Source organism: Momordica charantia (genome assembly GCF_013281855.1).
Source record: "Momordica charantia cultivar OHB3-1 chromosome 4 unlocalized genomic scaffold, Mcharantia_2.0 BLBB01000004.1, whole genome shotgun sequence".
NCBI lineage: Eukaryota > Viridiplantae > Streptophyta > Magnoliopsida > Cucurbitales > Cucurbitaceae > Momordica > Momordica charantia.
In genome coordinates, this window is record NW_028275162.1 from 13318150 (window position 1) to 13390238 (window position 72089).

At 38.0% G+C, this 72089-nt stretch overlaps 4 protein-coding genes and 1 non-coding gene across 7 annotated transcripts; 2 read left to right on the forward strand and 3 right to left on the reverse strand.

The window, feature by feature from the left end:
• Window positions 1–16974: 16974 nt before the first annotated feature.
• On the forward strand, window positions 16975–30894 carry LOC111025499 (zinc finger/BTB domain protein, putative (DUF1644)). 3 transcript variants are annotated; one of them, XM_088122586.1, is made up of 5 exons: window positions 16975–17290; window positions 17672–17734; window positions 19929–19958; window positions 29430–29763; window positions 29866–30894. In XM_088122586.1, the coding sequence occupies exons 3-5, from the start codon at window positions 19939–19941 to the stop codon at window positions 30556–30558; spliced, it is 1047 nt and encodes a 348-aa protein (XP_087978712.1). In that variant the 5' UTR covers window positions 16975–17290; window positions 17672–17734; window positions 19929–19938; the 3' UTR covers window positions 30559–30894. The 3 variants fall into 3 exon arrangements, with proteins under 3 accessions (XP_087978712.1, XP_087978711.1, XP_022159058.1); XM_022303366.2 differs by lacking the exon at window positions 19929–19958 and having other exon boundaries at window positions 16978–17290; window positions 29430–30894; XM_088122585.1 differs by lacking the exons at window positions 17672–17734; window positions 19929–19958 and having other exon boundaries at window positions 16977–17290; window positions 29430–30894.
• On the reverse strand, window positions 23402–26368 carry LOC148211861 (uncharacterized). Its single transcript, XM_088122587.1, has 5 exons — window positions 26294–26368; window positions 25214–26153; window positions 24302–25111; window positions 24100–24218; window positions 23402–24013 (listed from the first exon to the last, which is right to left on the reverse strand). Exons 2-5 carry the CDS (start codon window positions 26151–26153, stop codon window positions 23540–23542), a joined length of 2343 nt encoding a protein of 780 aa, XP_087978713.1. The 5' UTR covers window positions 26294–26368; the 3' UTR covers window positions 23402–23539.
• Window positions 30895–37519: 6625 nt separating the features above from the next.
• LOC148211862 (uncharacterized) lies at window positions 37520–38164 on the forward strand. Its single transcript, XM_088122936.1, has one exon. It carries the CDS (start codon window positions 37520–37522, stop codon window positions 38162–38164), a length of 645 nt encoding a protein of 214 aa, XP_087979062.1.
• A 3141-nt stretch (window positions 38165–41305) lies between these two features.
• On the reverse strand, window positions 41306–41863 carry LOC111025501 (uncharacterized). Its single transcript, XM_022303369.2, has one exon. It carries the CDS (start codon window positions 41861–41863, stop codon window positions 41306–41308), a length of 558 nt encoding a protein of 185 aa, XP_022159061.2.
• A 10177-nt stretch (window positions 41864–52040) lies between these two features.
• LOC148211863 (small nucleolar RNA R71) lies at window positions 52041–52147 on the reverse strand. Its single transcript, XR_015790651.1, has one exon. It is a non-coding gene; the product is annotated as a small nucleolar RNA R71 (small nucleolar RNA).
• Window positions 52148–72089: the final 19942 nt, after the last annotated feature.

Here is a 72089-nt window from a genome sequence, read left to right on the forward strand (position 1 = left end):
CTCAATCTACCAAAGTTCTTAACACAACCTAAATCAATTAAAATAAACAAAAAAATCAAACACAGTAAACAATATTCTTTTTCCTTGAAAAAGAAAATTAGTTTGTAGAGAACAAAAAAAACAAAAGAACAAAAAAAAAGAAAAGAAAAACATAAATTTATTTTTACTTACGTTTAACAATGAAATTGGTATTTGACTGCAAAGGTGCGAGGGAAAACCGAAAGAGGAGAAAAAGAAAGGCGACAACAGAGAGCTAGAAGATGCAGAGAATGAGATGAAGATTTTATTTATTTGTTTTAAATAAAGGATACCTTATCCAATCTTCAACAAATTTTCAAAATTTCAAATCTCAATTTTGACTTTTCAAAATTGGGAAGAATTTGAGATTCTCTTCTTCTTTTTCAATAAAAATATTCTTGTTTTTTTTTTCTTTTAAAGAAACTCCACGTTAGTTATTTTTTGTTATCAATCAATTTTTTTCTCCTTTCTATATTACTTTTTTTTTAATAAATTTTTCATTTTCTAATTCTCTCTCTTTTTCTAACCCTTTTTTTTTAATTTAGCAACTTTAACTAAAACAAAGTGTCCCTACTCCCTTCATAATTCTTCATGGAAAAAAAAATAAGAACTCGTTTCTTTTGCTTACTTTCAAAAGGAAGACTAATTTAAGAAAAATCCTATCAATAAGGAAGTTAAAAAAAAAAGGTGGTCTATTTAGTCATGCAATTTAAACTACTAACATACCTTATAAGATTCCAGGGTGTTACACTATCGCTAACATCAATAGAAGCAGTTGGCTCAAATTCATTGGTTTAGTCATATCAAATTTATGATGCATGAATTATCATGAATCCAAGCATTCCTATGAATCACAAGCATTTCCTCTTTTGTATTAATCATGAATAAATTTTGCTCAAAATATCTTTCATGCATGATATTGTGGCGAATTAAAATACAAAAGAAATCATTGTTCTACATACATCATTAAAAAAAAATTTAAATAAAAAGTGTCAACGTGATTTGTCAACAAAATGTTTGTTAGCATAGTTTTTCTTAAAAGTAATTCTCATGCTTACGAGCAGTCATTTAACTTGCATATAGCATCTACTCCTAGAAGTTTAAAAGGACGTTGCATGCTCTATCGTCGCGTCAAGTCATAAAATTCATAATGACGATATTTTTTCATTAGCAAAAAGGGGGCTTAATATTCCAAACTGAGTGAACATTCATCAATAATTCTTTATTCACAAATCATGCATTTACATCACTTGTGCGTCACTATTTTCATGAAAATCATTAAATACATCTTCCAAAAAATTTATTTTCATATCATAATTAAATTGTGCATACATGTGGCATTCATCTAGCTTTAACAAGCATATGCATAGTTACATCTTGTGTTCAAAGTCTAATCCATTATTTAAGTCAAAGCAAAATTAAATACATTGTTAATGCTTTATTACTTTTCAATATAAAAAAATATTTTGCTCATTACTCATTTGAAAACATTGGGGCAATGAACAGTTGCAAATGCATGCATCTAATTCACACATGTCACACATAATATGTTGCACTTGCATGAACACTAGGGTGTTAGTCAATGCTACTTTGTCAAGTCTATATTTGATGCATTTTGAAATTTTTTATTAGGAAGATTTCTAAACCTTGTAGTTAGGCAGCAACCTTTATGACATTCCACATTGCCTCAATTGCTTTTCGTCTCTTTGGTTAAATCCAACCCAATCCAAGATTGAGGTTGAAGGCCCAGGTTCTTTAAATCAAACCCTATCCATGACTGACGTTGAAGCCTTACCAAGCAAGGTCAATTGATTTTTTGTCCGATCCAAGATTTAGGTTGAAACCCTGTTAAGCAAGGTCAATTGCATTTTGGTTAAATCTAACTCAATCCAAGATCGAGGTTGAAGCCTGTGCCAAGCCCAGGTTCATTAAGTAAAATCATATCCAAGATTGAGGTTGAAACCTTGCCAAGCAAGGTCAATTGATTTTTGGTTCGATTCAAGATTGAGGTCGAAGCCTGCGTTTATCCAAGTACTCCGTTGTTTTTTGATCCATGCCCTAGAGCTAAGGTCGAAGTCAATTTCTCAAACTTTGTTTTCGAACCCAGTCCTAAAACTGAGATCGAAGCTCTACTTCTCCATGTCTGCATGCTTTCTTTTTCTTTCTACCCACCATCTGTCCTCTTCCACTAATTTCTTTTTGTCCCTCGACCTTTTCATTTACCTCTTCCTACATTTTCTCAAATATTAGATAAATTGATCCCAGTCCGAGAGCTGAGGTCAAAGTCTGCATCAAGGTCCAATGATTTCTGACCCCTGCCCTAGAGTTAAGGTCGAAGTCTTTTCTTGCATTTTGGTTAAATCGAGCTCAGTCCTATAATTGAGGTCGAAACCTACATCCAGCCAGGTCAATGTTTTTCAAGCTCTGCCTTAGAGTTGAGGTCGAAGTCTATTTTTTAAACTTTGTTTTCGAATCCAGTTTTAGAGCTGAGATCGAAGTTCTATTTCTTCATGTCTGCAAGCTCCCTTTTTGTGTCTAACCACCTTCTGTCCTTTTCCACTATTTGCTTTTTCTCCCTCAACAATTTCATCTACTTCTTTCTATATTTTCTCTTGGTTAAATCGAACCCAGTCCTAAAACTAAGGTCGAAGCCTGCACTCATCTAAGTCCAATGTTTTTCAAGCCTTGTCCTAGAGTTAAGGTTGAAGTCTATCTTCAATTTGGTTAAATTGAACCCAATCCTAGAATTGAGTTCGAAGCCTGCATTCATCCAGGTCCAATGTTTTTCGAGCCCTACCCTAGAGCTGAGGTCGAAGTCTATCTTCAATTTGGTTAAATCAAACCCAGTCTTAGAATTAAGGTCAAAGCCTATGTCCATCCAGGTCCAACATTTTTCGAGCTCTACCCTAGAGTTGAGGTCAAAATCCATTCTCAAATGTTGGTTAAATCAAACCTAGTCTTGAAACTTAGGTCGAAGCCTGCGTTTATCCAGGTCCATTGTTGTTCAAGCCCTATCCTAGAGCTGAGGTTAAAGTCTATTCTCAAACTTTTGATAAAAATTGAACCCAGTCTAGAAACTGAGGTTGAAGCTTGAGACCATTGAAGTCCAGTGTTTTCAAAGCCTGCCCTAGAGCTGGGTCGTATCAAATCAAGTCATCACCTTCATCAAATAAACATAAAATTTTATAGTCCAAATACTTTATCTAGTCATTTCTCCACCTTTTAATACTACATGGATGTACAAAGGGGGGCAAACTATAGATAACATATTTTGTCTGAATCATTTTAATTTTATTTGATATTTGTTATGCTGCATTTGTTATTTGTTATAAAAATACACAAAAAAATAAATATAACAAAAAGTAAAAAAGTAATTATAAAATTGGATTTCGGTATTAAAAAAATAAAAATATCTTTTCTTTAAAATTCTCCTGTATTCCTTATTTTTCTACCACCTACCATATTTCTTCTTTCTCTCTCTCCCACTCTCCCAATTCCACGTACCTTCTTCTCTCAACAGTATCTCCATTTTCCTTCCTCCCCTCCGCACGTTTTCCCTCTGTTACATTTTTTGTTCTTTCTTCTAGATGGGCTTCACATCAACAGTAAGGAAGGAGAGATCTCCATAAGAAGAAACATAGACAAAGAGGGGAGATCGTGTCAATTTCTCATGGAATATCAAAATCTATAAGGGATTCTCTCCAAATATCCTGGGAAGGTCTTAGTCTTGTCAGTTTAGAATATCAAAAAGTTTAGCTGCCCGCCTTCCATACAAAGAATCTCCATTTTTTTACAGGGTGCTTCATCTCCAAAATCTCTCTCTCTTTATCCCGACAAAAAAAAGTTCCATTTTTTACTTACTATGATACAGAAGGGATTCTATCCAAAAATTTGTTGGCTTTTTGGCCCTTAATCTCGGTTAATTAATTTAATTAATTAGTGTTTTGATGATAACAAACACACTTAGTATTAATTGTTTTTGGTTTGTAAGAATTATTGTTATAAAACATAAATTTATTATGAGCTATATTATACGATTTACTGATAATACATATTTTGTTTATTGATAATTTTAGTGTTTTAAAGTGTCCACAGTATAGAGCTCGATACGAAGATTCCAACGAATTTTGAATTAACCAAATCGGATTTCAAACGAAGAAGTTATAACCGAATGAAGTTGGTAGGATAAATTTATTGAGATGATTAACCGGCCATTGATAAAGCAACATATGGCGTAATTTGTGTGAATAAAAAAAATGAAGGAAGAAAGAACGGAAAAAAAAAAGAAAATATAAAAGAAAAGAGAAAAGAAGGATAGTTACCGTTGAAGGTAACCTGAAAAAAAAAGGGGAAAAAAAGTCAAATCTCATTAAATGCATTGACAAGTTTTGGTTCATTAAAAAAAATGTTCAAAGTTACCGTTAGAGGCTTTGAGTTTTATTTTTTATTATATATTATTTTATTCAACTTAAATCTCATTCCTTCATTTCTTATCTATCCTTAATCCAATTGTCCAAATTGATTTTGGTTTCAAATCAATTTCAAAACTTTTTCTCTTCTATTTAAACCTCTCATCCTCTCAAATTTTAACAACAATTTTTCTTCCCCAATTTTCTCTCCAATCTCTTCATGTTTTTCTCTCTAAAATTTCAATGTTGTTCTATTATTTAGTGAGAGAAATTTTTAATTTGAGAGATCTTTGAGCTTCCAATTTTATTTTCTCTTAGCCATTTTAAGGCTTTTATTTGTAAGAATTTTTCTTACAAATTTGTGAGCAAAAATTTGTATACCCACTCTTTAAGAGAGTTTGTAAGTTTGTAATTAGATTTCCATATCCTCTGTAAGGGTTGCTCTTGTGCCCGAAAAAGAGCGTTGTAACGGTTTGATCCTGAACCGTGAAAAGGATCGGGTTTCTTCTTGCTCCCGAAAAAAAGAAGGTTTTATACCGGTTTGACTACTACCGTGGAAAGCGTCAAAATTTCTTAATCGAATACCCAAGAGGCGCTTAGGGAGTGGAGTAGGCTCGTTGTTGCCGAACCACTATAAAATTTTCGGTGTCATTTTCTCTAACCCTACTCTATTTAATTTTTGCAATTATTTTTTTTTATTACAAATTGCATTGAATTAATTGTTCGAATTTGTTAATCATATCTATGCTCAATATTTAAATTTGAATTATTTGGGTGGTGAAATTAATTAGGGTGTTTTTATTTCTAATTTGTTGTTTAATTTTGTGTTAAATCATTTGTTCATAAAAAGTTTACATAATTGTTTAAATTAGGCCCACCGTAGTAAAAAGTTTAAAAAGTTTCATTAAACCCTATTCACTCCCCCTTTAGGGTTGTCATATCGATCCAACAATTGGTATCAGAGAACAGTTTGGCTCTTGTACAAAAATTATTTTTCAAATTCTATCTTGATACTAAGCATATTCTTAATTTTTGAAAAATTATTTGAAAAGCTTAATTGCTAGGGCTATGACAACTTTAGATTTTTTTTAAAGTTATTGTATTGATAAACCTTCATTGTTTGATGGTAGAAAGTATGATATTTGGAGACATCGTATGAAAACATTCTTGTTGTCTATTGATTATGATATTTTGTATGTTTGTGAAAATGATATATCTAAATTAAAATTAAGTGATGAAATGCTTTCTTTTAATGTCAAGGCCATAAATATCATATGTTGTGCTTTAGATAGAAAAATATGTGATAAAATTTTACATTTTACATATGCATATGATATTTGGAATTTTCTTGATAATATGTATAGTGTTGAAAATTCTTCTTGTACTACTAATGATTTATTTGATGTGAATGAGAATTATAATTCTCAAAATCAAGAAAACTCCCATGAAGTGGAAAAAGAAAAATGTGATAGATCCTCCATGTGTTTAATGGCTCATTCAAAAAATGGGAGCGATTTTGAAAGCAATGACAATGAGGTAATTCATAAGCCCCCAATGTATGATGAATTATTTGAGGCATTTGAAAGCATGCAATGTAATTTAGAAAAAGTTAGCTCTAAGTATGTGAAACTATCAAAGAAGTATAAGACATTATCTATAGAAAATAAATATTTGATAGATGAAAATATTTGTTTGAAAAGTAGAGCTAATGATATGTTGTTGCATGAGAAAGTAGATAATTCTTGTGATGAAAAACATGCTTTGAATGAGAAAATTAAATTTCTTGAAAAAGAAAATGAGGATCTTAGTATGCGAATTAAAAATTGATTTGAATGATTTGAGAAATAAGAATGAGAAAATTGAATCTTTTTCTTTGGAGTTAAAAGATAAAATTACTAGTTTGAAAAGTGAAATTGTTATTTTAGAAACTAGCAATATATCCTTAGAAAAAGAGAAAATTTCTTTTATTGACAAAATTAAATTTCTTGAATGTGATAGGTATGATAAAAGTGATCTTTTGCATGTGCTTAAGGAAAAAGAAATGTTTGCAATTAAAGAGCTTAAAATTGCAAAAGATTCTATTAAGAAGTTGACAATAGATGCTCAAAGGTTTGACAAAATAATTGAAGTAAGAAAACCTAATGGTGATAAGAGAGGTTTAGGCTATATTGATGAATGCACTACTTCTTCATGTTCAAAAACTACATTTATTAAAGCATCACCTATTGTGCCTAAGCTTAATATGTCTAATGTTGTTTCTAAAAATGCTAAATCTAGTTTTGTGCTTATATGTCATCATTGTGGTATTGAAGGTCATATTAGACCTAAGTGCTTTAAGTTGAAATATACTCAAACTACTTCTTCAAGAAGAAATTTTTCTCAAAGAGCGAAGTTTCATACTGCTCCAAAAGAAAATTTCCAAAGAAAAGTAGAGTGCATAAATTTATTGCAAAAGATAATTCATTGCATAATGTTAATTGTTCATCATGTGGCAAATATGGACATAAAGCTTATTCTTGTTGCTTGTCTAAATCTAGTGCTTTAAATGTCAATGGAAATGTTAAATTTATGCATAAACATGGAAATGATAGAAATATGCATGTAAAATCAAACTTTGTGCCTAATCATGCTTGTGGTAAAACTAGTTGTATGTCTAATGCTAAATTTGTGCCTAAGCATGCTCATGGAAAATCAAATTATATGCATAATGTCAAATTTGTACTTACATGTCGTTTTTGTGGAGTTAAAGGTCATATTATACCAAATTGTTTCAAATTGAAAAATTCTCCAAAGAAAAATTTATTTAAGAAAAATATTGTGCAAAATAATTTTGTTAAGAAGAAATTATTGTCTAATGATTGTGGCAAAATTGATCATAAATTTCATACATGTTATTTGCCAAAATCAAATACTAAAAATATTGGTACTAATTTGAAATGGGTTCCAAAACCTTGCTCACTAACAATGAAGGACCCAAGAAATGGTACCAAAATCTTTTGGTTGAGCTTTGTTTTTGTAGGTGTGATTTCAAGAAGCAAATGGTTACTTTGGACTTCAAATTGAAATTAATTTTTAAAGGAGTAACATTATGACTTGCTTGAAATACAACCAAGGAAAATGACGTATTCGGTATCTTTATCCTTGTTGTTATTGAGATTATTATGCTTTTCATATACTTTATCGAAATCTCTTTGATGGGTTAGAGAACTATGAATTGATTTATTGAACTTTATTGTTGATTGGATTAAATGTCTTTGAGTATATTGGAATTTTTTTTGCATTAATCTTTATTGCTTGATTATTTATGGATTAGTGGATTAATTCTCTTGAAAAACATTGTGGTAAATTATTTTGAGACTTATCCATAATCTTTGTTGCTAATTATTTGAAATATTGGATTGTTATATGTCATTGAGAAATTATTGAATATCCATTTTGCACGATATTTAATATATTGAGTTTTGTTTGAGAAATAGTGTTCTTAATAGTTGAAACATATTGTTTAATTCTCTTGAAAAAGAAATGTGCTTTATTTTGCTTCTTTGATAAATTTAAAGTCTTGAATTTTTGATCAAGTAGATGTCTGTTATTTTGATAATTATAGACATTGATAGTTTGATATATTTTATTTGAACAAGTTTGTTTTGTTGAATTTTATTTCTTTAACTGAAGGGATGTGAATCCTGGAGCGGAAACGGATTTTCGTTTCTGATTTTAGGGATACAAAATCGAAATTGAAATAGGGAAAGTACAGGGGGAACCAAATACCTTTGAAGAACGTTTCTTCAACTTTTCCCAACGAACACCACCAAAATATCTTTCTTGCTATCCTCTTGGGTTTCGAGAACCGTGCTTGTGGGAGCACCTTGTTTGGAATAGAGGGAGAGATTGAGAGAGTTTTTTTGAGAGAAATTGGATGGGAGTTCTATTTCTTGTTCTGTGTCTAACTTCTTCTTCTGCTTCTCCAACACTTGGAGAGGAAGAAGAAGGGTGACGTGGGGTAACTCCCCACGTCACAACTCCTCCCACTCCCCTGCAATTTTGCAGGGGAGTTAATATTAATAATAATATTATTAATATTATTAATATTAATATTAATATATATATATAATATATATAATAATAATTAAAATATATATATAATAATTAATATATATAATTAATTAATCAAATTAATTAATATAATTAATTATTAATCCAATTAATAATTAATAAATATATATATACATAAATAATTAACACTTAATTATTTATAAAATTAGAATCATATTCTAAAACATTTCTCTCGTATAACCTATAGTTCTAATGTACATCTTATGCACATTATTTTTAACCTATAGTTTTAATATGAATCTTAATCATATTAATTTTATTTGAATCTCATTCAAATAATTTCTCTCATAATATATAGTTTTAATTTATAATTAACTATATATTATAATGTATCAATATACATATAATCCCTTAAGTAATTTGAACAATTCAAATTCTTCCAAAAATTTGATCATCGTTTTATCCGTTATGAGCTAGCAAGGGGACTTAATGGACCTACGGATCCGAAGCTCCAACGATGCAAGATTAATCGGTCAAACTCATTGACCGAGTTAATCTAGATTCGTTAACTACGGGTCATTCCACTAAAGACCCGCAGTTGCACTCTTCTCACTGCAGAATGTTTTCGTGTCCATGGATATATGACCATTAATGACGAGTCAATCTTTCACGAGTGTTCGTAACTGAAGTTGAGTCAAATTACCGTTTTACCCCTGAGTTACATCTTACTCCTTAAACTCCACTGCTCCTCTAATGAACAACCCGGTTATGGTCCAACCAATAACCTGAAGTCCCTCTCGGCCAATGAGAGGGTGGGGCCCCTTGTTCAAGTCCCGGAGTCAGCATTTAAGGGAACACTCATCTACTCCCCTAAAGTCGGGAATGAGTGAATTCCATCTTGTGAAGTTATGTTCTCAGCTCCCCACTCGGTCTCGTCCCCAAAATGGTAGGAATGTTGAGTCGGCGACTCGGGCCACTCTCACCCATACAGATCAAAGAACGAGCCCTCACGGGTAGGAGTCCATAACTCACTCAGGATTGAGAATGAGTTGCCTGGTCATCCTAAGAAATGGCAATCTATTAGTTAACGGTGTTACACCTAAAGATTGCCTATTTCGGTGTCCGGTCTTATACAAACTCATTGTATAGGATACCTCACTCGCATGTCTCCACACGAACGGCCTGGATCGAGTCGTCTGTAACCTTTACAGTGTGGGCCGTATCCATAGTGTTGCCAGGATAAGGTACCCAGCCTTATCCATATACTATAGACCCTTTAGGTCATTCACGGGACATTATCCATTCATATATCAGGGGTATATCAAATATATACCTCATATATCAACTATATACCCAGTATATATATTGTCCCGATTACATCATAAGTAACTTTGGATGTTTAGTTTATTGGATTTTGGAAAATGCAAAGCTATGATTCAACAACAAATTTATTGAATAAAACTTTATTAAATAGATATATGTTTTTACAAAATACAAACTACGAGTTTAGGGCAACACACCCAACAAACATGAGAATCTTTTTTGGATGAGATTGACAAAAGTTTGATTGAATGCTTTTTGGTCATAATTTATGTGCTCTATATGAAAATTAATTTTAAAATTTTTCTCATTGTTGAAAATTATTTGTTTTGATATTTCGTTTGAAAAGAAATGTTAAATTATTTTTCATAAGGGAAGTATCTATGAAAGTGATTCATATTTGAAAATTTCATTAGCTTGATGCTCAAAAGAGTTTAATTGATTTTTGTAATTTTTTTGTCTATATTTGATTGATATTTTTTTGTGGTGACATAAGTCAAATTAGATATATGATCAAGTACATTTGGCATCAATATTTGTTTGATTAATATTTTTATGATGTCATTTGCTTATATTTAATCTGTAATTCTTTTTTGGTAGCATAAATGGTGATATGTGATTTTGACAAATTGATACCAATTTTGGTTTTTCTTTATCAATTGGTATTTATTCTCTAACATTTAATATTTTGGTATCATGATGATGTTTTATATATTGCAGGGATTTGATAAGTTCATTCCTTGAGATTAATTTGCTTAGACTATCATTTGATTTGAAAATTTGTTTGTGTGCATAACCATGAGAATTAAAATTACTCTCTTGAAATTTTTCTTGTCTTATGTCATATTTTCTTGAATGGAAATTTTGTGTAATATTTTGATAATTTGTTGGAGAAAGATTAATCTACCATGATTTTTTATATATATCTATCTTGTGCAAATTGTTGGGATAATTTTTGTTTGTATCTCTTTATCTCCTTGATATTTATTGATATGTCTTTTTAAAAGGAGAATGCATATCTTTAGGGGGAGTTATAATACTTGTGAATTTGATGAAATTGTTTCTACATATTGCTTTTTCTTATTTTTGTGTTTTTAAAAGAGTATACATGGTGATTTTGACATTGAGTATGCTGGGAGAATTGCTCAAAATGTTTAAAGCCAATTAATCTAAAATTGCAAAAACTCTCATAAGCACCTCTACTAAGCTTGACAAAGATTGTGTTGACGTTAAAGCTTATTGAGGTATGTTGAAACTTTACCCCTCTTATGCATAATGTTTATCTATTCAGGGGGAGCAATTCTCTTCGAAGTAAAATTTATTTTAGAATTGCTTATATTGATGCTTCTTGATTTTCTTGTTAAATTTTTTTTAAAGGCATCTTGATAGGGGGACTTTTATAAAATCTTGTTAAATTTCTTTTTGTCCGTTATTATGAGGGAGTGTTAAATTGCTTCAAAAAGGGAGCTTCCATGTTTCTTTGTTTATTTTTCTTACTTATTCCTTTTTGATTGATTCCAAAATGGGGAGAGGTATTAAGAAAAATGAATAACCTTGTGAGAAATTGTGTTACAATTAAATTTATGTTTATCTTGATTGTGCTTCATTTTATCTCACACGCCACTTTGATTACATTTTTCTCGAGTGATTTGTCATCATAAAAAAGGGGGAGATTGTTGACTTTTTGGCCCTTAATCTCGATTAATTAATTTAATTAATTAGTGTTTTGATGATAACAAACACACTTAGTATTAATTGTTTTTTGTGTATAAGAATTATTGTTATAAAACATAAATTTATTATGAGCTTCAATAATATTATATGATTTACTGATAATACATATTTTTTTATTGATAATTTTAGTGTTTTAAAGTATCCACAGCCTAGAGCTCGATACGATGATTCCAATGAATTTTGAATTAACCAAATTTGAGTTCAAACGAAGAAGTTATAACCGAATGAAGTTGGAAGGATAAATTTATCGAGATGATGACGTGGCAGCTGAGTCATCACAACCGGCCATTGATAAAGCGACATGTGGCGTAATTTGTGTTAATAAAAAAAAAAGAAGTAAGAAAAAACTGAAAAAAAAAAGAAAATAGAAGAGAAAAGAAGAATAGTTACTGTTGAAGGTAACTTGAAAAAAAAAAAGTCAAATCTCATTAAATGCATTGACAAGTTTTGGTTCATTGAAAAAAAAAATGTTCAAAGTTATTGTTAAAGGCTTTGAGTTTTATTTTTTATTATATATTATTTTATTCAACAAAAGGTATTAGTTGTTAGTCTCTAATACACGAAATCCTCTTGTAATCAACATTTACTAAGGTCACGCTTACTTAACCGTAATCGCAATCATAATGAAAATCAATCGTAATGAAATCAATCGGAATCGTAATGTTATTTCATTGATGTTCTTTGCTAGAAATTTTCTGGAATCGTAATCAGAATTCCTTTGATGTTGTTTACTAAAACTGTCTGGAATCGGAATCAAATATTTGACAATTACTAATATACACATTTCTCCATTGTAGCCAATTACAAATATATTATTGTGTTAATCTTTTTTAAATTACAATAATAATAAATTTTAATTTAATTTATTAATATATTATTGATAGTAAATATTTCTTATTATAAAAATTTATCTAATATTAATACATAATGAATAATTAAAATAAAATTACATCAAATAAAATATTTTTTATTAGAACAACCAAACTTTAATAAAACATATTATTAATTTTTATTATTCTAATATTTAAAAGTAATAATATCTATTTAAAAAATTTATTGATATTAATTAATGTTAATATTATATAATAAAATCACATCAACTAATAAAAATTAGAGTATAAATGGAGAAGAAATTATAAAAGTATAAAAAAACTAATTAAAAATTATATGGATCTAATCCATAGATGAGAGAGAAAAGATAAAAATGGTACATTAATTATAATATATATGTGGGGTCTATGGAATAAGGAATGAGAATGAGATTAATGGGGTTGTAAGAGTGTAATGGGATTACATCTTTCCATGTAATGAGATTACAAAGTTTGAGGTGGGTCCCACCATTTGATTACATTCTTACAATTTGGAAACACCATCAAAGTGAATCAAAATTTTCATTACGATTAATTGATAATGATTGCGGGTAAGTAAACGAGACCTAAAAGGTTTGAAACTTTATTTCCTTTCTTTTTCTTTATTTAATTATTATTATTTTAAATTATAATAGGAGGGAATGCATTTTGAAATGTTATTTTGTGGATTTATTTTGTGGAATATAGTTTGATGTAATTTGACTTGCACCATAATTTCAATTTCACAAATTAGTTAATGTGTTTGAGATACGGCGTCTTTTCTATTTTGTAATATGTATCGATTGAACTATTGTTTACTGTTAGTTTCATTTAAATGTTTTATTATTAGATAACATAGAAAATTTAATTTATTTTCTTGTTAATTATTATTTTATCGGAATTAAAATCATGATGTTATGCAATTTATTGTTATATATATTTTTATATTCCTTACCTCCATGAAATTCCATTTATCTAAACATAAAATATCAAAATAACAAATAGAAAATAGAAAATTAATCGGCTACAATTTTCTCCATATAATTTCAAAATAAAATTGGAGAAAATAAATATTTAATTTTCGAGGTTGAGTAGTGTTCTTTTTATGGATTTTTGTTAAAATCCCATAAACACATGAAATTCCTCCCAAAACGTATTTTTTACAAAATCCTGAAAACCAATTTTTTCACAAACAACATAAACCAAATTTTAGAATTAGTAGTGTTCACTTTGTGAATTTTTCTAAACTCACAAACACATGAAGATTTTCGGGAGTAAAGTAGTGTTCTCTTTATAGTTTTTTTTTTTTATAAATTCCATAAATACATGAAATTCCCCTTTTAAAATTGAATTTTAATAATTTAAAACTTTTTTTCATAAAATAATTAAAATGAATTTCAAAAACTACTCACAATTTTTCTAAAAAACAAAAGGGAGATTGAGTAGTGTTCATGGAATTTATTAAATTCCTTAAATGCATGAAATTTCTTCTAAAAACAAATTTCAATATTTTGAATGACATTTATGTCACCCATAATTATTAACCCATGTTTTATTTCTAAAATGTGGATTAATAAATATGAGACATTTAAAAATAAAATAAATAAACTTTTGTGGACCTTTAATAATTTAATAAATTGGATAATAAAAATAAAATATTGGTAACCGTTTTCACGAGTGTCGTAGGGTGCTAATATCTTTCCTATACACAAATGACTTTCGAACTCAATCGGATTGCGTAGACCAATTTATTTTTCTTCTAATTGGGTGAACAATCACACTCTTAACATGATTGGTAGCAACTCTAAATTCTTTTATTTTAAGAGACCCTTAAAAGAGGACGTCGGCCGCTTCACGTCGTAATCACGTTGCGACACCATGCACGCCTTGTTAGCCCTCGCCTGCAGATGCGCACCATGAGGCTGCTTCGCCCCCTTTGGCTTCCCGCCCACTCTTAGTCACTCAAAGAAAATTTTCCTTATTTGATTAAAAAATTTATCTTATTTTATTTGTTTTAGATTTAATCTTTTTTTTTGTTAAGAGAATTATTTTCTTTAGTATTTTAGGCAAGCATTATATTTTCGAAATTAGGTAAGGATCTTTGTACTTTTATTTTCCTTAGATTTTAGAATTATTTTTATGTTTCAAAATCCTTTTAAATGCCATTGACCTTAGCCTATATATAGACCCCCTTGTAGTTCTTCGACGATTGGAGTTTATAAAACTTAGAGATGTTTCTCTCCACCCTTTTGTCTTTGCTCAAAACCCCATGGTATATTCGTATATGTAGACCCCCTTGTAGTTCTTTGATGATAGTTGGTTTTTTTTATTGGAGTTTATAAAACTTAGAGATGTTTCTCTCCACCCCTTTGCCTTTGCGCAAAACCCCTTGATATATTCCTTTGTGTGGTAGAACTTAGGATGCATCACTGAGAAGTATTAAAGATTGGTTGGTCATCAAACTTGTGGAGTGTTGCCTTGAGTATAGTGAGTAACTTGTCTACTCGTGGTATTTGACTGTAAAGGTAATCCGTCTAACTCTTCCCTTTTGAGTTTAACCAAGTATACGATTGGATTCAAGTGGTTAGAGGTTTGTCTAGTCCATATGTGGGTTGTTGCGTATCAAAATATTAGCTTGCGAAAATATCACACATTTTCATGCCTAGCACATATGCAACTATATTTTTATATTCATAAACCTTGTCCATTATAGACTTTTCTATCAACCATCTGAAACTGCAACTATTTTCCCACAACATATTTTTCCTTCCAATTGTATCAACCCATATATTTTTTTTCCAAATGATCCCAATAACTTTCCCATACATTTGATTGACAAAAAGGTCAAAAAGCAAACAGGCCATGTGATTCAGGATGTGACCCCTGATAGTTTTATTGTCCTTGTAGAATTTTGCCTTTGCTTCATCATTTGTCTTCTAGAATATGTCTATCAGAGGCGTGACCACTAGAGTGACAGAAATAGTAGAATCAGGTTAATCTTCAGAAATGACATTAAACAATGAGTAATCAACCTCCAATTGTTCGAAGAAGACGAGAAACTTATCATACTAGTGTTTGTAATTGGTTCCATTAAGAGGATTGAGTGTAGAGAGATTAGACAATACTTTTGACAATTGGATAGCTTTTGATTTTAGATTGTTGGAAAAAAATGAAATAGTGTAGTAGAAGAACCACTGTCCCGAAAGCGAAATTTTGACTTGATTTGGTGTAACCGAGATTAAACTATTCACCTCGAGGATAACACAACTCCAAGACACATCCACTCGTGACTATGAGTTGGAACATACACTATAGAGGAAAACAAAAGAAAAAGGGAAGAAGTGTGTATTATGTAAAACAAAAAAAAATTTGTATTTATAGACAAATCACATTCTATTTGTAGAGGAGTAAAATATCACTTAAAAATAGTGAATTAGTAGTCATTCCGTACAAGTTACTCCTTAAAATAATAAAGAAAATATTGTTTCCTGAAGCCATTCCCGACATTAGTTTACTTCGGTTAAATACAATTTCTTTTGTGAAAGAATTACTAAAAATTATAACTTTATACGTAAATTGTTTCATTAGTTTGTTCAAAATGAGATATGAGTACATTATCTATATAAAAATATAAGAAAGATAATGAAACTTGAAATATGTAGTAAAATTTTTAATAGAATCAAATTAATTAAAAATAATTTACTAGAAATTTCAAAATATATATTTTTTATTTTTTTTTCAGATTAAATATATATATATGTGTGCCATTTTGCAAGTTAGAGATTTGAACTTGAAATTAGATAGCCTAACATTTAAAGATGGACATGAACCTAAACAAACCAATGAGTACTTAAGAAAAAACCTAAACTTTCACGATTATATCTAATAGGTCCATGAATTGTTCAAGATTTTCAAAAAAATCACAAATCTATTATACACTAAATTGAATTTTGTGTCTAATACTACTCTATCCTTTCAATTTTGTATTTAATAGATTAATAAATTTTTTTAAAACGTCATAGGTCGAAAATTTGTTAGATATAACATTGAAAGATTTATTATACCAAAAATCTCAAACTTAGGTCCATTATATACTTTTTAAAAATTAAGAATCATTTAGGTAGAAATTAAAAGTTTAGAGACTTATTGAGGTATAATTCATATGCTACTAAAATTATAATTTTATAGTATTGTTTTATAAAATGACCCAAGAATTGAGCCAGGTGTTTTGCTTTGTTTTGGTTCGACGGATTGAAGTTGAGGGTATTGCTTGATAACTGAAAAAGGAAAAGGGGCGAAGAATTGAGATATTTTTCATGTGTGATTGATTTGATTATAATTTATATCCGCTTTTAAAAGGGTTTTATTATGATTGCGTGTCACCGACCTCCCCGAGAAGCAACCTCACCAGGTCCGTCGGATCTGATCCGAATCGATCCGATCCGCCGTCCGATGAGATCTTGATGTTGCGCCGGCATCTGCTTCTCGCGACGGCGTTGCCACGTGATACCTTCCACTCGCCTCTCGAGCGCGTGAGCGCACGCCCTTTCCTTCTCCCGAATGGGTCACGCAATCTTCTTCCATACGATGTACGACATAAAAGAGAGAGAGAGAAAGAAAGAAAGTGGCGTGGAAATGACTCGAATTATGCGCTTTCCTCTCTCTCTCTCTCTTGTTTGGTAACGAAATGAGATAGCTTCTCCTCCTTCTCCTTCTCCGTCCCCGCCCATAACTCCCTCGATTTCTTCGCTCTTCTCTGCTCGAAAACCCTAGCCCTCCTCATTTCCCTTTACATTTTCCCTCTTCAAACTCTTCTTTTCTTCAGTTCATGCTCTACGTGCTTCCCCACAAATTTTCACAAATATAGATACAGTTTCTCAACCTCTACGTTTCTGGATTTTTTTCTCGGTATTTATCCTTTCTTTTTCGCTTTTGTTCTTTCTGTAAGAATCGATTCTGAATGCTACACGTTTCGTGTATGTTCTGAATGTTCGTTTGTTATCAATTTTGAAGGTCTCCCTTGCTTTGAATTTTCCTTTTATTTTTATTTTTTCTGAAATCTTTTTTTACTTTATATTTTTTTGAATCTATTGTTTGTTTTTTATTTTAATTTTTTTTTGATTTTACATGATTTAAAGTCAAGGCCATGTGCGAGTTGGGTTTTTTAATCAATTCTACCCTTTTGGTTGTTGCGTGGTTACTCGCCTAAGCACGTTCTTGTTCTTGTCTATCTGCCATTTGTATGAATCCATAAATAATTTTGGGGTGTTGTTTGGAATTCTATTGCAGGTGCAGTATGATCTCTCTCTTCTGATTTCTCTTGGATCTAGATTAACTTAAACTCTAAAGCTGGTGAGTATTGGCCTTCTAATATAAATATTTTTTTTGGAGTTTGCTGGAATTGTGCCTGGAAATTTGTTCATGATCTCGTAGATTTTTGCTTCTTACTGTTGATTCATCTATCTGCATGATGTTTCTTGTATGTTTGACATTTAGAAAACGTTAACTTGTTTCTGGGTGTTGTAAAGATGCCAAACCTTAGTCAAGGATAATGGTTCTCTTAATTTTTTGTCAATCTTTCCTATAATTTCTTTGTGGAATAGAAGTTAGTCCGTTGTTTAATGTTGGGTACTTTGTCAGACTGGGAAGAGAATATTGTTCTGACTTCTTTTCCCATTTGTCATTGATAATAGTTGATTTTGTGCAAATACTTGGCTAATTAGCTAAATAACTTGGGCCTTGTTTGTGTTCCACAGAAAAATCATTGTTTATGTTTTCAGAACCCTTTGTTTAGAAACGTGTAAAGGTTATATTATTATGTACACTGAAATTACTGGTCACAAATGCGTGATTTTGGAAGAAAGAATAACTCCATTTTTTCTTAAAAGAATAGATCATACATGAAAATGAAGTTAAGGAAAATAAGGGGAAAAAAAAAACTTTTATAGAACAGCTGTCCAATCACCTTTTTACTGAATTTTTGTTTTAAAGAACAAATAATTATTTTAGAAGTAGTTCTCAAACCTACAAACTTTAATTTTTCTCATGTCCAATTACTAATTTCATCCTTTAACTTGAACTTTGATAATATTCTATTTAGTCCGAAACTTTGAAATGTTATTCTATGTATTCCCTGACGTTAGCATTGTTAACTAAATGATGAGACATGTTTATTGGACAAATATTGACTGAATTTGACATGATGTGACAAACAAACCATTGAACAAAATAAACAATGGGACAAAATAAAGTGGCATAGTGTGTGGAAAGGAGTTTGGTATGTCTCTGAAAAAAGATAGTAGCCTTGTGCATGTCAAGCTTTGTTTTGTTAAGTTGTTCATGTTCTACCATTTATCTGCCACGTTCCAAATTAGTCAATGTTTCCAATAGGCATGCTATGTCACCGTTTGACTAAGGATGTTAACCAGAGGGATCACATAGAAGAAAGATTCAAACTTCAATGACCTAATTGTAACTTTTTAAAACTTAGGGACTAAATACACACCATCATCATAATTCAGGTACTAAATTTGTAGCTTAACAGACTTGTTTTTGATACGAACTCACTTTAATATATTTCTCACTTTTAATATATCTCTTCATTGGAGTGTAGTTGCATAATGATACATATGTTATGATTCTGGTGTTAGATTTTTTTTTTTTGTTATTTATGTTTTTAAACTGTCGAGGCATTTATGAATGGCTCTGTTATATGATTTAGGACAGATCTAAGCTAATTTTTGCAACTGCTTTTATAGCAAGATAATACAGAATGCATATTTTAAGTGGTTAATTGTATTACTTCATTTGTAGTTTTGGGAGCATGATTGTCATTTTCATAAGATAACTTCATCTTGTAGCTTTACCTGGGGCTATATGAGATTAAGACAGATGATGTGCATTTGCGTGAAAACTATTTTGAACAGATCCTGGACATGTTTAGATATTGACTTAAATTTTAAAGTGTCTATTTTTTATTATTCTTTTAGAATTTTAGATATAGTTGGGTCACATGGGGACACATTTATAGTAGAGAGAATGACGTAAAGATATTTAAATCTTGATCATGCTTGGCTTGGGAGCTAAACAAATAAAGATACAAAATTAGTTCAAAGGAAGTATAAAAAGAGAAGGAAAACAAATATTATTTTCTCAATAAAATCAAATGGATGATGTGAGAAGTTGTGGGAACTGTTTTCTCTCTTTTGTGGGATTTGTCATGTAGTTTGTAGAATATGTTACTCTCTTTTGTCGTTGGAGAAGTTATGTCCACTTAATAATATGACGTTTAAATTTTCTTACATTGAATATTACAATGATAAGATAAGATCTTTGACTTTTGAATTTTTGTCATGTAATGCCTTGATCATTTAAGGCAGATTGGCCTTAAATGCTTTGGCTCTACATTCATCTTCCTTGGAATTGTCCTCCTTTCATCAATGAAATTATCCTCTTTACCTCGTCCAGCTACTCCAAACCCTCCTACTGTCTTACTACCAATCCTACTAGATATTAATGCGCTCTAATTTGATCAATGTTTTTCAAGGCGAGCATCTATGCCACAAGGCAATGCAAGGTACACACCTCTCACCTTGTAGTAAGCAATGCAATGGCGAGCGCCTTCAACATGGTGCTTGGCATTGTGCACCCCTCACCATTGTTGACATATGGAAGGAGGAGCACTTTAGTAAAAAAATGGAGCATGATAAGTATATAATAGGGGCATGATAAATTTTAAGCAAAAAATTCTGAAAATCAGTGGGAAATCAATAAGAAAACATTTGAACAGCCCACTCGATCTTCCGACTCCTTAGCCATCATTTCAAGATGTTCGAGCTTGCAACATCCACAGAAAGTTCAAAAACAAGCTTAAACCAGAAATTTGATTAAGGTTCTTGCCTATTTTCTTTTGAATTTCTTCTCCTTATACGAATAATGAGTTGAGTGGATGTGAATTTGAAAAAAAAGGAAGGAAATTCAATATGCTTTGTAAAGTGAGGTGTTTGATGAGAAAGACTCCTCAGTTTGATGAGAAAGACTCCTCAGTTTTCTTCAATGAAGATAAGGAGGGAAGCCAAAAATAATGAAGTAAAACACCATAAAGAGGATGTTGGGGGACTAGTTAGTGTGATAAAAAAGGGTAAAAGCTCTGTAAAATACTAAATGGAGCTTAATTGAAAGGAATTTGGAAACGCTGGAGTTGGTAATTCCTAGAAAATAATTAAAGGAGGTAGTTGGTAGTCCTTCAAGGCTGGAAACTTTCAGATTTCTCAGGAGGAAAGGAACAATCGAAAGTCTAGGGTAGCTGAAGATTCATTAGGTGGGAGTTGATTGAAAGAAATTTAGTATGTTTCCAGCTTTTGTGTTGCTAACTGTTTGAGTCAGTTTTTATTCCAACCTTCATTTTTTTTTAATATAATTTTCCATCATTTGTTTTCTTTTCCTGTTATCTGTGTAATTTTTTTTGGTTTCTACTGATTTTCACATTTTCGCTTTTACCTTCTTTATCTCAAAAGACTAAATGTTTCTTTGGAACTTGTAGAATACGAATGTTGTAATGTATGTTTATGACATTTAGATGTATTTTATTTTTATATTGATCTTTCAATGCTTTGGTATTTTATGGCTATGTATACTTTATAAATTTATTCCATATACATATATTATTTATTTATTTATTAAGGTATGCCTTGCTCCACTCAAGCAACACCTGTTTCCGGTTGCCACCTTTTGGCTTGAGGCGATTAAGAGATTTGTTAGCTTGAAGTGCACATTGTATTCCGAAAACACTGAATTTGATTGGTCCAAGCCACCAATATCTCTATTTTCTTGCCGTTTCAACTTCTTTTCTTCATTTACATTTCTATTCCCTTGCTGTTTCATCTTTGTTTCTTACACCATTGGTGAATCATGTTTCGATTTATCCCCCAACAGACTTACAACAATTGGTAAAGAATTATTCTTCAAACCCATACATTTTGCATCCATGGTTTGCTTCAAATATTCAGTTGCTTATTTTGAAAACCCTCCATGAATACTCCTCACTCATCTGCCAAAAATCCTGAGGAGTGACATACGTCTATTTTAGGGTCTTCTGTTTTAAAAAAAAATTGAACGTGGCAACGTGCGGCTATAATAGATTTCGAAAGATTTTATTCCTTTTTTTTTGGAAAAAATCTTAACAATAAGTAGCCTAATTGTTTAATGTTTACTGATTCTTTTCCCTCCCACCTCTCACGCCCTTTCATCTTCTAATTTCTATTACTTTCCGTACAAGAAAACAACTCAAACGTCTCCCTTCTTATATTTCTTTCCCTATCTGCGTCTCTATCTCTCCATCTCTTTCCAACTTCTTATATATCTCTTTCATGTTTTTGTGGATAATTGATTCTTTATGCTAAGACTTATGATGTTTTCTAATCTTATTTGGCTTTTATATGTTTTATATGTGTATATATATATTTTTATTTGTTTCTATATATAGTGCGCCTCGCGCTTAAGCTCCAGAGGTCTATTGAGCTTTTGTGCGCCTCGAGCTTTTTAAATCACTGGCTATATTATAGTGGGTACTGGAGAGATATTTTATAAGAGATTTAGAAAAGTGTCCCCCTGGCTCCAGCTTCCAGTAGACAGGATCTGCTGCATTTGTGAAGCTGAAGCTGGATAGATGAAGAGTTAGGTTTGCCCATTCTTGTATTTCTTCTTCTTTTAAGATTTCTTCTATGCTTCAGGTTCCATCTATTTTGTCATTCCAAAGATCTTTAACCACAGCCATTTTCTCCAAAGTTAAGTCATATAGCAAGGGGTACTTTCTGTTCAAAGGTTCATCAGACAGCCAAGGATCTTTCCAGAGGGATATCCTTCTTCCATCATCAATCTTGAAAATCAATCGGTCAAAAAACAGATCCTGATGCTTTAGGATTGCTTTGCAAGGGCCTCTTGCATTGGGAAATGATGTTGTTCCCGGTCTAAATTTCTTCTAAGATCTCCCATATTTTGCATCAATTTCCTTCATACTTGTGAGGCTGAGTCCCCCTTCTGCTATTGGCCGAGTGATGATGCCCCATTTCACTAAGTGCATGCCTCCATTCTCATTAGATCCTTTCCATAGCAACCATCTAAAGATGCTATCGAGGGAAGCTGCTACTTTAAAAGGCATGAAAAATAATGACAAGTAATGTGGGGAGGTTATTAAGAGTGGCTTGTATAAGGGTGTGTCTACCTCCTTTGGAAACGTAAGAGTTTTTCCATGATTGAAGACGTTCTTGACTTTCTCTAACATCAGTTCCCAAAAGGAGATAGTTATATGATTTCCATTGAGCGGCAGACTGAGATAGGAATTTGGCCAGCAGCCTTCTTGCATGTGAATTTAGTTGTTATTTAATCCAGCTCCTGTTCGTCAAGTTTCACCCATCTTGAATTTTTGATGATTGATATTCAACCAGATGCTTCCTCAAAGAGGTGGACAATATTATATAGATTGGTGTTTGTAGATGGTTAATGTTTATAGTGTTATTTCCCAAATAAAAACCTTTGGTAATTTTTTTGTTGGCAGTGTGGGAGAGTAACATGCTAAGAACATCAGCCACCATGATAAAAAGGAAGGGTGACAAAGGGTCACCTTGGTGAAAGCCTCTAGGCCGACCATTAATGATAACGGAGAAATTTGCTGAAGAGATGCAGCCTCTAACCCAACGTCTTCAGAGAATGCCAAATCCTTTTGAGATGAGGATTTCATGAAAGAACTCCCAATCAACTTTGTCATAAGCCTTTTTAATGTCAAGCTTTATGACCACTCCCTTTCCTTTCTTCCTTTTCCATTCGTCTATCAGCTCATTTGCAATAAGTGATGCATCAAGGATCTGTCTATCGGCGACAAATGTAGTGTTTTAAAAAGCTTGAGGCGCACTAAAGCCCAGTAGACCTCTGGAGCTTAAACGCGAGGCGCAAAAAAAAGCGCGGGCGTTTTTTCGCGAGGCGCATTATATATAAAAATAAATAAATATATATACACACACATATAAAACATATAAAAGCCAAATAAGATTAGAAAACATCATAGGTCTACTCTTAGCATAAAGAATCATGGTCCACAAAAACATGAAAATGGTCCTAAACTAATATAAGACTATAAGTATGATAGTTCAAAATAAAAATCTAAAGATCAAACTCATCATCACTAAATAGTCCTTCAATTTCATCATTTTCATCCTCTCCATCATTAGACTTGTAGCCATCTGCATCTTCCTCCTCGGTGTAATCTTCATCATCAATCAATTGTATGGGTGTGGGCCGTGTGGATTGAGAAGAACTTGAAGCTCCAGCCATAGTCCTACTTCTTGACCTTGACATGCTTGCTCTAGAATGATAGGCAGGTTCTTCTGCTCCAGCAGCTCTCGAAACATCACCCCATGTTAAGGAATCATCACCAAATACAAGATCATTATCCTCTTTAGAATCACTATCCATTCTCCTTATCAGCCACTCATTACTATCATCGATATCCTTCAAAGAGATAGGGTCGATTGTGTTCCGCATGTTATGTTGTCGTTTCAATGTTCTATTATACTTTATGAAGACCAAATCATTCAGATGACGTTGTGCAGGTCTATTTCTTTTTTTGCTATGAAGCTGCAAAGTATAAAAGAAAAAAGTCCTATAACAATAATTCTAACCAAGAAGTTAAAAACATATTTATCAAGTGTCAAAGAACTAACCTGTTCAAAAACACTCCAATTCCGTTCACATCCCGATGCACTACAAGTAAGACCTAGAACTCTCATAGCAAATTTCCTCAAGTTTGGAGTTGATACTCCAAAATCATCCCACCATTCTACTGTTAAATTGAACTAAACTATGTTAATAATTTTCAACCAAGTAATCAATCAAACATAATAAATCAATACTATTAAAGATTACCCGGAGATCTTTTATTTCTTTGTCTAATTGCCATGGGTTGTCCGAATATTCCTTCGGCTTTCTTGTACTTGGTCATCTCTTGAATTATCTTGTCTTGTATTTCTGGGGGAGGGACCATTCTTGTGACACATGCATACATCCCATTAACAATTTCATCATCTTCAGTAATGTTAGGATTTGAATAGAAGAATTCTGGATTTAGATAATATCCTGCTGCATGCAAAGGACGGTGCAACTGAAGATCCCATCTCTGATCAATGATTTGAAAAACGTCCTTGTATTTGTCTTCCTTACCATTAAAAGATTTAGCAATGGCCTCCTTAGCTCTATCCATGGCCTCATAAATGTATCCCATAGGAGGCTTCTTCTCACCATCCACCAATCTAAGCACTCGAACTAAAGGGCTCGATACTTTAAGAGCAAATACAATTGTATTCCAAAATGATGCCATCAATATTGTCTGAACAACTCGCTTGCCTTGTTGTTCCTTGCTCCATTTGCTATTTTTCCATTCATCAGAAATAAACATCTTCCTCAAGTTATTCTTCTCACGATGTATGCTTGATAATGTTATGCAAGCTGTGACAAAGCGAGTCTTAGCTGGCCTAACTAACTCCTTATGATTCGTAAATTGCTTCATCATATTTAACAGTCCTGGGCGAACATAAATAAAATTACTGATCTCCATGGCTCGTTTCAGTGTGTTGCAGATATTTTCGATCTTAAATATGTCCTCCAACATCAAGTCCAAGCAATGAGCAGCACATGGCGACCAAAATAAATTTGGTCGTTTTGCTTCTAATAATCTCCCTAGTAACAAAATAAAATAAAAAGATAACATATTAGCCTACTCGAAATGTTTAACTAACATAAAGACTAATTTGTAGAGAATCAAGGAATTTGATTTCTTACCCGCCAACACATTTGCTGAAGCACTATCAGTAACGACGTGTGCCACATTGGCTTCTCCAATGCGCTCGACAAAATCATCAAGTAACTTAAACATTTTCTTCCTGTTCTTTACATAAGATGAAGCATCAATGGACTCAATAAACATTGTGCCTTTAGGACTATTAACTAAAAAGTTAATTAATGTCCTCTCTCTCCTATCGGTCCATCCATCGGCCATGATAGTACATCCAACCTTGGCCCACTCTTCCTTGTGACTCTTCATCAATTCATGTGTTGCTTCTAACTCCTTTTTCAACAAAGGCACCCTAAGCTCATAATAAGATGGTATTTTTAGTCCAGGACCGAATTGTCCTATTGCTTCAACCATAGGAGCAAAGCTTTCAGAATTGATAGCATTCAAAGGAATTCCAGAATCATAAAACCATCGCGCAATTCTTTGAATTGTGCGCTCCCTCATTTCCTTTTTGTAAGCTTCATTGAGTGTCGTTTGTTTGCCTTTCTCATTCTTTCGATTCAAAACTACTGACTCTGGATTAGGAGTAAAAAATGCATCAATTGGACCTTTCTGCCTTGGCTTCTTAGGGTCTAAACTTGGCCTTTGACTAGAAGGTCTCTTACTCGAACTAGTTATGATCAAATCATCCTCATCTTCATCATCCATTCCGAAATCTTGATCATCAATATCAGGTATAAGATTTCTTTGTTCTTTGATCTCCTTCTTCTTGGACATGTGCTCCCTAATTTCTTCCTTCACATGATCCGAACATTTCTTGCATGCGGTTGTATTTCTATAACCATCAACAAGGTGTTGTTTCACCCTATAAACTCCTCCTTTTGTGACTTTTGAACAAAAAATACATATAAAAGTAGTCAAATCTTGAGGATTTGCCAAAGTAGCATACTTCCATGCCAGATCTTTTCTTGGGCCTTCATTAGACATCTATGTAAAATTGTAATCAATAGAAAAAAAAAACAGAATATTTGAGGGACGGAGCTTACTGTTTTGGATTGGAGAAATTGAAGAAAATAGTGTTGGATTGGAGAAATAGAAAGTGAAGAAGGGATAGAGAAATAGCTTACTGTCTGTAACTTTGTTGGAGTGGAGAAATAGAAATTGAATACTATAACTTTGTTGTCGGAGCTTGCTGTTTTGGATTAGAATAGAAATAGAGGGAAAGATATGCACTTTCTGTTGGATTGGAGAATTAAAAAATTAGAAATAAAGATAGCGAAAAGAATAGAAACACAGAGAGAGCTTACAAATGGAGGGGGAGAGTTGCTCACAGTCACAAAGTCATCGGTGCCGCTCACGCACGACACGACCACCGGCGGCCAGCCACAGGAGATATAGAGAGAGACAGAGAGTGTCGAAATCGAAATAGAGAGAGAGATGCAGTGACTGTTGAGTTTTTTACGTGCATGAGAAGGAAATGAAGAAGACGATACGGTTGAGATTCTTTCCATTTAAAAAGAAAAAAAAAATCAAATTAAGATTGGAAATCGGAAAAGGCGTGCGGCGGTTATCATTTACTCATTCCATTTAATTAAACAGACCCTAAACACAAGGGTTTATGTGTTTAGGGTCTGTACGTTTTATTTTTTATTTTTTAAAAACAAAGCCCATGAAGCCCGCGCTTCATGGGCTTCGAATTTTCTAACGAGGCGTGCACTTTACGCACACCTCATTCAGATCGCCTCGCCTTGAAAAGGCGAGGCGCAATAGGTGGGCATAACGCCCAGGCGCGCCTAGGCACTTGCCTAGGCGTGCCTTTTAAAACACTGGACAAATGCTGATTGAAATTTAGTGATCGTGTAGGGTAACAAAGATTTGAGCCTTTTTGAGAGAATTCTAGTCATGATTTTGTACAAACAAGAGATGGGGCTGATTGCTCGAAAATCCCCAACTTTTTGAGCATCCACTCTTTTTTTGGTATAAGACAAATGTATGTTTTGTTTAAACTAGCATTAATGATGCCATTCTTGAAATGGAACATATTCAGTAGTGAAGCCATTTGGTCCCGGTGTCTTCTGTGTTCCTAAATCATTAACCGCTTTCCATATTTCCTTCTCCATGAAAGGTTTTTCAATCTCTGCACTTTGTTGTGAATAATCGGGCTCCAATCGATGGGATGAAGGAGCAATCTGTTGCCGGGTTTTTTGTGTATAAATTATCAAAGAAGGATAAAAATTTGCTGAAGCCGGGTTTCTTGGTGCAAAAATTCTGCCTTTGGTTGGAGAAAAAAAATAATCTTCAATGCTACATCTCTTCGTTTTGAGGTTTTTTTTATAGGGTTATTGTTCTAGGTATTGGATGGTGTTAATTTTTTATTCCCCTTCCAATAGCTACTCTCTAAGTGCCCTTGCCTCTAATTGGAAGGCTTTCTTGTAATTAGCTACCCTGGCTTTTTGGTTATTTCATACTATTAATGAAATACTTGTTTCTTACCCAAAAAAAAGGAAAAAAGTACGGAGATTGTTGTGGAACAACAAACCAGGTACTTCATCTTTATCTTCTGCAAAAGGGCCATGGAGAACAATCTTAAGAAACCAGGTTCCTGGTTTCTGACCGGTTGGCCTACAAAGTTGGAAACGGTCAAAATATTCTTGTTTTGAAAGACCCATGGCTGAATGGTGATTTGTTGAATTGAAAGTTCCCTCTTTTATTTGATTTGTCCCTCAAAAAAGAGGCAGCTGTAAAGGATTTTTGGCTAGAAGACACAGGAAGCTGGAATTGAGGCTGAAGAGAAACTTGAGGCTGAAGTTGAAGAATGGGCTGCCTAAATACACCTCCTATCTGCCGTACATCTAACAAATGTTACAGATTCCTTCCATTGGAAACTTGAACGAAGCGGGCCTCCTCTCACAAATTCACTTGTCAAATACTTCACCCAAAAGAAATAAGACCACTCCCCTGTGTTATCTGAATCTATATGGAAGGACCCATATCCCGGAAAGGTGAAATTCTTCCTCTGGGAGTTAGGTCACGAAGCTATCAACACAAATGACAAGCTCCAATGTAGATTGTCCTACTTGTCCATTTCTCCAAAATGGTGCTCGATGTGCAAGAAAAGTCTGGAATCACAGCAGCACCTTTTTTTTTTCCCTGCAACCATGCTTCTCACTTTTGGGGGTCCATTCTCTCGGTTTTTGGATGGTCTGTCGCTTTGCCAGCTGATCCTCCTCTCCTTTTGGAAGTAGCTCTTGTGGGACACCCATTCAAAAGGGGGAAGAAACAAACTATGGATGAATTTTTATGGTTCACATGGAAAGAAAGAAATCGAAACGTTTTCAAATAGAAACAATCTTCTGACCGTTTTTTTAAGCCATAGTTTATTTGGTTATTTCTTGGTGTAAATACTCTCTCTTATTCCACCGCTATAGCTTTTTCTACCCTTTTGTCCAGCTGGAATAGTTTTATGTAATCCGTTGTATTGGGCCCACTTTTTGTAGTCTCGTGAATCAATGAAATTGTTTGTTTTATGCGAAAAAAAGGAAATATCTTACAACAATATTGCAGTTTTTCCATATATTAAATTGTCCCTTTCTCTAAGCAATTTACCATCATAAGCTTCCTCAAAGTACCATAAAATCATTGTTCTAAAAGAAAATTCTACCTTAGAACTTGTAAAATCATATCTTCATAAGTTTGTCAGATGGACCTACCATAGAACTGGAATAAATTCTAACCTGCTAATTTTTTCACTAGAGATAAAATTTTATCTTATTTTACAAATTAGTCTGGAAAAGTATTGATAAAAGAGAACAACTCTATATGTTGACTGTTTTTCTTATAATTTAGTTATGAAATCGTAGTCAGTCACTTGGCAAGTGTTGTTTTCTTTACCCATAGGAGATGGTGCTAGACTATGTATATGCTGCCGTAGTTGTTAGCTTAGTTATGTTTTATCTGTGAGTTAATTTGTTCTTTTCTGTCTTTGTTTTTGTTGTCCTTTTTTTCTTGAAAAACTAATTGACCACGTCCAAGATGTAGTTTGTGCTGTTCGTCAACTGATCCTTATGAAGTTTTTTTTTTTATTATTTGATCATCAATTTTAGTGTATGAGTTTATTTGAATGAGGACTTGGCCTGTTATCGTAGAAGCATCAATAATTTGCAGTGTGTTCATTATTTATTTCTTATAATCCACTTGATTTTGCTGATAAATTGAGGCGCTTATGTTCATATTACCTACAAATGTTTGGCTATATGCCCTCAGGTCAAAACTTGAAATGGCAAAAGGAAGCAAGGGACGTCGCAGGATGGCTTCCCGTCAATTCAGGTCAAGCCCATACCCGCTGCCTTGTAAGCGGGATTTCCCAGAGGATTTGTGCCCAAAGAATTGTGTCAGCGCTCTGGATAAGAAGTACTGGGAAGATGCAACATGCTCTGTATGCATGGAGTACCCACATAATGCTGTTCTTTTACTTTGTTCATCCCATGATAAGGGTTGTCGTCCCTATATGTGTGGTACGAGCCTACGATATTCCAACTGCCTCGACCAGTACAAGAATGCTTACACCAAAGTAATTTCATCCAACCATGAACAACCAGTAAGCGCCTCAATCGATAACTCAGCTGTTCAACAGGATTCAAGTTTTCTGGATGAAAAGCATGAAGTGACTGAGCTTGCTTGCCCCCTCTGCCGTGGACAGGTGAAAGGATGGACTGTGGTTGAGCCTGCTCGTGAATATCTGAATGCAAAAAAGAGGAGCTGCATGCAGGACAGCTGCACGTTTGTTGGAAATTACAAGGAAATAAGGAAGCATGTGAGATCGGAGCACCCATCTGCAAGGCCACGAGAGGTGGATCCCATACTTGAACAAAAATGGAGAAGACTTGAGCGTGAGCGTGAAAGGAATGATGTGATGAGCACAATCAGGTCGACAATGCCTGGAGCTGTGGTCTTTGGGGATTATGTCATAGAAGGAAATAATTTTGGATTTGATTCTGATGAAGAGGAAGGGGGATTCACTGCAAATGCTGCGGAGAGGGATGGGGGCTTCGAGGTGGGTTTTGATAGTAATTTGGTGAATGTGTTTCTTCTGTTACATGCTTTTGGTCCATCAAGTAGCGACCTCAACAGACGGCTTAGACAGCCGGATAGGATGATGTTCTCTCCTAGGTCAAATGAAGGTGCTACAGCTACAGGTATTCCCGACACCACTCCACTCAATAGTTTTGGTTCCATCAATCAAGACAGTGATCATGGAAGTGATGATGATGACAATGACAATGACAATGGTGGCGGTATGTCATTGGTTAGCCGCCTCCGACGCCATGGGAGGGTGCTGTTGGGACGTTCGGGTAGGAGACGTAGGCATAGAGAAAGCAATAGCCATAGATGATGAAATTGGGGACAGAAAGGAGGGGTAGGAAACATTTCTCTGGTACATAGCTTAAAAAAAAGAACAGGAAGTTGAAATTTTAATAAGGAATACGAGCCATGGAATTTGCCACTAAAATTTATCACATTGTCCCGTCTCATTGGGAAGATGAGAAGATGGCAGGTTAGCCTGTCTGTAATTTATTGTCAATTGTATAATTTCCTGATTACCTTATCCTCCTGTTGATGAATTATCATTTGCTTGAGATTACTTGTAATCATCTGAAATTAATGTATCTTCTAGACATTGGTTCATTACAAAGTCATTAGACTAATGACACACCAATTTGTTTACATATTCCCTGCTCTATCCTCCTGTTGATGAATTATCATTTGCTTGAGATTACTTGTAATCATCTGAAATTAATGTATCTTCTAGACATTGGTTCATTACAAAGTCATTAGACTAATGACACACCAATTTGTTTACATATTCCCTGCTCTGGATTTTCTGCTGTTTAAGGCTCTTCCTTACCATGTATTGGAATGACAATGAATCAGATTGAATATGTAAATGGTATTCTTTTGATGTTGTTCACTTGAAATTAGAAATCAATTCATATTGTTTCCTTGCATGGAAATGGAATCAGACAAATGTTGACTACCCAAATACTTTTATATATTTTGTAAATAATTTATGAATTAACTAAAAAGGATTCCCTGAAAATTTTTATATTAAAAAAATAATTACTTGAAATCAGACTTACTCTCGTTGGGAGCTTGTAGACACTGGTCTACAAGTCATAGAGTGACGGCTAATAAGCTAAGTTAGTATACTAAGACTAAATTTTAGTTCTACTTCATATTTTTTATTTAATAATAATTAATTTTATCTTTATATTTAAGTCTAACAAAAATCTTTTACATTTTGTTTGATAGTATTATTATGTTATTTATTTATTTAAAATGAAAATTTCCTTACCAATTCAATTTAAAATGAAATAATGTCTAGAGTAAAAAGTAAAGAAATAAAAAAGAAACAAAAAATTTAAAATTTAAAAAACTAAATGAGTCTTAGAAGAGGTAGGAGTAGTGGACGAGAGAAATGGAAGAATGTTCCTACTATGACCAATTTTTTTTTTTTTTTTAAATTATTATTTTATGATTATTTTTTGCCTAAGGTAAGGATAGAATCATAGGAGACTACGAAAAGCGTGGACAACACATGAGAGGTCGGTTGATGGAACTTCGTTTTTTGGTATTTATATTTGAATTGCTGCTGTATCCTCAACTGCAAGCTTTTTCTATTTTTCAGTCTCCTTACCTTCAGTTGCTATAGCATCCCTTTTTTGATATCTTTTTCAGGTTGCTTATCTACCTTGGGAACTTTCTTAATGGATGCTCCACGGCATTCACACCACTACTGTTAGGAATCGATTTCTCTAGACTTTTTTTTCCTTGATTTTCTGCTTTAACTTCCTTGGAGCTATGATACCTACTTCTGTTACGTGGGATCGGGTGGGATAGTGTCTTACCACTTCTCTTAGGACTTTGAACGGCTCTTTCCCATCTCTTTTTGGATGTTTAGCGTCGCTTGGTAGTGTTTCTTGAGGCCTACTCCTCAACTCTGCTGATTTCCCCCTATTTAGACTTCTAAATTCCTCAATGAAGCTGTTTGACTCTAACTTAAGACTACTTGGCTCTAAATCGTGACATCATTTTTAGTCATGTATTCTTTCTGTTGGGATTATGGAGCCAAACCAAACAGAAAAAATTTTTCCTATAAGGAAAGGTCATTTTAAATTTTTCCTTGTCCTATTTAGTTTAGCTTTTTTATTTTCCCTTTCCCTTTTAGTTTTTGTCATATCATCTATTATAAATAGAGATAGATGGATCATTTGATTGGTGTGCACAAATAGAGAGTCGTGAGAAATTCTCCAAGAAGAGAGAGTTTGAAAGCTAAATACTTGTGTATCGATTCGGGAGTTTGAAAGACTTGTAGGGTCATATGTGAGCATTTTCTGTGTGAGGGAAAAGGGAGAGAAATCATTGTAAAGAGCTTGTAAACTCTTGGGAGATTCTTCCTCACATTCTAGTAGAACCTGCAAGGGTAGCAGAGAACTGGAAGTTTTAGATTATTTTATCTAATCTTTTAAGTTGTAAGTTTCAATTTGAAATTTGAATTCCGTATTAAACCTAATATGGGATAAGCTAACAAATATTGTCTGCATTTGTGATTGAGATAATTATTAGTTGGCTGCATTTTTCACAACAATTGGTATCAGAGCCCAAGGTTGAATAACGATGACTAGAGAAGACAAATTGGTTACTTCTTTATGGAACTGATTTTTCGTACTGGAAGGATCTGATAGTAGATTATCTACATTCCAATGAATTGGAATTGCCATTAGACAAGAAGCCGGCTGACATGGAAGAAGCCAAATGGAAAAAGTTGGACAGGAAGGCGTTTGGTACGATTCGCCTAACATTAACAAAAAATGTGCAGAGCGGCGTAGCTAAGGAGACTACCACAATGGGCTGATGAATGCATTGTCCAACATATATGAAAAGTCCTCGGTAAATAATAAGATGTATCTTGCAACTAAATTTTTTTATTTGAAGATGGATGAATGTATATTTGTGGCTGCCCATATAAATGAGTTTGATGTGTTGGTTAACAAACTGGTTGCTGTTGATTTAACATTTACGGATGAATTAAATGCTATCTTATTGTTGAGATCCTTATCTGACAGTTGAGAGCTTATGAAGGCAGCTATTTCAAATTCTTGTGGAAAAGAGAAATTGAAATTCATAGATGTCAGAGATGTAGCTCTTGGGGAGGAGATTCGCAGAAAGGATTCTGGTATTACATCTACTTCTGGTACATCATTGAATGTGGACAAAGGAAGAAATAATAGCAAAGACCACGGAAAACGTGGAAAGTCAAGAAACAATAGAAGCAAGTTGAAAAACAACAGACTAGAATGATGGAATTATGGTAAGACAGGACATCAGAGGAGGAACTGCAAAGCCTCAAAGAAAGCTAAGGGGAAAGAAGCTGGTGCAAATGTTGTTGCTGAAGAAATACATGATGCTCTAGTTCTTGCAGTTGAAGGTGCTCATAACACATGAGTGGTGGATTCAGGTGCGTCTTTTCACACTACAAGGCAACTTGGTATTCTTCAGAACTACGTTGTAGGAAATCATGGAAAAGTGTATCTTGCTGATGGAGAGCCTTTGGACATCATTGGGATTAGTGACATTAATTTAAAAATGGCAAATGATTCAGTTTGGAAGATCCGCAAGGTATGTCACGTTCAGGATACGATGAAGAACTTGATTTTCGTGGGGCAGCTGGATAATGAAGGATGTGAAATATCATTCGGTCAAGGAAACTGGAAAGTTACAAAGTGTTCCATGGTGATCGCTGAGGAAGAAAGTAAAGAACTTTGCATGTCAACGACAATGACAAAGACATGATAGCTGTTGTAGATCATTCTAGTCAGACTAAATTATAGCACAGTAGGCTGTGACATACGAGTGAAAAAGGTGTGAAAATTCTTCACTCTGCAGGGAAACTAGAAGAACTTAAAACAGTGGAACACAAGTTATGTGAAGGATGCATATTTGGGAAACAGAGTCGTGTTAGTTTCTCAAGGACAGATTCAACGCCAGAGTCTACAAAATTGGAGTTGGTTCACACTATAACGCCCCTCGTTCTTTGGCTAGTTTATTTTAGGATTTAAATTGTGCCTTTAGATTTTTTTCTCTAAGCTGATAATTTAAATTCTTGATTTTTTCTAAATTTAGAGTTCTAATTTGGGTAAGTTAGAATTTAAATTAGAATTCAAGTTTATTTTGGTTGGATTAAGATAAATTAAGTTTTTGAACTTTAGAATGGATTTTTAACTAAATCTTAAATCCAAGGTTTTTGAAAAATTTAATTTATAATTTTTGAATTGAACTCTTGGATTTTAGGGTTAAGTTAATTATTTTGTTTTGGGTTGTTGTGAGTTTTAGTTTGGTTAATAAAGTGTAATTTTAGGCTTTCTTTTTAGATTTTGTGTTATTGGGTATTTTGTTTTTAAAACAAATAAGTGAAAAAGGTTTGATAAAAGAAAACGGAGAAGGAAAGAAAAGAAAACAAAAATTAAAATAGAAAACCCTAACTTTTTTCCATCTCTTTCCCTTTCCTCTTGCCTTAGCCGTCTCACCCACCCCACCCCTTTTTCTGGGGAAAATGACTCATATGATCCTGTTAAGTTTCCAATTTGCTCAAATAACCCACCCCTCAAAAATTGTTTTGAATGACCCAAATCTGTTTTTTCAGAATTGTCAGTGGAAATAAATGTACCCAATTACCCCTCAATTATAGCGTCAATTCTCGGGCTTAAACGTGATTTCCCCGGCCGTAAGCGTGAAAATGATAACTAATTCTCGGGCGAAATCGCATTTTTCCCGCCCCGAAAATTGGCCAAAATGCTAATTTTGGGTTGTTTATGGGCGAGAATTGGCGAGAAGTTGGGTTGACTTACAATGAATTTCCGGCCGTTAACTGGTATTATTTCGCCCGAGAATTTAAGGTTTTCCAATTAATCAAACAACCACCTCTCATCTGTGCACTTCAGCAAACCAGTCTTCTTCATCTGTGCACTTCGTACTCTACTTCAGCAAACCAAAAAGAATATTGTACATTGAAAGTAACTAATCCATCTGACCACGCGGTTTGTTTGTAGCTGAGTAAGATTTCTACACAAACGAGGTAGGTGAAATGTCATTTACAAAGAATGGTCTTTTTTTGTGTTTTTCGTCTCTGAAGTCGCACATTTATATGTCTACCCTTTTGTTTTTTGTTTATTTGGAAACGTTTGAGTGCATCTTTGTGGTTTTTATTCTTCCTTAGAGAACGACATGTTTGGGGCATGTACTCTGTATTTTTCCATGATTCTCGGGCGAAGTTAGGGTTATTCACGGTCAAAAATGACAATATAATATGAGTTTCTCGGGCGAGAATCATATTGTATACGGGCGTGAATTCTCGCCCGAACGACAATATCTTCCGCCCGAGAACGTCGAAAATTTCGAATTTCGAATTTTGAATTCTTCTCTTTCCACATGCAGGATGCCTCGCCTATTTGTTAGTTATGGTGGTAGTTGGAATGAGTCACAATTTCTATATGAAGGTGGAATTATAGGAGGTTTGGATGTGGACGACTCTATAACTTATGAGGAGCTTCTTAGTGCTATGTTCAGCCTTACCCGAATAGATCCGGATCGGTTCAAAATCTTGATACACTGTGTATATAAGTTCAATCTGCAGTACCAGGTTCCGAAGTATTACATCTTTGATGACCATAGTCTTAGATTTTTTTTTAAGAGGCCCTCCACATCCCTCCGAAGTCCCATTGTATGTATCTGTTGTACCGAAGGAAATACATGGCAGTGGAAGCAGTTCAATGAATCGTAACATTCCAGAAGCAGAAGCATTCCAATCATTTCCCCACCAGTTAGGGCAGACCGTTCCGTATTATGCTCCATCGTTTCCTTTTGATTCCACGCTCCCAGACCCATCATGTTTTGTCCCATCAATGACGCCGCTGACGGACAATGTAATCCCATGTAACTTCGGTGACGATGAAACAAACTATTACGGTCAATGGGACGATAAAGATGAGAACGACGTGGAGTACGAGTACGAGGCCGAGGATGATGACAACCAGGATATTGAATACGAGGATGATGTTGATTTTGAGAACGAGGAGGAAGTAAACCCAGTGGATGTAGCCGGTCCATCATCGGACCCCTCGACCGAAGTGCACGTGGTCAGTACGAATGCACCGTGCGCAACCGGTCAAGCTTCTTGCTCAAGGGAAATTGTTAGGACAGGTGATGAAGTTTGTTCGTCAACGCAGGACATTGCGGTAGGGAGTACTTTTCGATCGAAAGAAGATTTGCAGTTCAAACTCTCGGTGTACGCAATGAAGATGAATTTTGAATATCGCGTGAAGAAGTTGACAAAAAGTTTGTACACTGTCGGATGCACCGAGGATGGGTGCAAATGGAGCCTACGTTCAAGGAAAATTAAAGGTTCAGATACTTTTCTTATCTCTACATTCTATAAGGTTCACAGTTGCACTCGTGAGGTAATGAAACATGACCACCGGCAAGCTCGAAGTCGTGTGGTGGGTCAGATTATAAAGTCCACATTTGAGGATGTAAGTCGACGTTATAGACCGAAGGATATTGTTAATGACATGCGGAAAAATTACGGTGTTAACATTCGATATGAAAAGGCGTGGCGTGCGAGAGAGAGGGCTTTGGAACTACTAATGGGATTGCCGAAGAAGTCGTACACTCTTTTGCGTAAATACGGTGAGGTGTTGAAATCGGTGAACCCGGGCACGGTATTTTCATTGAAGTTGGAGGATGATAAATATTTCCAATATGCATTCATGGCCGGCCCTAGGCTGCTCTATCCGGGGGTTTAGAAGTTGCATTCGCGCCGTACTTGTCATCGACGGTGCACATCTGAAGGGAAAATATAAAAGTGTGATATTGATAACCTCCTCTGTTGATGGTAATAATCAGATATATCCACTTGCATTTGGAATCGTAGACAGGGAAACGGACGAGTCTTGGACTTGGTTCTTGGAGCGGGTGAAGAGTTGTATTGGAGATGTTGAAGGATTGGTGTTCGTGTCTGATCGGCACTGAACCATTAATAACTCTGTAACTTCTGTCTTCCCCACCGCTGAACACGTCAGTTGCATGCATCACGTGCAGATGAACTTGAATGATAAGTTCAAGATTCGGAGCGAAGGCGTGGAATGGCTATACCTCTTAGCAGCTAAGGCATTCAAGAAGTCTACCTTCAGGTATTATTGGAATCAGCTTGCGGGGTTCCCAGAACTGCGACAGTACTTGGAGGAACTCGGGTTCGATAATGGTCATGTGCATATCAACCTGGATTGAGGTACAATCAGATGACAACTAACATTGCAGAGTCCATGAATGCAGTTCTAGTTCACGCACGATATTTGCCGGTCACTGCACTATTAGAACATTGTAGGGCTCTTCCGCAACGATGGTATTACGAACGACGGACGTACGCATCGATCAGAGCATCCATTCTAACTGATTATGCTGAGGGGATTGTTAAGAGTGCAGTGGAACAGGCCCGACAACATACGATTAGACCGATTGATAATTACGAGTACGAGGTACACGATGATAACAGCAAGGTGCGTGTCAACCTAAACAGTAAGAGTTGTACGTGTAAGCAGTTTGACTACTTCCAGATCCCGTGCTCCCATGCTGTCGCTGTCGCCATGCATCGTAATGTTAGTATATACACGCTGTGTTCGCCCAAGTATAAATTAGAAACGCTTCTTAACGCGTACGCCGAACCAATCTACCCATTGGGTGATGAGGAGGACTGGCCTTTATCAGACGACTTTGTTGAGTACACCATCGAGCCTCCGAAGTTCGTTGCAAGAGTTGGTAGACGACAAACAGTACGAATACCATCAGCAGGCGAGCCTCAACAGATACATAAATGCAGCAGGTGTGGAGTGCAAGGTCACAATAGGAAAACTTGCCGCCAACCATTACGAACAACTGAGTCCTAGTTCGATGTATGATTTACTTATGTCCATGTATTTTCTTTTTTGTGTATTGGAATCCGATCATCATATATTCGGGCGAAATGTTGATGAGATCTTGCCATGAATGCTGTTCTCGGGCGGGGTAATGATATTCTCGCCCGTGAAATAGTGCAGAGACCAGCGCACTAGTGGATGAAAACTTTTTCGGGCGAAATGGCCGTATTCTCGCCCGAGAAATATTTCAGTGACTTCATTTGCACTGACTGAAATATTTCTTGCCCGTGAATAGGGTCATTTCGCCCGTGAAATGTTTCAGTGATTTCCATACTTTGTTCTTTTGGGTGGAATATTAAATGGTCAATGTTGTATTGATTCGTTTTATTTATCAAATTGCTTTCTTAACATATTTGTCTTATACGAAGCAAGATAAGTAGTTTGTAAGAGCTAGGTAATAAAATAATGGCATAGTACTAATAAGCGGATTAGTATCAAAATATAGATCGGTTTGCCCACATTTCAATGGCCAAGTTTTCCCTAAAGAAACTCATGTTGTCCTGAGTTAAGCCAGTCATATTTGACTCTGTTACATCATACTCGAAATATTTAACGCAAAACATCCCACAGTCACCAGACCCGCTTTGCTAGGGCGCGGACGTTACTTGACGAATGCGCCATGGCGTATTCGGTAGTGTCGGCCTTAGTACCTGAACACCGGACCTGTGCATCAACGCCGGTAGGACAACAGCCATCGGCCTCAACTCGGACTCCAGAGCTGGAAAGGGTGTCATCGACCTCATCGACACAATGATCTCACCCTCCTGCAGATCGATGTGTACCATAATCCAATGGTTGCCACCGATGTTGTATGGCAGGTAAACAACATCTAGATCAAGCCATCGTGTCTGATAGTCGGTGTGCGTCCCGTCCATATAGCTCAGGATGGTCTTACACTTCCCAGCCCAATCGTATTCCGCTGCAACTCTCGCAGGTACAGCGTTCGGGGCTGTCATGCGTTGATATAGTCCGTCTATTCGTCGAAGAAAGTTCTGCAACGAATAAAAAATTTCGGTTAGCACATGAATTTGTAAAAACGGTCAGCGTATGAGATATATATATATATATATATATATATATTACATACCGCAAGAACAATGTCACCGGTGGTGAATCTTCGAGAACACAAGTCCTGCCGTTGCTCGAGTTTGTTCCGCGTGAACATGAACAACGAATCGATCACCTGTATAAGTCATTGTTGTTAGAAAAAAACTAAATACCACTACAACACATATTTCGGGTTTCGAACCCGTACCTCACTCGTCATCCACTTGCCCGAGTTGATAAGGTCACGGAACCATGTCTTTCCTCGATCACCGTAGCATGATTTGCGAGTGGCGCGGTCAGTTTTAGGGTTAGCCAGCCAAGCATGAAACTTCTGGACTTGTTCAGAGGGGACGTGGACTAGTGGGTCATATCGCATTACCTTCTTCCGCTTCCCGTCCACCATGACATTGAACGACCCCCGAAGCTTCCATGGGAGCTTCCTCTTCCGAGACCCCCGCCGAGGGTTCTGACGTTCAACGGGCTGCGATAGCACACATACCTCATCCAGGTCTGGTTGCGACGTCGCTCCCGGCCTTCCGTATCAGAGTCCGTGAAGTCTTCGGCGTATTCGTCTTGGATAAATTTTGTTAGCAAATAAAATCTTGTGTTTAGAGTTGAAAAGTCAAAAATAAATACCTCGTCGTCCATAGATGACTCTAACGGATGCGAATCGATAGTAATATGGTCCACCTGTCTGCTCTGAACAGGAGTCTGCGCGAGAGGGGCAGCCTCACAACGCGCATGTAGACCGATATCTTCCTTAAACACGTCCTCTGTACCCATGCCTTCCTTGCGCGTCAAGGCAGGTGAATGCTATTGATACAGGGCAGAGTAACCTTCGTTAGACCATGCTTATGATCGAATTTGAACTTATAGATTACGAACACATACCTCGCGTTCTGGTTCAACCTGGTCCCCGGTCGTTTGGCCGGACTGATGTTCCTTTGTCTCGTGCGCAATCACATGGGGGGGATCGATGATCATGTCATCTGTGTCGTCCACGTCCCTAGGAGATGGTGTAGAACCATCGCCATTCTTAGGACCATCACCTCGATCACTATGTCGCCCACTTGGTGCATCACTCGGACCATCTCCTGGCCCAGAACCATCACTCAGACCATCTCCTTGCCCAGTACCATCACCGCTGCTGCCTCTTCTCATGTCATTCGGGTCGACAGGTAAACCCTATACAATTGAGCCAAGTTAGTTATCGCTATATGAAAACGACATTGTAATTATTATAAGTGAAAACTGTTATTACCTTAGCGATTCTTCGCAAGAACTTCCGGATGGATTTTAATTCAGCCTTAATACCTTCGAACCCGTCATCCATGCGCTTGTCCATGCGCTTCATCCGTTTCTCAACCTTCCTCAGACGCACACTAGACATGCGTACCTTCTTACCACGTCCATTCTCCTCCTCATCCTCCTCAGCCTCTTCATGGACGTCTTCTCTGACACCTTCGTCGACGTTCCCTCCTTGTCTCCCGTCATCCTTCTCTGGTCCTACACGTGCACTTGATGGTTCAGCAGCATCATTCTCGCGTGGGACTTCGTCCTCATCTTCGGGCTCCGGTGGTTTTAAAACGTCCTATCTAGGAAGGTCGTCTCAGCATCCGTTGCTTCTATTGATCGAGTTCTTCCCTACGGCAATGGTAATGAACGTGTCAGCATAAATATGGAAATTAAAGAAACTTATAGGTATAAACAGGATTGAACTTACTGTGCTAGATCGGAAAATCTCTCTGTCCAGCACATGCCGTGCAGTTGAATGGCCGCACCTCCACCGAAGAATTCGTGGCACGGCGTCCGGATTTACCTTATTGGCCACACGCCCAGATAAGGAAGATATAGTCTCGTAGGCCCACACCTGTAAGCATAGAAGTGGTGGACGTTATTGATCAGTTAAAAGGAATGAAAACTATAAACAAATATCTAGGCTCATACCTGGAACGCCCAAGGGAAACCGTAGAGACTGTACGATTTCCTGAACCGGCCATCCTTCGACCTCTTCGTCGGGCCGCGCTTCAGACTATATATAGTCTTATCAAAGGATAGCATCCCTCAATCGTGGTTGCAGCACGTTTCCCAATCATCGACTATTCCCAGCAATGTATAGTCGTACTTCAGAGTCCTCTCTCTCCCCAACAGAACTAACTCTACTAAGTAAACAATAGATATCTTGACCGCGTCGAAGTCATCCTCGAACCGTGCGGCTAAATAAATCTTCTCAAATTCACTCAAGAGAACGTCGTTGCTATCATTAAAGTAAAGAGCCCTGAGTCTGTGGGGAGATGTGTCTTTTCTAACTGGACTCCTATCATACTTAAGCCCAGAAATAATGTCAAACTCCGTCCGCCCAAATGACATCTTATTACCAAATAGGTTGAAGCTAATGGTGTCAGGTGTACTAGCCTCGATCTCCCTAAGTAGGATGTTGTGTATCAATGGCCCATTAAATACGAGATCCAAGTCAAGGAGATGGCCGAATACAGTTTTCCTAAACATCCTAAGTTGTGGTGGGGTCAATTTACTTTTAATGGCTGCGGTAGTCTTCGCTAAGTGCGACAGACATGTCAAGTTGGCGGAGGCATAGGATGAGGAAGGGATTTTAGGTACCATTTCCATTTTGAATTAACCTGGACATGAGTAAATAAAGGATCCAAAGATGAATAATATGTTGCTTCCTATAAGAATAATATGTTAAAAATGCACAATACATATAAATAATGACCAACCATACATATATAATAACCAACCACTCTACTAACCAACCTAAACAAAAAGATAATGTAAAAGCTTGTCCTGCCAAAATTCTCGGGTCATTCTCGGGCGAAGACGTGCACGAGAATTCATACAGTATTAAATCTTCGCTTGAAAATTTTTAACACTGTATGAATTCTCGTGCGTTTTACGGGCGAGATCGTGCCCCGAGAATTTATCCAGAGACAAGCAATTCCACAAGTTTCGAATCATTTCGCCCGAAGAGCCCCGAGAATTCTCACAATCTTTTCACCCGAAAGCCCCCGAGAATCATCGATAACTTGTTCAGATGAATACCCCACTGAAAAAAAATCCAACCCCCAACCCACTTCGCCCGAAATCCACCGAGAATGGTTTAGATTCTACAAAACCCACCCCAAAACGATGAAATTCCCAAACACTTCGTCCGAAATCCATTGAGAACTACTGGTTCAGATGAAAACCCACTCCAAAAATAGAAGCCCTAACCCACTTCGAACGAAATCGCCCTGATAATTTGTACGTTTCCTAAAAACCCACTCTGAAGTTTCAAATCCCTAACTTTAAACCACCGATTTTACAGAAATCGAAACAAAGAAACCACAAAACCGAAGACGAAATTGTCGGAAATGAAGAAATAAAACAAAAATTAGGAACCTTCTTACCTCAATGCTTCGGGTGTGAGAGATTAAGCGGGAGACGAAGACGAAATCCGAAGAATCAATAATAAACAGTAGTAAAGGAGGAAGATAAAGGGGAAAAAGCGGAAGACGAAGAGGAAGAGGAAGAGGGAAGAGGGAATGAGTGCAACGATTATTTTTTCATTTTTAGGGGCATAAATGAAACTTCTACTTTTTTTAAAATTAATTAAAATAATCAGAAAGGTTATTGAAAACATTTTTTTAGGAGTGGGTTACTTGAGCAAATCGAAAACTTGAGGGGGTCATTTTAGTCAAATTCCTCTTTTCTGATTCTCCTCCAGGCACCTTCCGATGGCGGCGACGGCAACTTAAAACGAGACACACGGGGCGATGTGTTTTCCACGAGCATTTCCTCGACATAGCGGTAGCGTTTCGGCGTTGCTCCTTCCCTTACGCGTATATCTGCGGCACCCTCCTGCAATCCAGCGATAACACCTATCGATTTCTCCGACGATAGCAACACCTAGTGGCGGCTCTTACTGGTTTGGCCGCAAACGGCCTTCTCCTGTGTGATTCCTCCACGAACGACGTCTCCTCATTAACGAACAACTGCACGATGGATTACCCACGACCCGAACCAGTAGTGACAGTTTCCACAACCCACAGATTCCGCGGCCCAAGCTCAAATTCGATGTTTTGTAACGTTCGGATGACCTTCCACAGCAGATGAAGGTTATTTTCGATGATGCAACTCTAAAATCCTTTACCACGGCCCACATGAACAGTAACAGTAGCAACAAAGTTGTTGCAAATGCATTTTCAACGTACAACCTACAATCTGATGGAATAGTAGCATTCCGGCACGTTTTGGCATTGACCCGCACTCATTTGAAGCCTCTTTCGTGATACCCACCCCCTTTGACATCGATTCGGCATTGACCCACTCTTAACCCAAGTGATTCGATGTGAGTTAGTAGGTAACGACTCACCTAAATTGAATTTTGGTTTGATTAAAATGAATTCTAACCCAAGTTTGGTTGCTTTTTGAATTAGGAACCTTTTGGTGATCTTAGTAGCGCGTTAAGACATTGGGTGTAAGTAATTTCTTACTTGAGGGGATTTGTTTGTTGTGTGTTGTGATAACTCTCTAAAAGAGAGTTATTCTAGTGTTTATTTGGGTAGTTCTATACAAGGAATTGTCAAAGTGTGTCGATTTTGATGCGCAATTAGTATAGAAAAGAGTAGAGAATGGAATCCAAGCTAAAAGCCCCAGGTCTTGAATGATGTAGCTAAATATTGCACTAAATGCTCTTATTTCTGGTGTAAATGCACAGGTTTGGAAAAAGAAGGCAAAGTATGAAAAGAGTGCTGAGCCCAGAGAAGAGTGGATGAAGCACGTTCAAGTCAGAGCAGACGAAAGCTGGAGCGAAGCAAAGCTGGAACATGGATTCATTGTGTAGTAACAGCCTAGACAAGAGATTTACCGTGTCCGTACAATTTTTAGCTTGATGCCCTAAAAACGGAACCGATATAAAAAAGGTACGTTGCCCTAGCTGCGATACACAGATCCCAATGGAGACACACTCTTGAGAGCTGAAACGACAAGGGGGAAGATTCTCTCCATTTTCGAGGCGATAGCTGACGACAGAAAAAGGAGGCTCACCTTCTTCGACAAGTTGTCTGATTCTTCTTCTCTGCTTCCTTTTGTTGCTTCCCTGAGATGGGTCGTATTCTCCTTTCTTCCATTTTGTTTTCTTCGCCCATGTTAAGCTAAACCCCATCTTGGGGGAGATTTAGATGTTGAACTAACTTGATACTGAACCTCTAGCTGCTGCATCTATTTTTTTTAAATAAAGCTGTTTTGTATTTCTTCAATCTTGCGTGACATTTTTGGCCACTCTGTCGTGTTTGCTAGCTTCTGTATTGACTTGGGAGGGCTTATGGGTGCTGATTTGATTTATTTGTGATTAGCGCTTTTCTATAGCTTTAGGGATACTCAAGAATGGGGTCCCCTAATTTTGCCTAGAGCTTGCGTTTATTGCTTGGGTATTTAGTAATAGAAGTTGTACTTACTCATGTTTGGGGTGTCTCGGAAGGGAATCGAGTCGAGATGGGCATTAATAGATGTTAATAAGCTAGAGGGTAGGTTCATAACCTGTGAAAGTATTCTGAATCTCCCCCAGTTTTCCATATCTATTACCCCTCATTTTCGCTATTATGTGCTGTAGCTTCTTTCTGTTATCAGGTTTTCGAAGTGTGTCTGTTCTTCAGATTTGTTTACTACTTTGTTTATTATATTTTTTTAGTTACGACACAACACTCATATTTCTTTGTTTTTACACATTTGGTATCTACAAACATCGTTTAAAATATTATCCAAAGTCCCTGTGGATTCGACCTCGTTTCGTACTACAATCGACAATTTCGTGTATACTTGCACGTGTTGTCAGCACGATTGTGTGGACGCAACAAGTTTTTGGTGATGTTGTCGGTGACTTAGTGTTTTTATTTTAAACAATAGTGTTTGTAGATACGGTGCTTAATCGAGTTTTCTTTTTCTTACATTTTTGTGTGGTTGTAGGTGTATGAACGATTTGAGAGCTTGGAATATATTATAGATCACGAGATATAACGCACATTTCATAAGAATCAAAGAGAACAACGGAGAGTCCAAGCTGAAGCAAACATGAATCCACCCAACTCAAATATGCGCCAGCCATCAAATGTGAGGATTGAAGAAATCAGCATCTGAAGTTTTTTATGGGAGTATGCAATTCGTTTAAAGATGAAGGATGCAACAAAGAAGTTCTGCGGCTTAAGTTGTTCCCTTATTCACTTAGAGACGAAGCGATGACCTAGTTGGAGTCACTGCCTTCAGAATTAATTACAAGTTGAGATGACTTGGCAGGAAAGTTTTTGATGAAGTACTTCCCACCAAGCAAAAATGCTAAGTATAGAAGCGAAATCAACAATTTTCAGCAATTTGTTGGGGAGTCGGTTAGTGAGTCATGGGAGCGTTTTAAACGACTTATGCAAAAATACCTTTACCAAGGGATCCCAAGATGCATCCAGATCAAAACATACTATAATGGATTGGACGACGCCACACGTTTGGTCATTGATGCCTCAGCAAATGGTGCATTGCTAGCAAAACCTTATGCTGAAGCATTTAACATCTTGGAGAGGATATCATCGAACAATCAGTCATGGTCTGACCCTAGAGCCATTCACGGGAAAGGAAGCAAGGGATTCAATGAATCAGAGTCTTTCACCGCCTTAAATTTAAAGATTGAGAATTTGACAGATTTGGTTATGAGGAGCATGACACATCAAAGCACAGTGGGAGCATCTGCTGGTAAGGCAAATGTTAGCCACATCCAAGGGATTTCTTGTTCTTTTTGTGTAGGAGAGTATCGTTACAACAATTGCCCTGGCAATCCAGAGTCGGTGCACTATTTGGGAAATGCTCAAAACAATGAAAACAACCCGTATTCCATACGTACAACTTGGGCTGGAGGAACTATCCTAACTTTAGTTAGAGTGGAAATCAGGAAGGAAACAATGCTGGTACATCCAATGCTCCAACATATCAGCAAAAAGAAAGTTATCCCCCAGGCTTCTCAAACCAAGGTCAAGTAGCAGTGCAAGGACCATCTGAAGGATCATTCGTATCTTTGGATAATCTAATGAAGAAATATATGGAAAATAATGATACCACGGTGCAAAGTCAGGCAGTATCATTGAGAAATCTGGAGATGCAAGTGGGCCAATTAGCAACAGATTTGAAAAGTAAACCCAAGGGAGTGCTGCCCAGTGATATTAAGGTGCCTAAGAGGGATGGGAAGGAGCAATGTAATGCTCTGACATTGCGGAGTGGCAAGACATTGCCTACTGCCCATCCAAATGCTCAAGGAATCCGTAAAGAATTAAATCAAGATGAAAGAAGTGGGCTATAAACAGAAGAATGCGAGTCAGCCGAAACAACTGTAATCATGCCAGTTAAAAAGGGCAAACCTCAGACAGTTAATGAACAGTAGCGAGCAGATAGTGGAACTGCAAAGCAACACAATCAAAGAGGTCAACCCAATAGAAGCTAGGGCAGCCAAAACAGAAGCATCACATCTGCACATGACTGGAAAACAGAAGCAGACTGAGCATAAAAATGCTCCAGTCGAGTGTCTACCAGCACCACCATACCCAAAGCGGCTGCAAAAGAAAGATCAGGATGTGCAATTTAGAAAGTTTCTTGATGTGTTGAAGCAGTTGCATGTGAACATACCTTTGGTGGAAGCTTTAGAGTAAATGCCAAATTATGTCAGATTCTTGAAAGAGATACTCACAAAGAAGAGAAAACTGGGAGAATATGAAATTGTAGCAATGACTAAGGCCTGTAGCACTATCCTCACAAGTAAAATTCCAATAAAGATGAAAGACTCTAGGAGCTTCACCATACCAATATCCATTGGAGGAAAAAAAATAAGGCTTGCATTGTGTGATTTGGGAGTCAGCATCAACCTTATGCCCTTATCTATTTACAACAAGCTGGGTATAGGAGAAGCAAGGCCCACAACAGTTACTTTACAACTAGCGGATCGAGCCATCACGCATCTAGAGGGAAACATTGAAGATGTTCTGGTACAAGTAGATAAATTCATTTTTTCTGCTAACTTTATTATTTTGGATTATGATGCAGATAAGAAGGTTCTTATCATTCTTGGGAGGCCATTCCTTGCAATGGGAAGAGCATTGGTGGACGTTCATAAAGGGGAGTTGACAATGCACGTTAAAGATCAGGAAGTGAAGTTCTCAGTCTATGATTCCATAAAGTTGCCTACTGAATCAGAAGAATGCTCAGTGTTGAAGATTTTGGATGAAGCTTTAATGGAGCAATCGAGTGCAGAAGTAATACTGGAGCATAGTGTAGCTAGGGATGCTGAAGCTCAAGAAGGTTTTGGTGATGGGAATAAAGAGATGATGGTAAAGGAAGATGCTACCGCTGAGATAGAGACCCCAGCACCTAGAGAAGAGTATAAAAATGTTGAGCCGTCAGATGCCTCAGCACAACATGTAGAAGCCAGTGAGGGCCTACCAAATGGGGAGAAGATAGATGCTCCAGCATTTTGTGCCCTCAATCAAGAACAGAGCCTTATATCCTCGGTGGACAAGATGTACATCATTTTAAAGGAAAAGCCGGCAAACTTTCCTAAAAAAGAGCCACCCGACATCAAACCAACTCTAAAAGGGTCAGAAGTAAGGATTAGGAGACCAAAAAGAGAGCTAGAAGCATCATGCAACAAAGAGAAAAAGGCAAAACCTTCCAAGACATCAGCCAAGGTACGAATTGAGCAAGCGGGAGCAACTCCAGTCACCACTTCCAATAAAAACAAAAAGGTAAAACAGAGAATTTTCATTTCCCCAACTAGGGGGAAGAAGTATGTTGCAGCTATTTCACAGGAACATGCCCCAGCCACAAAGAGAGGGAAGAAGACAATAGATCCAGTGAGGAAGATCAGCCCACAAGCGACTCGTTGGATGAGAAGAAGCCAAAAAACATTGACATGCTTGACCCGCGAGAGAGAAGTTTCTTTCCTTTTTGCTTTGAAAAATGACCCTCCCAGTTGTTGTTACTTTTTATCTTCCGTAGTCTAGTTTAGAACAGCTTTAAATTTATGCATTTTAAAATTTATGCATTTAATTTCCGCCTTTACATAAGGTAGTTTCATTGTCGTTTCATCATTATGAGGACCCCCCTTTTGAAATTAATGAAAAATAAAGTTGTTTGCAATCGTGTGTTCTCAACATCTGCCCTTTGCCCTGCCCTGTATGTATAGTCTTGATGCTAAAGCCTGCTAGTGCGTAGTTTTTCCTGTTGATGCTGGAGCATTTTAATGAGAGTTAGCTTTCTTTTGTTCTCTTTCTGTTTCATGTTTGCCTGCCCATACCCTAGCATCCCTCTAGTAGTACTGGCCTTATGGAGCGCTTACCCTCTAGAGGAATTTCCATGACTATCTATCCAACACCAACCCTTATCTTTGTATAGCTAGCATTGACCTTTTCTAGTAGATCCCTTTAGTTGTAGCATTAGCCCTCTACTCTCATGTCTATATCTTGACAGTGAACATCCTTATACTTCTTATATTACTTTCACTTTAAGTTTGAGGGTGTGCTGGCGCTTTAAATTCTAGATGTCCTTAGCCACATTGAGGACAATGCAACCTTTTAAGTTTGGGGGAGTGAACCTTCAGTTCTTATATCATTATTAGCAATTGTATATAACCATGAATCTTTATAATCCTGTAATGCAGTCTTTGGAAAAAAAAAATCCACAATAAAGGAGGGGCTAGTAGCCCACATCTAGAGCATCAAGAGGCTGCAGGATTAGGAAGGGCTAGTAGCCCATGGTTAAGAAGCCCAAGTGGGTAGTACAAGGTTTAAAGGTTTAGGCTAGTGAAAGGGGCTTGAGAAAGGAATCCCAAGGAGAAGTTAAGCTTGAGGTTGGGAAGTAGAAGGAAGATAGAGTTGGGCAGAAAATAGCGTCTTCCAGAGTGTGAACAAACTTAGGTTTCTTTCATTTCTTTGCTCTAGCTGAAGTACTTATCAGAGTATGTAAGTTCTAGCATTTTTTGATCAAAATGAAAGGGTGCGGCATAAGGCTGGATGCTAGAAGTGTAGGTTTTTAACATTCTTTCTTTTGTGAACAGAGGTAAAATGAATGCTCTTGCTTGAGGACAAGAAAGATTTTAAGTTTGGGGGTGTGATAACTATCCAAAAAAGAGTTATTCTAGTGTTTATTTGGGTAGTTTTATATACGGAATTGTCAAAGTGTGTTGGTTTTGGTGCGCAATTAGCATAGAAAAGAGTAGAAAATGGAATCATAGCTAAAAGCCCCACGTCTTGAATGTTGTAGCTAAATATTGCATTAAATGCTCTTATTTCTGGTGTAAATGCACAGGTTTGGAAAAGGAAGGCAAAGTATGAAAAGAGTGCTGAACCGAGAGAAGAGTGGATGAAGCATGGTCAAGAAAAGCTTAAAAGAATTGATAGTTGATTACGCTTGTTTACATGCGTAAAAAGAAGGTTTTAGATGCTGTTTTTACAATGTTTCAGCTTTGTTTCGGATTTTTCTCGATCGTTTGAGTTCCAATTCATGCAAAATTCATATATTATGGTTTGTGGTTGGCTTATATTGTATTTATGACATTTTAGGACCATTTGGGAGTGCAAATTAATCAAATGAAGCAAAAAGACAGAAAAACTTACATGGGAGGCGCCAGGCGCCTGGGAAGCCTGCAGAAAAACAGGTTTTCTTCCAACTTTGCCCTTAATGAAACGCGTCTTCCAATGCGTTTTGGTGGTTCCAACCGATGCATACGTGTAGAAGAAGTGTTCCACTATCAGTTTGAGCACGATTTGGTCAGTCAAAAGAGTTGGAAATGGGTGATTCACCATCGTTTTAGGACCTACCTAACCAATTCTGCACAGCTATAAATTCCAGCAACTTCTCCACCAAATTCATCAAGCCTTGCTTCCTTCTCTTGATCATTTTTAGTGTTTCTTTGTTGCTTTCTAAGTACTTTTGAGTTGCTTTCATTAGTTGCTTTTGGTTTTTAAATCCCGAGTACTTTACATTCTTTTATTGAGCTTTGTTTTGTTTCCATTTGTACTTAGTTATTTTCTACTTATTCAAATATATAAAAATCTAGCACTTTGCTTATCTTCCCTTTGCCTTTACTTTATTTTTAGATAAGAGAGTTGTATTTTTGGAGGAAAGAGCACGTGACACTCTCCCTTGCTTGAAAGAGAAGGGCGAAGCTCTCAATCCCGATAAAAACTGTCCGTTAGTTAACTTTTGTTTTTCACACATGCATTCCACATTCAACCATTTTACTTGCTGTATTTTCTTCAATATGTCTTTCTAAATTCCCATCTCTAGCCCGGTTATGGATAGTTAGTTAGCCTTTTATGTCTAAAAAGGGTTGCTAAGAAGTAGTGTTTTTACTTTCCATTCATTGCTCAACATGTTTTCCCAAAAAGTTAGGATTTAGAGAAGGCCACGGTAAGTCTTAAAAAGTCAATACTGAAAAGGTTGCTTATTTGCATTGTTGAGTGGTTAAACCGAGGAGAGGAGCGCCTTAGACATAAGGGTTCCGCTTAAGTAGCCTAGACATAGGACCTTAACCCGAGGTTGCGACTATTTCCATCCTAAAACTAAGATATATCTCATAATAGACATATTAGAGAATGTCTTAGGACTTTGAACTTGCTTAGACATAAGTAAAGTGAGAAGCGTAGTCGTTAGTTTCTAAAGTAAAATGCATATTATCCTTAGCATGTCCTTGATTCTTTGTTGGCTAACTTGAAGTAAATCGGGCTAGGTTTTATCATTATAAGTCCAAATCCCAAATCCAAAACCATTATTTGTGACCACTTCCCATTTTACAAGAATCACTCATTTCAACATTCACTATTCTTTAAAACTTCAGAGTTTGGAAATTATTTAGAAGTCCTTGAGGATCGATACTTGGATACTCCATCCATTTTATATTACTCTGACAGGTGTGCGCTTGCATCTATATAATTGTTACCACGCTTAGTGCGTGCGTTCAGCATAAACGCCCAGTCAAGTTTTTGGCGCCGTTGCCGGGGACTTTAGTTTTAAAATTATTTTCAAATTCTTTTAGTTTTTATTTTTGTGAATTGTTGTTGGGTGTAATTTCCATCCACCGTTTTTGTTCTATATTTTTGGTCATTTATCTCACAAGGGTAAGTTAAAGTGCATGAGCACAAGATCTTTTCTTCTACCCCTTGACCCTGAGATTGAGCGGACCCTTCGAAAAACTCGAAAGGAGCAAAGACTTCGAAAACAACTAGAAAAGCAAAAAGAGAGAGAAGGTGAAATCAGTCCTGAAAGTGAGGTAGAGAGTACGAGCACATCAATGGCAGATATTCCACCTCGTGATCCGGTTGATCCACCTGCTGTTAACGGTAATATGAGGGATCATGCGAGAAATGATGAATTCAACCATATCCAGATGGCGGACAACAGAGACGTGGCAATGCGAGAATATACCGCCACGACTTTTCAGAACTTTGATTCAGGGATAGTCAACCCTATTCCAGCCCACACAAACTTTGAGCTTAAACCAATGATGTTCCAAATGTTGCAGAAAATTGGACATTTTGGAGGGCAGGAACATGAGGATCCACATGATCATCTGAAATCATTCATTCAAATTGCAAATGCATTTCGATTACCTGGTATAACAGACGATGCTCTGAGACTAACACTTTTTCCATTTTCTTTGAAGGACCAAGCTAGAGCATGGCTCAATGCATTTCCACCGGGATCCATCACCACATGGGGGTCGTTAGTGGAGAAGTTCTTAACAAAATTCTTCCCACCTACTCGCCACGCTGATATCAGAGAGGAGATCATCTCCTTTAGACAGTATGATCGTGAACCTGTTCACGAGGCGTGGGAGAGATTTAAAGAACTAATCAGGAAATGTCCGAACCATGGCTTGCCGGCATGCATCCAGATAGAACATTTCTTTAGAGGCTTAGATCATCCTACTAAGATGATGTTAAACAATGCTGCCAACGGAGCCTTTACAAAGAAGACATTCAACGAGATAGTTGACATCCTAAATGACTTAGCTTCACACAACGAACTATGGTGTTCGCAAAGAATTAGGGCAGCACCAAAGAAGCAAGATCCAGCTGGAGTTTTGGCTCTGGACATTGCGACCTCGATGCAAAAAGAGACGGTTACAATGAACCAGAGGCTAAAAGAGATGGCATTGGGAATAAAAAATCCATTAGCCACGCCGATACAACCTGTGCAGTCGGATTATTGCACTCCTGCCCCTGTTTGCCAAGTCAACGATCTCATTTGTTCATTTTGCAGTGAAAACCATATTTATGATAATTGTCCACATAACCCTGCTTCTGTTTTTTATGTAGGACATGGGAACAATAGGAACTTTAACCCATATTCGAACACCTACAACCCAGGTTGGAGGCACCACCCTAATTTCTCATGGGGAGGTTAAGGAGGTTCGAGCGTTTTTAATCAAGGGCAGAGCCAACAGAACAAGCAGCCCTATGTTCCACCTACACAGCAATACATCTCACCACCGTAACAGCAGTACAATTAAAGAACCCAGACTCCACCAGTTCAAAATAACAACTCAAATCTTGAGAATATGATGAAGGAGTACATGGCCCGAACCGACGCAGTGATACAATCCCAAGCGGCATCAATGAGGAATTTCGAGACCCAATTGGGACAGCTCGCCAATGAATTGAAGAATAGACCACAAGGTTCTTTTCCAGGCCATACTGAATTACCAAAACGAGAAGAGAAAGAACAATGCAAAGCTGTCACCCTCGGGAGTGGACTGGCATATGATGGACCAACAATGCCAACAACAGATGTACAGATTCCGTCCACTGAACCAATTGTAAAGATACCAGAAAATCCAACAACACCAGAAAAAGAAAATATTAGAAAAGGTAATGAGGACACCCCGAGTGTTCCTCCACAGGTACAGCCTTCTTTTACTCCTACTCCCCCGTTTCCAAAAAGATTAGTTAAGAAAAATAATGATTCCCAGTTTAGAAAATTTTTAGATATTTTAAAACAACTGCATATAAATATACCATTAGTAGATGCTCTAGAACAGATGCCAAATTATGCTAAGTTTTTGAAAGATATAGTTTCTAGGAAGAAAAAAATAGGAGAGCATGAACTGGTAGCCATGACAAAATGTAGTAGTGAAGCTGTAGGCAGCCCGCTACCCATGAAATGTAATGATCCTGGCAGTTTTACCATTCCATGTTCCATAGGAGGAAAAAACTTAGGTAGGGCATTATGTGATCTAGGCGCTAGCATTAATCTTATGCCATTATCAGTTTTCAAATCTTTAGGCATAGGAGAAGCTAGACCTACTACGGTTACCCTCCAACTAGCAGATAGATCTATCATAAGACCTGAGGGAAAGATAGAAGATGTTTTAGTCCAGGTGGACAAATTCATTTTCCCTGCGGACTTTATCATTCTAGATTGCGAGGCAGACTTAGACGTTCCCATTATTTTGGGAAGACCATTTCTAGCCACTGGGGATACAGTTTTTAATGTGAGGAAGGGAGAAATTACAATGAGGGTAAATAATGAAGAAGTTAAATTTAACGTTCTAGACGCCATGAAATTACCAGGAGACTTTGAAGAGTGCTCTGCTATAAATAGCTTGAATCCTATTATGTTTGATGAGTTTTATGACTTATTAGTTACAGAGATTGAAGAAGAGCTTGATAAGATAGCAGAAGGACCAGAAGATATGGCTAATCCTATTGAAAAAATACAAAAAGAAGAATGCAAGTCGTTACTTCCGTCCATAGTGGAACCACCCACGTTGGAGCAGAAGCCATTGCCGTCGCATTTGAAATATGCGTATCTAGGGGATAACGACACTTTACCAGTTATTATAGCTTCCAATTTATCACCTACTAATGAATATTCTTTATTGCAGATTTTGGAGAAGCACAAAAAGGCCTTTGGATGGACGATAGCAGATATCCGAGGGATAAGCCCAGCCTTTTGCATGCACAAAATTCTATTGGAAGAAGATGCTAAGAACTCTATTGAGAGTCAAAGGCGGTTGAACCCGAAGATGAAAGAGGTTGTAAGGAAAGAAATTCTTAAATGGCTTGACGCCGGTGTTATATACCCAATATCCGACAGCAGCTGGGTAAGCCCAGTACAGTGTGTACCAAAGAAAGGGGGTATAACTGTGGTGGCCAACGAGGAGAATGTGCTCATCTCAACCCGAACTGTGAGCGGGTGGAGAGTTTGCATTGATTATCGCAAACTCAACAAGGTAACAAAGAAAGACCATTTTCCTCTCCCGTTTATTGACCAGATGCTCGACCGTCTGGCAGGTAAGGATTTCTATTGTTTTTTAGATGGATATTCGGGTTATAATCAAATTACTATTGCTCCAGAAGACCAAGAGAAGACAACATTTACGTGTCCGTATGGTACGTTCGCTTTTAGGCGAATGCCCTTTGGACTATGCAATGCACCCGCGACTTTTCAGAGGTGTATGATGGCCATCTTCTCTGACATGGTAGAAAATATTCTAGAAGTTTTTATGGATGACTTTTCTGTTTTTGGAAATTCTTTCGACGCTTGTTTAGTTAATTTGGAGAGAGTATTGGAGAGATGTGAACAAACAAACCTAGTCCTAAATTGGGAGAAGTGTCATTTCATGGTACAAGAGGGTATTGTTTTAGGTCACAAAATTTCCAAGCAAGGAATAGAGGTAGACCACGCTAAGATAGACATCATTTCAAAGCTACCTCCTCCTACAAATGTCAAAGGGATTAGAAGTTTTTTAGGGCATGGGGGATTTTACCGCCGCTTTATAAAAGACTTTGCTAAAATTTCTAAACCCTTGTGTCAATTGTTAGAACATGATAGACCATTTGTTTTTGATGATGACTGTTTAAAATCATTTGAAATGTTGAAAGTTGCTCTAAGTTCAGCTCCTATAATTATCGAACCTAATTGGGATTTACGTTTTGAGCTCATGTGTGATGCCAGTGATTATGCAATAGGAGCTATGTTAGGACAACGTAAAAACAAGATCTTGCATCCTGTGTATTATGCTAGTAAGACTCTGACCGGTGCACAACTCAATTACACTACTACTGAAAAGGAACTGTTAGCAGTTGTGTTCGCCTTTGATAAGTTTAGGTCTTACTTGATAGGCACGGAAGTCATTGCTTTTACTGACCATTCTGCTTTAAAGTATTTATTTGCTAAAAAAGATGCGAAACCACGTTTGATACGGTGGATTTTGTTACTTCAAGAGTTTGATATTGAAGTTAGGGACATGAAGGGTACTGAAAACCAAGTTGCTGATCACCTGTCTAGATTGGAATCCCCGCTCTGTAATGATGGAACTGTTATACGTGAACAGTTTATTGACGAGCAACTCTTGCGAGTTGATTCAGTTCCGTGGTATGCCGATATAGCAAATTATTTGGTAAGTCGAATAGTTCCTTATGAGTTCAACAAGCAACAGGTAAAGAAATTTCTAAATGAAGTTCGATGTTATCGTTGGGATGAGCCTTTTTTATATAAGCTAGGACCTGACAATATCTTACGCAGGTGTGTCGCAGAAGAAGAGCACGAGGCGATATTAGACGCTTGTCATATGTCTCCATATGGAGGACATTTTGCAGGACACAAAACCGCAGCCAAAGTTTTGCAAAGTGGGTTCTTTTGGCCCACTCTGTTCAAAGATGCACATAAGTTTGCCCAGGTTTGTGACAAATGCCAACGGACAGGTAATATATCTAAACGCCACGAAATGCCTCAAACCCCGATCCTGGAGATTGAAATATTTGATGTGTGGAGTATAGATTTTATGGGTCCATTTCCATCTTCTAATGGTAAGCTTTATATATTGTTAGCAGTAGATTATGTTTCGAAATGGATAGAAGCCATTGCAACTGCTACCAATGATTCCAAAGTTGTCATTCGTTTTCTGCAAAAGCACATTTTTACGCGTTATGGAACCCCGCGTTGTCTGATAAGCGATGGGGGGGCTCATTTTGTGAATAGGTCTATGCAAAAGTTGCTGACTAAATACAATGTGCGTCATAGGGTTGCGACAGCATATCATCCTCAGTCGAATGGGTTAGCCGAAATATCTAATAGGGAGATAAAAAACATTTTAGAAAAAACTGTAAATCTTAACCGTAGGGATTGGTCTTTGAAGCTTGATGATTCACTTTGGGCATATAGGACAGCATTTAAGACTCCCCTCGGCATGTCCCCCTATAGGCTAGTTTTTGGAAAAGCATGTCATTTGCCTCTTGAGCTAGAATATAAAGCATTTTGGGCTACTAAGAAATTAAATTTTGATTTGTTGGCTGCAGGTGAAGCGAGGGAGTTACAATTGTTGGAATTAGAAGAACACAGGCACTTTTCTTATGAGAATGCTAAGTTGTTGAAGGAAAAAACTAAACAGTGGCATGATAGGCGTCTTCGGCCGAACAATCTTCAAGAAGGTGATCTGGTTCTGTTATTCAACTCTAGGTTGAAACTTTTCCCTGGAAAACTTAAGTCTAGATGGTCTGGTCCCTTTCAAATTTTTAAAGTCTACCCATATGGGGCAGTGGATCTAGTTGACTCTAAGGGAAATGTTTTTAAAGTAAATGGGCAGAGACTTAAGCCGTATTTTGGAGAACCAGTGGATAGAGGAAAAACCTCTATTCAACTTTCAGGTCAATAAATTTTTGCGAAAAATGTTTTTTCCTTCTTATCCGTTTTTGAAAGAACAAAAGTAAAGGAAGGAAGTCTTTGTATCTTGTATTTTCTCTTTGTTTCATTATAAAGTTTTTCTTATTAAGAGAATGTTTTTGAAAACGTTGAAAAAAAAAAGAAACAAAAAAGAAAGAAAAAAAAATGTTGAAAAAAAAAAAAAAAAAAGAATTATGCAGGCGCCTGGCGCCTGCCCTGTTTTTCCAGCATTTCGAAAACTCTCAGGTTCAAGAAGTCGTGCAACATATCTACAACTTAAGGGCTTCATTGGATTTTGCGGTTTTACCTTCATGGCCTCCAGCACTAGCTGCTATCCTTGGTCATCCATCTCCCAGCACTGACACTGATCCTAGTCCACAACCTCCGACTTCATGAAGGGGAGGTTCCTTCTTTGCTATTTTTTTTTGTGTTTTCTTCTTTTGGTTAATGACATAGTTTGCATATTCTAGCATTACTAGGCATGTTTTTTTTTTTTTGTATTGATTATGTTTCGAGCTCAGTTGAAGCATGAATAAATTAGTATCGTTTATCTTCTGATCACTTAAAGTATGCCTTCACTTAACCTTAGTTTAGCTTTTCACATACCTATTTTGAAGCATCTGTGCTGTTCATGTGATTTCATGTCGATGATGATTATAAGAGATTGTTGAGTTTTCTGTTCTATGCCTGACTAAGCTTGGCGCTATTTCCTTTGTTTATGTGATAAACTCATTTTCTTTTATGTCTTTTTGATCTTTACAAACTTTAAGCTTTTTCTTTGCCCCTATATAGGAAGTCATTGTCCTTTTTATTGTTAAGCCTTTTTCATCCGATGCAAAAGTCTTTTCCCAGTGAGGACACTGTCTCTCTTATGTTTGGGGGGGACAGTCGTTGTGTCAGTCGTTGTTTCAGAAAGATAAGGTGTTATTTATATTTAAAAAATCATGCTATTTTCTTTTGAAAAAGAGTCAGTTGGAAAGAAAGAAAATGTTGAAAAAGCACTTAGCTAAAAAAAATAAAAACGAAAGAAAGAAAGAAAAAAGTTGCAAAAGAGTAAAAAGAGTCTTGTTGAGAGAAAATAAGAGTGGGGAAAAGACATGTGTTAGAAAGAAAAGAGTGGTAAAAACATTGAGAGTTAAAGAAAATGTAGTTATGATTTCCGAGTCCTACTGTAGACACCCATTTAGTTTTAGGTTGGGTGTTGACTTTGAAAATAGCAGTAAAGATGGTGATAAGTGACTTCGTGTTTCTCATTGTCGTCGTTTTATGACCTAGCTGTTAGTTCAAAGTCTTTCTACGAGTAGCTGTGGTTGAAACCGATGTTAGTGTGTGGAAACCTCAGGGGCTAGTAGCCGGTCTGTCAGATGTAAAAGTCTTAGTGTAAGGAGGGAGTGTGCAGATTCCTTAGGGGTATTTGAAAACGTTTTCTGTTTTTGAAAGAGAAAAAAAGATTTTGAAAGAAAAAATTTTTATCATTTCAAACTTGGTTTATAGTGACTAAGTTTACAAAGGCAATAGAATGGTAGGCTTTGACATCTTTTCCTTGAGACAATTTATGATTGAACATCTCGGTTGCTTTTGCTTTTCCTTGTCCATGTGTTAGAAAGCTGATTAAAGTTGCTAAGTTTTGCTTGAGGACAAGCAAAAAGTTAAGTTTGGGGGTGTGATTACGCTTGTTTACATGCGTAAAAAGAAGGTTTTAGATGCTGTTTTTACAATGTTTCAGCTTTGTTTCGGATTTTTCTCGATCGTTTGAGTTCCAATTCATGCAAAATTCATATACTATGGTTTGTGGATGGCTTATATTGTATTTATGACATTTTAGGACCATTTGGGAGTGCAAATTAATCAAAAGAAGCGAAAAGACGAAAAAACACCTCAGGAGGCGCCAGGCGCCTGGGAAGCCTGCAGAAAACAGTTTTTCTTCCAACTTTGCCCTTAATGAAACGCGTCTTCCAATGCGTTTTGGTGGTTCCAACCGATGCATACGTGTAGAAGAAGTGTTCCACTATCAGTTTGAGCACGATTTGGTCAGTCAAAGAGTTGGAAATGGGTGATTCACCATCGTTTTAGGACCTACCTAACCAATTCTGCACAGCTATAAATTCCAGCAACTTCTCCACCAAATTCATCAAGCCTTGCTTCCTTCTCTTGATCATTTTTAGTGTTTCTTTGTTGCTTTCTAAGTACTTTTGAGTTGCTTTCATTAGTTACTTTTGGTTTTTAAATCCCGAGCACTTTACATTCTTTTATTGAGCTTGTTTTGTTTCCATTTGTACTTAGTCATTTTCTACTTATTCAAATATATAAAAATCTAGCACTTTGCTTATTCTCTCTTTGCCTTTACTTTATTTTTAGTTAAGAGAGTTGTGTTTTTGGAGGAAAGAGCACGTGACACTCTCCCTTGCTTGAAAGAGAAGGGCGAAGCTCTCAATCCCGATAAAAACTCTCCATTAGTTAACTTTTGTTTTTTCACACATGCATTCCACATTCAACCATTTTACTTGCTGTATTTTCTTCAATATGTCTTTCTAAATTCCCGTCTCTAGCCCGGTTATGGATAGTTAGCCTTTTATGTCTAAAAAGGGTTGCTAAGAAGTAGTGTTTTTACTTTCCATTCATTGCTCAACATGTTTTCCCAAAAAGTTAGGATTTAGAGAAGGCCACTGTAAGTCTTAACAAGTCAATACTGAAAAGGTTGCTTATTTGCATTGTTGAGTGATTAAACCGAGGAGAGGAGCGCCTTAGACATAAGGGTTCCGCTTAAGTAGCCTAGACATAGGACCTTAACCCGAGGTTGCGACTATTTCCATCCTAAAACTAAGATATATCTCATAATAGACATATTAGGGAATGCCTTAGGACTTTGAACTTGCTTAGACATAAGTAAAGTGAAAAGCGTAGTCGTTAGTTTCTAAAGTAAAATGCATATTATCCTTAGCGTGTCCTTGATTCTTTGTTGGCTAACTTGAAGTAAATCGGGCTAGGTTTTATTATTATAAGTCCAAATCCCAAATCCAAAACCATTATTTGTGACCACTTCCCATTTACAAGAATCACTCATTTCAACATTCACTATTCTTTAAAACTTCAGAGTTTGGAAATTGTTTAGAAGTCCTTGAGGATCGATACTTGGATACTCCATCCATTTTATATTACTCTGACAGGTGTGCGCTTGCATCTATATAATTGTTACCACGCTTAGTGCGTGCGTTCAGCATAACATCCCAGTCAGGTAGGCTGGCCGAGCTTCGTAAGACTTACCTTATCCCTGATTCTGTAGAGCTTAGGGGACCCAACATCGGCGAATACCTCGAGGACCCCTCTCCGGGCTTCGTTAGTTTTTACCCCCAGATGTTTAGTAGGGGGTTAGGCTTCCACTTATTCCCTTCATTCAGAGGTTTCTAAGTGCGGTCAACCTCACCCCAGCCCAGCTCTCTCCTAACAGGTGGTTTACCGTGCTCGGAACATACGTTCTGTGGTGAACCATCCGGGACGAGGATGAGGATAGGGTGACGGTGGACCAACTCTTAGCGACCCACACAGTCAAGGTCTCCAACGAGGGAGAAGGTCGGTATTACCTCCCTGCTGGATGGAATGTAGGTCATCTCATTAGGAATCTCTCTTCTAACAAAAGTTGGAAGAAGTGTTAGTTCCTCGTCTCCGGCAATTGGCTCGTGAGGAACGAAGGGGGTGAGCCAATCAGCCATGTCCCAATAGAATTCGGAGATGTAGGTGAGTGTCCTAGGTACGCGCTAGGTTCTTCCTTTTTATTTTCTCTCCTTTGTTTCTAACGACGCTTCATGGTGCAGCTCTGGCATCTCCCGTTCTGAGGATCAGCTACAAGTTGTAGGAGATCATCAAGTGCACTCAAGGTCGGAGTCTGAAGTACGCACTTTGGGACGGGGCTCTCGTTTCAAACTCCCACTGTAACGCCCCAGAATTTCCCACACACTTCTAGGTCTCGTTAACTACCCAACTGTTTAAACCTAACCCCAAACACGAGGTGTCAACTCCCTGTACAATACATATATAAAACCAAGCTTCACCTCTCATCAATTTAACAATGAATCAATTCTATAGAACATCAATCAACAACATCCGTGGACAGCCTCACGAGGCAAATTTATTATTCCAACTAGGCAAAACTCAATGAATGGAAGAAAACTAAAACAAACATCTATCCCGAAATAAAATAAACAATAAGTGGGAACCTCCCAATTCTTCAGATAAGATCAAATAGTTTATCGACCAAAACATAGGGTCTTAACCATCTAAAACTTAAGCTAAGCAAAAGTAACTACGCAGCCTATGGTCCTCGCTCGTCATGTCTCCTCTGTCTCATCACCATGGTCGCCAACGAATCCTTCACCTAAAACAATAATTGCAGGGGGGGTGAGTATATAAATATACTCCGTAAGTATCCCTCACCAACACACGCACACATCATGCTAAACAAAATCATGAAAACATTCATAGTCATGCTTTTCATCACATTATGCATTCAAACATAGGCACACTCTATAACATTCGACGACAACCACAACCATGAACAAATTAACTACCGACCTCGAGTCTCCCTAACATCTCAAGTACCTCTACGATTATTACAGCTATCCTAGCCCTCCACAGTTAACTTCTTTGAGTAGAGTCGGCCCCTGACCATTTATACCCAGAGCCCCGACACTACCGCATCGGCCCTCGACCATTTTTACCCAAGGCCCCGATGACTTCACCATCTATCGGCCCTTGACCATTTTTACCCGAGACCTTGATACTCAATTAGTGACGTATCAACCCCCGACCATTTATACCCGAGGCCTTGACACTCACCCATTCACTTTCTCTAAGAGTCCAACTCTCACCAGAGTCTTACTATATACTTTCTTAAGCCATGACCCATGCTTCTTTCAGCTCACAAACACAATTCAGTATGCTTCCACAACATAAACAACATTCTAATGATGGAATGATAAACCAATCATGCTTTCACAATATGACATTTCTTAACAACAGCTCCATAATGAGTTTTGTCACAACAAGCATAACCAGACAAATTTTAAACAATTAGAGCCCAATACATTTCACCCAAAACACTTAATATCCAACATCAATATTCAATAAGCATTGCTAGATATAATAAACACACGAAACACGCCGAACAATTCATGCATATTCAAACAACAAATATCCCCACAGCAATTCTCAGCAGTTTAGCAAAGTAGAAATTACACCATTATCACCGACAAATATTCAACAATACTCCAAGAATACAGATTACCACAACCGAGAGCTACCTAACACATCAGCGTATCAAAAATAATATCGAACATCACAAAAACAGCACATTAGAGGCCATCTGACACACATTAACGCACGCACACGCCCCTTGTCTACTTACCCACAACCGTGCCCTTAAGTTTTGCGTCGATCTCACACCTAAGCACTAAAACAGAAAAATACAGCAAGTTACATACACTATTCAGCCTTCGAAATCAGTTCTAAGAGGGTTCAAATGACTCATTACCACCAAAATCGACTTCGTAGGGGTGTGGGTAACTTAGATCTAGCTCGCCAAGGTGCGGTAGCCTAAATCGGGCTTCGAACGGATGTGGGTCAACACCGAAAGTCGATGGGAGGAAGAAAACACCGCAGATCTGGGCCAAGCACGAGCTGTTCAATTCTGTCCGAGTCGGGGAGGGGTGTTGCAGGTACGGGGCGTCGAAGGACGGTCGGACTTGCTCGTGGTCTGCCCGAAGGTGTCAGATCTCGGCTCGTCGTCGCCACCCGCCGCAGTTGCTGCTACCTACGACGCCGAGACTGCTGCAGTGGTTGCCACCGTCGGGAGCGCCGTCGTGCTGGAATGCCGGGAGACTCCGCCGCCGCCGCGAGAACGTAGTCGTTCGGTAGTGAGCCACCGCCGCAACCGTGTACCCACGCCAGAAAACGTCGCAAAGCAGCGGAAAGGTAACTGCTGCCCCACCGCGACGCCGCTGTGCCTGCTGCTGTGACGAACTCGCCACCGCTGGATGGGTCGCCGGAACGAGACAAGAGAGGAAGAGAAGGGGGGGGTGGGCGGCTAGGGCAAGAAGGAAGAAGAAGAAGAAAGAAAGAGACTAACTAACATGAGTGACTCGGGGCGTTACATTCTTTCTTCTCTTCCCAAGCTGATCCCTCTGGCTCAGCTCGTTCTCTGCTACCGACATATTTCTTCAAGTATCCTTTCCGGATCAAATCCTCGACCTGCTCCTTCAGATGGAAGCAACGAGAGGTGTCGTGGCCATAATCCTTATGGAATCGGCAGTAGAGTCGCTTGTCTCGCTTCCCCGAAGGTCGGTGGAGCTTTTCTAGGGCTGCAAACAGCGCTTCCAAGTCGGTGTCTTCAACTGCCACGTAGATCTCCGCGATTGAGGTGTTCAGCGGGATAAACCTGTCGAACTTCGACCCTGGACGATCCGAAGGGACCCTCTCGTCTTGCCGGCCTCTATTCTAGTCATCGTCAGCTCGTCGAGACGAACTTCGATTGTCGCCACGCCGCTTCTTGGAAAGGGGAGACTTCTGGTCCCGATCTCTACCTCGGCTATTTTGCCTGGCTCCGTTGGCCTTCCACAGCTCTAGGCCGTCAATATACTAGCGAGCTTGGGCAAGCATTTCTTTAGCGAGGTCGGCGGGCGGCTTCTGAACTCAATCGTCAAGTTTTTGTCGTTCAACCCTGTGGTGGAGTACATCATGACGATGTTGTTGGTACAACTCACACTTTGACATACTCGTCCATGAACTAAGTGATGTACTCCGTAAGGGACTCGTTGTCCCGTTGCTTCACTGTTTCGAGGTGGAAGGGCGGAAACTTTAACAACTGCAGAGCCGAGAGCTAATTGATGAACATCCTTCTCAACTGTTGGTAACTGTCGATTGACCTGGGTTTCAGCTGTCGGTACCATAATCTTGCCGAGCCTTCTAGAGCTATATGAAACGCTCGACATTTTATAGCGTTACTCGCGGCCAAAAAATCTATCTTCCTTTCGAATACCTCAAAGTACGAGACTGGATCCCGAGACCTATCATACGAGCTCATAACTGAAGCTTTGAACCTCGGCGGGATGGGCGCGTCTAGGATCGCTTGGGAGAAAGGCGGCTCCTCTTGCTCGATTGGGCGTTGTGGATCTAAGGGTCTGCACTGCCACTTGAGGTCTTCTATCTCCTTCTGAAACTGGTCTCAGAGAAGATCCACCTCGGATCGAAATGAGTGGTTTCTCTGGGAGGACCTCTATTGGTTATCTACTTCCAGGCTTGTTTCTCTTGGCAAGTCATCCTGATATTCCGGATCCTCAGGTGCCACCCACCAACGTCTCGACGGCCCATCGCCTCGAACCTGGCGGGCGCTGTAACTGTTGAGCGTCGTCAGATGGGTCCGAGGTAACAGAACTATTGGGCGTTGGCTTTTCTTTTGGTTGTCTTGCTCAGGTCAGCCTCGCGCTTGCCTCCCCGGGGTACCACACAACCCCGGGCATTGAAGCTTTCATGCGGACGGTCCAGCTCGAGTCTCCTTGGCATGCTGGAACTGATACTCCATCCTTATGGTAGGGTGTGTCGGCCCCCTTTCTCTGGCAGGACCCTGGGGGCGGAGGAATCTGACACTTTGCTACCCCTCTCAACTGCTTCTAGCTGTGCCTTGACCTCTGTCAGCTCGGCGATTACATTTGCTACTACGATGGGATCCACACCTACCTCGATATTTGCCCCAGAACGGGCACCCGTGTTCCCCCAGTTGCGGAGACGAGGAACACGTGGTGGCAGTCAGTTCCACTGTTGTTGGAGCGGTGGAAATTGCTCCTAGGTGAGGTTGAAGTCCCGAGCTACTATAGGATCGGACGTGACTGGCCGACCTCCACTCTCTTTGACGACACCGGCCTGGGGCTGACACTCGGCCACAAAAGTTTCTGCCACTCGTGAATACGTGCGGCGAGCATGGGCATTGAGAATGGTGGCATTCCTCCTTGGAGAGCGGATCGGCGAAAGTTGAGAACGTGACTGCTGGGGAGCGGGTTTGGGCCATTAGCTCAAATTGTAGAGGTGAGACTAACTTTCGTATATGTCGTTCCCCACAAATGGCGCCAAATGGTTGAGCTAGAAATCGCTAAGCTCCGATTAGGTGTAGGTCGGAGTGGATTTGGTGATCTTCTCTGAATTGCCAAACACCTTCCTAGAGCACTTGATGGACCTGTAAAACAAAGTTAGCACTCCGACGAGCAAGTTAGTTCCAGTCCGATCTAACTTGCAGATTCTCTTTAGGATTGCGTACCTTGAATTTAAGGTAAGGGTTTCTATTTATAGAAACTGGGCCCGACAGGAACTCTGACACACTCTAAAAATGCGGCGTGTTGTCGGGTTCGGAAGAGACAACATTACAGACTTTTTCGAAGGTCGACTCGACTTCTTAGGTCGTAACCTAACTGCCAACCTAAATGGTTTTGGTTCAATTCCCATATTTCACGTGGGTGTCAATTCAACTCACCTCTTCTATCATGATGCGTGGCAGGCCAAAATTCACATCCAATAGTTCCTCATGCGCAGTTGGTTGAACCAACCACCACAAGATTGAACTTGTTGTTGCCACCAATGTTGAGTTAGACGTAATTGGGAGTTGGTGGATCGATTTGAGACTTACCATTGCCCTCAATTGTTGGGGCTTTAATTGCGCACGAACAAAGGTGAATTTTGCTCAATCTGAGGTTTGCCCTTGTTACCCCTAGTTGGATCTGATGCTTCTTGATCTTGACTAGTTGAGGCAAGCTTTGGTTCATTTCATCCACCTCTTCCAATATAGTGAACTTCTCTTTGCTTTTATGTCGCTTTGGAACAAGTCGATCCGAATCATGGTGGGGGTGCCTCAACGCGTGGTACATTTTGGCTCTAGGTTGCCACCTCCTAGAGTTGGCGCACCTCCTCTTTTGTGATTTTGTCGTGGTTATCTATGAGTTTACTCATATCGAATGTTCATTGATGTGTAGATCGAGTTGAGCACTTGTTATGTCTTTTACCATAAACAACGTCGAATGTTAATGCAATAATTTGGATCCGTGTCCCGACGACGAAAGCTCCGGCAAACACCTGCACACATAAGAAATCTGTAAATTGTGCTGGTGCTAAGCCCACTACACTCTGATGCCAAAGGTAGCAAAGATTTCTGTTGAGAGTAGCAAAAAGTAGAGTTGTGAGAGCGTATCTCGCGTTCTAGGTCTCTTCTATTGTTTATAGAGGGAGTCTCTTGGGATTGACCGAGTGGACAAGCTCGACCGAGTTTGGTTGACTCGGGTATGGCCTAGTTGGATGGTTCGACTTGGGTGGTTCGACCTATCTCACTTCCCAAACTTGATCAATTCATATCAATATGTACAGTAATTTCACCCATACCAATATTCTTTTAACAAATTTTCAAAACAACGAAATTTGGTGTAACAATATTAATAATTGTATTTATTTAGGTCCAAAATTTTAAATAGTTTCAAGTAGGAGTGTAAGAAATCGAACTGACCCTTAATTCAGGTTAAATAATAGTACAAATCAAATAAAAAAATTCCAGTTCGATTCGTTTCTTTTTTAACCGATAAAGATGGATTTTCTTTCTAGACTCTTAAGTCTTATGCACGTGTCATGGTCATGCTCGTCCAGTGCATGTCGCCCATGGTCGCATGCCCATGATAGCCTCTTCCCTCATACTTTCATGCCATGTATTTACTTTTGCATGTTATTTACTTTTCATTGTACTTTTGGTGGCGAGTGACTCCTCGTCACTTTGCATGTTAACGTCTGCCAAAGGCAAAATGCTTTATAATCTACCTTAGGGGGTACACCTAGTCTCCTCTCTACATCGAGTTGTATTATTGTCTTGCCGCTAATTTATTCTCTTGCATTCAAGCATACAACAAGCTTTCCAAAATGTCTTCAAACGTTTTCCAAACCTTTTTTCTCTAACCCCATTTTCCAAAACTGTTTTCTAGAGAACAAGGATGGAGGTTGCGATATATGGTCGTAGTGCCGCCGGCTATCCGATTCTCGTTGGCTGACTTGCTCGTTGGCAAGAGCAAGTGTCGCACAATCGCTTTATGAGTCCTTTGAAAAGTGCGATTGTGACAGTTGGTATAAGAGCTTAGTTGGCTCCTTGGATTGAGATCAGTAATCATGTCGGCAGTGAAACAATTGAACAAGACACATGTCGAACGACTCATGGAAATTGAGGAACAACTGTTGTTCCTGAGGGAAGTCTCCGATCATGTTTCGTTTCTAGAAAATCGGCTAGAATAGTTGGTTAGTAAGGCCGATTGAATTGATGCGGCAAATCTTCTAACTGACGCATTGCTAGTGAAAGAGTTGTTGGATAGGGTTGAGACCCTAAAAAGCAAAGTCGGGAAAACAGCTAGTTTCGAGTGAGGGGACAGCTCAACGAGCTCTGTTGCTCATGTAGAGGAGCGTGTCGAAAAGTTAGACAGCTCCCAGAAGGTGATTATGCAGATGGTCAGCGATCTTTCCGACGACTTTCGAGCTGCTATAGAAGTCGTGCGGGCAGAAGTTGTCGAGATAAACACGAAGGTGAACCTCACCATGAGAGCAGTAGGAATCCAAAGCCCAGCAGGGGCAATGTCCAGTTTAACAAGGTGAAGATTCCAGAGCCTAAGCCCTTCGGCGGGGCTCGCGATGCCAAGACCCTTGAGAACTTCATCTTTGACATCGAACAATACTTTCAAGCTACGAGTACAACGACAGAAGAAGCCAAGATCACTTTAGCAACCATACATCTAGCTGAAGATGCAAAGCTTTGGTGGAAGTCCAAGTATATGGACATCCAAGAGGGACGATGCACTATAAACACATGGGATGAGTTGAAGAAAGCTTTTAGGGCGTAGTTCTTTCTGGAAAATGTTGAGATTCTAGCGAGACGTAAACTACGAGAGTTGCGACACACTAGGTACATTAGGGAATACGTAAAACAGTTTACTGGACTGATGTTGGACATACGAGACATGTCAGAGAAAGACAAAGTCTTTTACTTCGTGGAAGGCTTGAAACCATGGGCCAAGTCCAAGTTGTACGACCAAGGGGTTCAAGACCTCGGCTCTACTTATGCTGTGACTGAACGCCTGTTTGATCTTGGTAACGAGCAGTCTCAGGATTACAGAAGGAACCAACCCTCCTCGAGTAGTGGGAACAAAACCACCAGAACAAGCTCACACAAAAGTGGGGGAGGAGAAAAGAATGGAGGAGCAGATCGCAAACCCTATCAGAGGGGTGGAACCAACTGGCGCGGGCCAAACGAATAGAACAACTTCAATCGAGGGCCCCTTGTTTGCTTCCTGTGTAAAGGGGCTCATCGCGTAAGCAACTGCCCATACCGAGCCGCCCTGAAAGCACCTATCGATAACTCCCGTATGGGGGCACTAAAATTCCTATCGGATTTCTAGAAGAAAGTAGGGGAAGCAAAAGAACCACTATAGAGAGGGCTAAAACTTGACTGGGCGTTTATGCTGAACGCACGCACTAAGCGTGGTAACAATTGTATAGATGCAAGCGCACACCTGTCAGAGTAATATAAAATGGATGGAGTATCCAAGTATCGATCCTCAAGGACTTCTAAATAATTTCCAAACTCTAAAGTTTTAAAGAATAGTGAATGTTGAAATGAGTGATTCTTGTAAAATGGGAAGTGGTCACAAATAATGGTTTTGGATTTGGGATTTGGACTTAGAATGATAAAACCTAGCCCGAATTACTTCAAGTTAGCCAACAAAGAATCAAGGATATGCTAAGGACGATATGCATTTCACTTTAGGAACCAACGACTACGCTTTTCACTTGACTTATGTCTAAGCAAGTTCAAAGTCCTAAGACATTCCCTAATATGTCTATTACGAGAGATATCTTAGTTTTAGGATGGAAATAGTCGCAACCTCGGGTTAAGGTCCTATGTCTAGGCTACTTAAGCGGAACCCTTATGTCTAAGGCGCTCCTCTCCTCGTTTTAACCACTCAACAATGCAAATAAGCAACCTTTTCAGTATTGACTTGTTAAGACTTACAGTGGCCTTCTCTAAATCCTAACTTTTTGGGAAAACATGTTGAGCAATGAATGGAAAGCAAAAACACTACTTCTTAGCAACCCTTATTAGAAATAAAAGGCTAACTATCCATAACCGGGCTAGAGACGGGAATTTAGAAAGACATATTGAAGAAAATACAGCAAGTAAAATGGTTGAATGTGGAATGCATGTGTGAAAAACAAAAGTTAACTAACGGAGAGTTTTTATCGGGATTGAGAGCTTCGCCCTTCTCTTTCAAGCAAGGGGGAGTGTCCCGTGCTCTTTCCTCCAAAAACACAACTCTCTTAACTAAAAATAAAGTAAAGGCAAAGGGAAGATAAGAAAAGTGCTAGATTTTTATATATTTGAATAAGTAGAAAAATAACTAAGTACAAATGGAAACAAAACAAAGCTCAATAAAGGAATGTAAAGTACTCGGGATTTAAAAACCAAAAGCAACTAATGAAAGCAACTCAAAAGTACTTAGAAAGCAACAAAGAAACACTAAAAATGATCAAGAGAAGGAAGCAAGGCTTGATGATTTTGGTGGAGAAGTTGCTGGAATTTATAGCTGTGCAGAATTGGTTAGGTAGGTCCTAAAACGATGGTGAATCACCCATTTCCAACTCTTTTAACTGACCAAATCGTGCTCAAACTGATAGTGGAACACTTCTTCTACACGTATGCATCGGTTGGAACCACCAAAACGCATTGGAAGACGCGTTTCATTAAGGGCAAAGTTGGAAGAAAACCAGTTTTTCTGCAGGCTTCCCAGGCGCCTGGCGCCTCCCATGTAGGTTTTTCCGTCTTTTTGCTTCTTTTGATTAATTTGCACTCCCAAATAGTCCTAAAATGTCATAAATACAATATAAGCCAACCACAAACCATAATATATGAATTTTGCATGAATTGGAACTCAAACGATCGAGAAAAATCTGAAACAAAGCTGAGACATTGTAAAAACAGCATCTAAAACCTTCTTTTTACGCATGTAAACAAGCGTAATCAGGCTCATGTATGTAGACGTGGTGGTTCACGATAAGACTGCCAAGAGTACTATGGTGGATTCGGGAGCCACATACAACTTCATGATTGAAATCAAGGCTCGCCGTCTGAATCTACAATGGGATAAAGATCCAGGGAAGATGAAAGCAGTTAACTCCGTGGCTCTCCCCATCGTAGGGATAGCAAAAAGGGTCCAATTGAAGATCGGGACATGGAGCGGTAAAGTGGACTTTGTAATTGTTTGAATGGATGACTTCGACGTCGTGCTTGGAATGGAATTCCTTCTAGAGCACAAAGTCATCCCCATGCCCCTGGCGAAGTGTCTAGTTGTTACTGAATGCGATCCCACCGTTGTTCCAATGAGTATAAAACAACCAAGTGGGGTTAAGATGATATCGGCTCGGCAGCTGAAAAGGGGCCTTGCTCATGACGAACCAAGATTTATGGCCATCCCAGTGATCGAAGAAGAGAGCAGTAAATAAGTAGTTTCCAGTGAGATCCAACAAGTCCTAGTTGACTATGCAGACATTATACCTGACAGTCTGCCAAAGTCCCTACCGCCGCATAGAGGAATCGACCATGAAATCGAACTGGTGCTAGGGACGAAACCGCTCGCTAAGAAGTCTTACCGCATGGCCCTTCCCTAATTAGCCGAGCTCAGGAAGCAGCTGGATGAATTGTTGAATGCAAGATTCATCCGCCCAGCAAAGGCTCCCTATGGGGCCCCAGTCCTTTTTCAAAAGAAGAAGGATGGCAATCTCCTTCTTTGTATCGACTATCGTGCCTTGAACAAGCTTACGGTACACAATAAGTACCCATTGCCCATCATCACCGATCTATTCGATCACCTCCATGGGGCCAAGTACTTTTCAAAGCTAGACTTGAGGTCTGGATAGTACCAAGTGGCATTGCAGCGGGAGACGAGCCCAAGACAACCTGTGTCATGAGATATGGGGCCTTCAAATTCCTTCTTATGCCCTTTGGCCTTACCAACACCCCAGCGACGTTTTGCACCTTGATGAATCAGGTGTTCCATGAGTATCTCGACAAATTTATGGTAGTCTACCTCGACGACATAGTAGTCTACAGTTCCTCCATGGCGGAACACTAGACCCACTTAAAGCTGGTCTTTGAGAAGTTAAGACATAATGAACTATATGTGAAGAGAGAGAAATGTGCGTTCGCGCAAAAATACATCAACTTCCTGGGCCATGTGATCGAGTGTGGCTGAATTGGCATGGAAGACAGAAAGGTCAAGGCTATCCAAGATTGGAAAGTTCCGAGTTCCATTATAGAACTGCGGTCTTTTTTCGGGCTAGCAAATTATTATCGAAGATTTGTTGAAGGATTCTCGAAGAAGGCAGGACCATTAACTGAACTCCTGAAGAAGAATAATACTTGGAGTTGGACTCTGGAGTGTCAAGCGGCTTTCGATAAACTAAAGAAAGCCATGATGGAAGGACCAGTGTTTGGTATCGCGAATGTCACCAAGCCGTCCGAGGTAGAAAGTGATGCCTCAGACTTCACCCTAGACGATGTTCTTCTGCAAGATGGACACCCAGTGGCGAACGAAAGCCGAAAGTTGAACAACGCAGAAAAGAGGTACGTTGCCTTTGAAAAAGAGATGTTGGCAGTAGTCAACTGCCTAAGGGCTTGGAGACAATATCTCTTAGGCTCCAAGTTCGTTGTCAAAACCGACAACAGTTCGATATACCATTTCTTCAATCAGTCGAAGTTATCCTCGAAACAAACCTAATGGCAAGAGTACGACACCGAATTCGACTTCCAATTCGAACATCGACTGGGTCGATCAAACCAAGCAGCAGACGCCTTAGTCGAAAGAGCGAACAACGGGGTCTGTTCGTGAAGCCATCAAGGTACACCTGAAAGACGATCGAACAGTGCAGACAATGATTCAGCTAGTTAAAGACGGAAAGACTCACCAGTTGTGGGTCAAAGACGACTTCCTTTTTACCAAAGGCAATCGTCTCTATGTTCTGCGAGCAGGAAACCTGAGAAAAGTCCTGATGGGAGAATGCCATGACACCATGTGGGCTAGCCACGCTAGGTGGCAGA

Excerpts from the sequence above, each read along its gene's own strand:
- LOC111025501 (XM_022303369.2), bottom strand. The coding sequence starts at position 41,863 with ATGGTACCTAAAATCCCTTCCTCATCCTATGCCTCCGCCAACTTGACA.
- LOC148211861 (XM_088122587.1), bottom strand. The coding sequence starts at position 26,153 with ATGTCTAATGAAGGCCCAAGAAAAGATCTGGCATGGAAGTATGCTACT. Across the intron at positions 25,112-25,213 it reads TTCAGCAAATGTGTTGGCGG|GGAGATTATTAGAAGCAAAA; the intron begins GTAAGAAATCAA and ends TTTTGTTACTAG. Across the intron at positions 24,014-24,099 it reads ATTGGAGTGTTTTTGAACAG|CTTCATAGCAAAAAAAGAAA; the intron begins GTTAGTTCTTTG and ends TATACTTTGCAG.
- LOC111025499 (XM_088122585.1), top strand. The coding sequence starts at position 29,443 with ATGGCAAAAGGAAGCAAGGGACGTCGCAGGATGGCTTCCCGTCAATTC.
- LOC148211862 (XM_088122936.1), top strand. The coding sequence starts at position 37,520 with ATGACAACTAACATTGCAGAGTCCATGAATGCAGTTCTAGTTCACGCA.